This window comes from Spea bombifrons, chromosome 6, assembly GCF_027358695.1.
Source record: "Spea bombifrons isolate aSpeBom1 chromosome 6, aSpeBom1.2.pri, whole genome shotgun sequence".
NCBI classification, from domain to species: Eukaryota; Metazoa; Chordata; class Amphibia; order Anura; family Pelobatidae; genus Spea; species Spea bombifrons.
In genome coordinates this window covers 28,311,422-28,377,768 of record NC_071092.1, presented here as the reverse complement: position 1 = coordinate 28,377,768, position 66,347 = coordinate 28,311,422, and the positions used below count along the sequence as shown (strand labels likewise).

Below are 66,347 nucleotides of genomic sequence, written 5' to 3'. Positions count from 1 at the left end.
AACTTCCATGTTAATTACCTAATTCTTAATGTAGCGTTTAAATATAAATGCTCCCTTTAGAATGTTGATCTGTAGCCTAATTATGTGCATGGGGCAATTGAGTCCACAGAAGCCAGGGATTGAGTGTACAGAATAACATGCCCAATGACACATGATCGTATATATTGATCAATGCTGTGGCTGAGCAGGGGTTAATTATTGTCATGATTCAAATCTGAGTTTTGTTTTCGATGTTATTTAGTAAAAAAGATTTCTGAAAATCTGACCTATTTCACACGGATATGATGAGCTTTTTTTGTTGTATTTTAGTATTTTTGGCTGCACAAACCAACACTGAAGTGAATTCTTTTTCCGATAAATAGCAGAGAGTTGGTTTCCATGGAGACTACATCGTGCCTTACAGGAAACCATCATAAAAGTCATCAGCACAGATATGGTTTTAAAATGACATAGGGTGGGGGACTTTGCATACAATAAAATATAATCTATACAGGTTTTAGTCAATTTACCAGCAAATACATACAGTATATTACCCTACACTAAATATTTACCTAAAACAAAGCAAGAATTCCACTCATACACAGTGAATACCATTCAAAAAATCACCTATCGTCATAAATATTGGGGATTCCGTCACACTATATGACCATATATTGCTTAGTCCGCCAGGTTTGGGGAGTCCTATCTAATTTTTCATGGCTATATTGCTTACCAAGGCCCAATATAAAATATTGTATAATGTATAACGCCAATTTAATGTAGTGTTGAGCACCCAGGATGACATAGCATTTACTTAATGTCATGATTTGTATGCATAAGTTACCCTTTTTTGCATGCAAATACATTTAAGAATTAATTGGAATTTTTGTAATGCAGGAGATACACGCGGACGCCCAGCACTGGCTCAAGCGAGAGTTCTAGTGGATCTAATGAGATCCCTGCGCACATACGCAGAAAGCTTTCTAAGCAGATTTCAGTGGGTGCTTCCATGTCAATAATTAGAGTCAATCTCACTAACTGAAGCACATAGTTAAAGCTCCAGTTTCCAATTGACATGTATTAGAAGCCCCTCGTACACATAAATTCCTTTTTTTTTAGGATGTGCATGGTTATTACGTCTCCCATATTGTTACGTTGCCAGTTGTTGCTGGTTGGTTTAGATAAAAGAAAGGAGATCAGAAGAGGGAATGTATACAATGAGTTAGTTCTCCCATTAAACAAAGTATTCCCCAAAACAATTAGACTAATTGACAACAAACACATGCTATCGGTAGTGTTAGTAAATTAATTTATGCTAAAACCTGCAAAGAAGAACAAGTCTTCTTTAGGTCACTGATGTCAAATGCATCAACTGACTCTCAGTACAGTAGGGTCTTCACAGTAGGATATTGAAGACACTCGAGTTCTACACGTACATAGGAACTTTCTAAATGAGCTGACCCTTGGAGATTCCATTGTGAAGTAGCATGATTGCGTTAACCGAATTGCTGTAAAACCAGTCCTCATGGAAACCTTGAGTTGCCATCGTTTAACAATGCACCTGAATATCACCTATAACTATACTGGTAGCAAAAGCACCGGTTGGGAGTCTAAGATAACAGTGTAGATCACTGCAGTGTAGCGCCAGCTATAGACTGTCTGACCCTTCACCCCAAGACTCTGAACTTGGGGCAAAAACCATGAGACTCAAGTTTAAACCCTGAAAGTTCACAGGTATGGTTATACAACACCATCAGATCAATTTCGATAAAATATAAGACACTTAAACATCTGAATTGCATCATTGGGTTCTATAGTGTAATTGCTTGTGAAATGCATGTATTGGGTTAATAACAGTAGGATTGCAGCCCTTAATAGGCAGGCGTTTATGCTCGTACTGATGTGATAGCCATTCTGAAGACTCATCATCAGGACATATTCACAGCAATAAACACACACTGCGCGCCCAGAACTTGATCTGCTTCATTGAGCAGCTGGCAGGAGTGAGGAAGCCCTGCAGACCTTCTCACAAGGCGCGTGTATGTAGCTTCCATGATGTGATCAACAGCGTGGAGAGACACGCTGAAATACTGTCACACACAACAGAAAACCTCCCTGGTTTTTTGTGTCTTGTGCTCAGAAGCTCAAACATTTTGCTCTCTTATACCATCTTGCTGTTCTTACAGACTCGCTCTCTATGGGGAGTATGTACTAACACAAAGGCAAACATTCTTTTAATTATTTATTTATGTTTTTTAAGGTATCTTTTTTTTATCTAGAGCGATAGTATTATTGTAGATGCACTGTTTTAGTACATCGAAGCCAGTGTCAATGCATTAGAGGTTTTGAAGCCTGCAGAGGGAATATGCACAACACAGGGGTCCCCTATCCATGGTACTGAATACAAACAGTGATCAAAGTCAATGATTTCGGGATTTTCATATTCACTGAATTTGTAACTAAACTTGTACATAATCTCACATAACATTCAGGTTACCCCCTGGAATTTAATATAGTAATCCATTCTATGTAAGTGTGTCCAAACAACATTATTCCAACTTCAATGTATATCGCTTTTCTCAGCCAACTTCTAGAGGTCAGCCAGTTGACAAGATGAGCCTTTATGTCTAGGAACGTTCCTTATGGCTTCTTAATTATTCTAGTTCTCCCACCAATAGCATAAAAATATTCCAGTCTCTCATTTGTAGAAGTTCATTGAATCCTCAGATTCATAAAAATGCGCTGTTAGTATGCTTGCAATCCGCCTTGACTACTAATGCCCATGCATTTACAAACCAGACCACATGAAACTGTAAAGGAACCACACAGCTATCATATGAATATATGTGCATATGATGGCTGACGTGTCCCTTTAATTACAGGAGCACGTCCATCATGAGCATGCTCAGTTTCTCTCTCTTGTAGACTTGTGCATTCGGATTGTACTGATTGAAAATTTACAGACTTCAGCGATTCGTATGAAGCCACAAAAACAAGGCTAGATGCCCACGAAGCAAAAAGCTCCCAATTTTTTGTCCAACATTCGTGGGTCCACGTTCTCTTATACTCTCTCTCTCACGCTCTCAAAATGTTTCACTACCTTCTCTGCTGACCACTTCCGCATCTTCTATCTTCCCCCTTCTCTTCTCTCTTCAATCTTTAATCTTCTTTCTTCGTCCGCATATCCGCGGACTTAACCCAGCAACTTCCGGCACAATGGCAGCACTGTGGTGGTGTCCTCCCAGATCACCCAATACGGGAAGAGGATGTCACCAAAAGCACCAACAGAGGGTAATATGGCAGCGCTTGCGGTGACGCCCTCATCCTCGGAGGATTGGGGAGAAGACGTCACCGCGGCGCTGGCAAATTTCCCTCAAATCACCTTCCATTGAATAATTTGTGCTCAGGGGCTCGATCATAGTTGGATAACTTTGGATACATTGCTGTATTTTGTTGGGGCAGGCTTATAACACAGTTGCCATCTTGCTGACACATCCCATTTTAAATTGTTGCTTCTTCCTAATATATTGTTACAAATTCCTTATTATCCAAATGCCTTAAATTATTATATTATTTAATACTGAGAGATAAGGAGAAACAGAAGAAAAAAAATACATGAAATCCCCCAGCTAGTGATGGGATTGTTGCAGTGCTGGATTTAGTGAGATGTGACTGTTCTTCTTTAAAGCCAGAGATCAGGGTGCAATCAGTACACAGGGTATGAGGTTATACTATCTTAGAATACCTAGTGACGTCTTTAATCTTTTATTTACTATTCCTGGTTGGATGATGACGTGTTTGAGTGGGCTCCTGAAATATGCAGCTTGGCACAGAACATACTGTCTGAGTTATATATAGTTTATTCTGAATACAAATGCCATTTGACTTGTGGTATTTCAAGCCTGCTGCGACCAAATCGTCAAATGCTGAAAATGGATACCCACACGTCTCTGACATGTCCCTACTGTGCACTTTTGACTTCTAACCGCAGACTAAACAACTATCCAGTTAGTGTCTGGGGTTACAGTAAGCAAAATGCATTGGTTACACTTAAAGATGCACTTGGTGCGTCAAGATAAAAATATATTTTTTTTTCTGATAAAATCAAGATTGGCTGCTCGTTTTGGACATACATCATTTCTTTTTACAATGTTTTATTATTATTATTATTTATTGTTTTATATAGCAAGAGAAATGTGCAAGAAGGTAAATACCAACATTTGACCAAAAAAGAAACAATGTCTCCAAAATACATATCTGGTACATATACATGAAAGCAAGCATAAATACACAAAATTACTAGATTTGCTTGCCGATCTGGCAAAATAGTCCAAATGAGCTTGCATACCGTTCTATTTTGCAAGGACACGATAGACAAGGCAAACACATCTTTATATATGTCTGTGTTTGTGCTGCTATACACAGACATTCAAAGACATAAAGCACATACAAACATATGCTTGATAACTACAACCACATGCATGCCTACAACGATATCCCCACATAAATACACGCATAAATACACGCACACCTTCATACATACTGACTGCCAGAAACCCAAATCCAAACACCTGCCTGCAGAGTATCTGTCTTTTTAAAAAAGAATGTGGGGTTCCCATCTGCTCCATGAGGTCAGGATGCAGGGCTATCATTTCTAAAACCTGGGCCATTGTGGTGCCTTTATGTCTGGGTGGGTTGGAAGCAAATCCACCACTGGATGGGCTCCAAATTTGGGGAGATCCCCAAGAATGGGTATTATCAGCTCGCCATACACTGAACCCCTATTCAATTTACATGAGGGTGGCAGTACTGTGACAAAAACCTCTGTTCTGAAATGTCCCCTGAGCCACTCCGTAGTTTACAATGTTATAATATGCCAATGGTGACTTGGTCTCCAAGAAGTCATGATTCTGTCTAAATTATAAACCGTTTATATTACTGATTTTTAAGGATGCGCTTTGTATGTGCAACTAAACCCCGTGTTCTTAAAAACCTGAGGCTGCGGATAACTTAACAGGAAACCTGGGGAATGAGCCGAGCCTGAGACTCTGGAAATATTAACCCTTTAATAACCCATCGTGAAGATTGTTAACCAAATGGCTCTAATAGCGGTCCCCATGGAAACCTTTACTTGTCACTATTTAAACATACACTTAACCGAGTCGCCTGCAATCAAGCAGGGACATTACCCATAACATCCGGGAGTCATATATAATCACAGCAGTGCAGAACAGGAAGGAGCCAGCTCCAGAGAATCTGCCCCTTCAACCTGAGATTGAGGCAAAACCCCTGAGAGCCAGGGAAAAACCCCGAGCGTTCCCAGGTATGGAGAAGGGTAACGAAGCAGTTATATGTATAATTTATATTTTTCAATAACCCCAACTTCATTTCTAGGCAGTGCAGGATCACAGGCTCTCACAGTGTACACCCTGGGGCTTTCACTATACTTTTGTTAGAAAGATCCAGTTTACATTAAACTTCTCCATATTAGCGGGCGGTGCGTACACAGCACACTCGCGTAGGAATACGATCACAGTGCGCAGGGTAGTCTGTGCAATTCTTACTACACCAATCAAGTCACTCGCAAAACTTCCCCGAAACCACGCCCGTCGCTACCCGGCACGACTTTCCTCTGACTCCGGCCACGCCCCTCCGCTGTCGTCACTCTACCCCATCGCTTGCTGGAGTTCCTTGTCCCGTCGCCTTGTGTGCCCGCCTCTTTTTCCGCTGTGCATGCCGGGATGTCCTGGCAGTCAGTTGGAGGCCGCACTCCGCTTTGAGGAGTCTAGCGGAGCTGAGCTGTGTTTACCTGCCTTGTGTGTACCTGTCCTGGGTGTGTACACCCGCCGAGCGACGGGGACGATTAGCCTGGGGTGAGGAAGCAATAATATTGTGTGTTTGTTGCTGTGTTACTGGTTAGAAAATGTTAAAAATATTAGTAATAGTGTTGGCCGAGAGCACTATTACACGGCATGCACTGTGTCAATGACTGTAACTAAAGTATTAATAGGCCACACTGGGTCGTGCTGGGGTAGAGCACCTAGCGCTGTCATTAGCAGTATGTTGCCCTGTCACCTATCTTCTGATACATCTAATTAGGTTAGTGCTAATTCTACACATGCCTTCATATGTTTCACGTATACATGGAGTTTTGTGGGATGGGAGTTGCTGTTGTCACCTTTATGTTCATTGCAGAAGTTACAATTATTCATTCCTGCAGCATCATTTTGTATTAATGCTTTTTTATGTAACGCTGTAACGTAACAAACTTTGCGAAATATCAGGAAACTCAGGCTTTCTTACTTCCGTGACTTTCACAACTTTGTTCCACTACCAACATGCAAATTAAAAGTTAGATATCTGGTTGCCAATAGTGGGGTTGCGGTGTTAGCTTAATATATATATATATATCTATATATAGATATATATATTATAATTTGCTTATAGCAGCACATATACCGCACTAGTTTGGCTCCCAGTCTTATATTACTTAATGCACTAAAAGACTTTTAAGGCTTATCTATATAAAGAGCAGATCTGGGGCACGTTGCTTATTTGCAGGGGCATGCTTGTTGGTTGTCATGGTGATTGTTCCGCATTCCACACTGTACGTCAGAATTACCCTCTATTCTTAAATGTAATTATACTTTTTTGAGCCCAAACATGTGTATATTTTACCTGCCGCCAGACTGTCATTGAAGTGAAATCTGTTACAGTAAAATATAAAGCTAGCTGTGCTTTAAACTACTTTTCTCACTCCTGGTTTTTTGTTTTGGTGACAGAAACGTCTTAGATCCCGCGCAGGACACTTGAGACGTCTTTGCAGGTAGCTTGGAGGGCCTTAGTACCCAGCACTAATTTGTAACCAGGAAGCAGGTGAAAACAATGTGTTTGAATAGTCACCCTCTTAATTGTGTTAGTATTAGCAGCAGTAACATGATTTTTGAGATTGTAGTAATTGCCCTGGAACTTGCTGTAGTTTGGTGTAACTTTTCATGTGTGTGCGTCGGTGTTGAATCATTACTAAAAGCATACTCTGATAGTATAATTAACTATGGTGCGAGATTCCATTCATAATACCTTCTGTTTTTAGAGATCATGCAACTGTGAGGCTTGAGCAAGTTATGGACCCTAAAAGGACTCGTGACTGTCGTTGTTACTATAACGGCTATCATTGGGTATCGTTCTATTTTGTTTGGCAGGACTCAGTGGGGATATCAGACATGTGGAAAAGAGTCAACGCTGTACACGGTTTTGAAAAGTAAAGATCAGTGGTCTATTCGTTAAAGGGAGAGATGGCAAGAGAGTCGTGGTTTCAGCTCCTTGTCTTCACTATACAGTATGGAGGAATAAGCCCAGAGAGCTTATGCCATGGAGAGAGCTTGGCTGGCCCTGTATAATGTATAGTTAAATCTGTTAGGGCTGGCCCTGCCCTTCAAGTTGGGAAAAAACTTCCAATGTTGGCCCTTCATAATGATTAGTGAGGTGAGAACCACAGCTCTCCTTTTTGTAAATAAACCTTATAGGGAGCTCGCTATTGTCTAGGATCAACATAATAATCAAAGAACTGAGACGTAATATTTAAGGTGTATATTCGCACAAGCTCGCGAAAACCTCTGACCGTCCTTCCTTTGTACCAGTATTACTTCCTCTGTTTATTGTTTCATTGGCATTTAGATGTGAGTAAGTGTTTTTGTTTCAGATTGTTTTAATGTGCAGATCACGGCGTGCTGGAACCCAGTTAGTCAGTATTGTTACATAATATTTGGAACTAAGTACATCACTTTGCATTAATATTTTCATTGTTTACGAAGTACTGATTTTGCTCCCACAGATGTGTAGTAAACAAAGATTATAGAAAGGTTTTGCAATACAGCCAAATACTCCTATGAGCAATAACTTTATTTTTACACAGATAAGAGTGAACGAGCGACAGGGAATGCAACAAAATGTTAACTATTTTAATTAAGTCGGGTTACTATCTTCTGTTTTACTGTATGCATGGGAAATGCAAAATATAACTGGTTTGTCTGACTCGATGTGCAACGATGACATTTTGCCCTGTTTTTGCCAATTTGTAATGGGATAGGTCAACATTAGGATTGTAGGAGCTGTTTGGATTCAAGTACCCTGTGTTCTGACATTGATTTGCTGGGCTTAGAGTATATCGTGTTAAAACATTTGCCCCATGCAAATAATTGTTAACCTTGAGCTGTACGTTGGGGAGACTAGATGGGCAGAATGGTTCTTATCTCCCGTCATCTTCTGTGTTTCTACAAAAGACAGTAGCTACAGCAAAACAAATATATCGTTAGCATCTTGAATTTATTAAATTCCCACTTTTGCATCATGAGCAGCCGGAGTCCCCAGGCATGCATTGCTGTAGGCTTTCATGACGTATTGTACCGTTCTAAACGGCTTTTACTGCCAGATACCTGCTTCAGATCTCAAACGTTTAACCTAAACATCTCAACCTATTACAAGAAGCACAGAGTTTAAGTTATTGTAGTAATTTGGGTTAATGAACTTTGTTGAACACGCGATTGGCTGCTGTTGCTGCTTCTATTGATTTCTATGGGGAGCTACAGAATGCGTGCATCAAGTCTACTGAAGTCCTTTCTGCTTGGTTTCAGTAGGACAGCAGCCTACAGTCTCTGGTAATTAAAGGATGCACCCAGCAGTTAAAAGCATATGGAGTCCATGTCAAATCGGCCTTAATATATTTAAAATTACATTTGTTTCAAGTGCTGTTAAATGTAGGCGTGGAAATAGCATTGTTAAGAAACTTTCTCTGGCAAACTCCCATTAATATACATTAACGAGTGAATGATTGTACCGGTGTTTACATTCTTGGCCCTGATGACTTCCTGGAAGAGCGGTCATTACCCCCCAGACAAACTCATTGTAAAATCTACAGCGCAGATAAATGACCCGTGGGGTGTCTAATGACCTTCCTTTGCTCCTGACCAATTCCCTGCTTATTTTCGTTGCATTTCTTGTCACTTTAATAGTAACATATAAGATTTCAGCAGGCCGGTACAGCTCACAACTATAAATACGCAGCGCAAACCAGCCCTCTTATAAGGTCGACTAGAAAATATTTCCACTATTATGGTAAAGATATAAATGGAGCGATTGCAAAATGTCACGGAGATGATGGGTGGCGGTGCAGATAGAGCCTGATTGAGTGCTTTACTAAACCATATCTGTACCGCCATTCAAATTCAACATACAGCTCATTTATATGTTGTGGATGTGGTGTAAGACTAATTGTATTTTTATCTTGTCAGTTGTGTGCAAGTCCTTAATGTTTTTTACTAGGAACCATGGAAGGCTTTTTGTTTTCCTAACTGATTACAGGCTAGGAAGTGATAGTATTGGCTCCTCTCTGAGTAGTAAGTTGGGTAAATTATTTAAAGATATGCTTCTATGCTATTTTCAGCTGTAAAGCTGGCAGAATGGTAGTGATGTTCCTTGCTGGAAGGTTTGAGAGCTGAAAGTAGAAGCTATTCACAAGTATGTTTTAATGGTGAATTGGTATAAGCTAAACCAAAGCTCTGTTAGTTCCTACTAAGGGCTATTCAATATGCATGTATGCAGAAGTACATGGTCACTACCGTATTTGCTCGATTATAAGACAAGGTTTTTTCAGAGCAAATGCTCTGAAAAATACCCATCGTCTTATAATCGGTGTCGTCTTATAATCAGACCTCAAATATAAGTCTGACTATGAGACTAAGATCCAGATCTCCCGCAGCGCTGCTGGGAACCTGGATCCTCCTGTCTGGTACCCCCCCAAACTTACCGGTGCTTTAACCCTCTATATGCCACTTTGCCTCCTGCAATGCCTTATACCTCCCTATATGCCACTCTGCCCCATAATATGCCTTTTAACCCCCAAAATACCAGAGTGGCATATAGGGGTATAAGGCATTTCTGGAGGCAGGGTGGCACATAGGAGGTTAAAAATGCATATCATGGGGTACAGTGGCCTATAGAGGGTTAAAAGGCATATCATGGGGCACAGTGGCATGTAGGGGGTATAAGGCATTTCTGGGGCAGATGTGCATAACTGGGGGCCAGGTTGGGAAATAAAACAAAAATATTTTTCTCAATCAAACCTTTTATTTAACATAGTTTACATGAATTAACATTTACTAGTAAAAAAATTTCCTATAGGGTCATCTTATATTCAGGCTTTTTCTTTTTTCCCTAAATTAATATTCAGATTTTGGGGGGTCGTCTTATAATTGAGCAAATGCGGTACTTTGTGGCCTATGTATTCATTCTCTGTATTGTTTTTTTGAGCATGTCTTTAATCCATGTCTTACAAAGCAGGAGCCCAAAGCTTCTCACACGTTGTTCCTGAGAGCTTGGTTCTGGCAATAAACATAGTAGTATATTTGGTGACTGCATATAAAGTTGTCAGACTTGGCTGCCTATAGTTAGTTTTCAAATATGGTACGTCTGTAACTCAAAACCAGGGTGTTTACAAGACCGAAAAACAATGTTAAAAAATACATGTATAATTTAGGAGCCGGGAAAGCTCTCACAACAGCGCTTATCGTTGCTTTCTCCGGGGTTTCCGCAGAAGCATGTGAAAGGGCAAGCTTTGCGATTACATTTTTCAATATTTCTCCCGGCTCTACCTGGCACCTAAATGGATTAGACTGTTTTTCTTTGCTCCAGTGCGTGCACCTATTTCGCAACTTCCAGACTGAAAGTAAAACCCTTTTTGATGATGTTTTAGTGGAAGATATGTGCAAAGAACATATCCAATGTATAAGGATACTGGTACTGTATTGGTACGCGTCCCATTGGCCAAACCTCCTTGTACTGTAAATAATGATCAAATGGCAAGAAATAAAATGTAAATATTCTGGACAAAACTTTCCCCAAGGACGCTTATTTCTGAAAAATTGAAATTGCTTTTGAGACGTAAAGCTCAAATCATTTATTTTAAGAATGGTGAATACAATGTTTAACCCCTTGGGTGGTCCCTAAACCCATTGAAAACAATGCGTTTTGAGCCCGTACATGTATGGGCTTTGTCATTAAGGGGTTAAAACAAGGTTCATATACTTAAGCTCATGTGACAATGCAACTATCTGCCCAAGTGACAGCGGAGTGAAACTTTTACATTTGAGGCGTTCCCCTTGCAGATCCATGTTTCTGCAGAATCCCCTATATATGCATTTATTGCTTTGACCGCCTACTAGCTCTTTCCTTGCACTCGATACACTTGGTGCCAGTTGGCTTCAGTGCTGGCTCTGCAAATGCTGTGGCTGGGTTTTTTTGAGACCTCCATGTACATTATTATGTTTTATTTATATAATGCCAACAATTTCTGCAATACAACCAAACTGATACATTAGGTAAGGAGGGACCTGCTCTCGAGCTTAAAATCTAGATCCACTGGAAGAGCATTGATTTGAAGAGGAGCACTTTTGGCTCATGGAAGCTAAAGCTTTTCCTAAGCTAAGTAAATATATTTTGTCTGGGGCCTCGCTAATATTGGTGGTTGGTTTCTTTTTGTCTGTTTTGTAACAACTAACTGCATTTTAATAGAAAATGTTATGAGCAAATTAAGCTACCATGTATACTTTGACGCCTGAAGTTTTAACCCAAATACCATGAAAAATGTGTCGGATAAGCTGACACACACACACCCAAAAACACTTACAAACACACAATGGTGATTGGAAGTACTGAATTTCACCATGAGGTTTCTTGGGGCAAAAAGACAGAACCTCTGGGCACACCCCGCATGTGGCCAAAAGCTCTTTTGTTTTAGGGAAGTTGTCCCCGTCCTATTGTCCACGGAGAAGTGGACAAAGAACGATGAGAGAAGAGCAAGAAGATGCAAGATAAGCAGAGATAAGGGAGGCGTTTTGAGAATGAGTGAATGACAACGAACGCCAATTCTGAATGTTAAAAGCCCGATCTTCATCTAAAATGAATGGCCAAAAAGCGTAATAAAACATTCTGAATTGTTCCTGGTCCATTTGCACAAGTCACTTACCCTCTGAAACCTCAACAGTTCAAGTGGGTGTGCTACCACTGCAATGTTACATGACCCTGCTCAACGCCTTGAAACACGTCTCCTCCTTGAAATTAATCTTCCCCGTTGCCCTCCTCTGCATTAGACCATCGTATGTGCATGAATAAGCCTGACCACATTTTTTAAGGTAATGTTTCTTAATCTAAAGTGCTCTGCTTATCCATAAACACTGTACACTGGCACAAAAATATTTTTGTAACTCTTAACAGTTAAAAAAATATTTATTTGTACCATATGTACGGTATTTGTGGATCCCCAAAGGATGCAAAGCAAATAATAATAATAATAATTATTATTGCATATATTTTCCACAATATTGTTTCTTCTCAAAGAAAACTATTGAAACATTTTTGGATGAGCATAAATGCTTGCTTGTCAGTGTGCTTTTTGCTGGTTCTTGACATTGTAATTGGAATCTTATGTTTCCAAGCATCTGCTGATGAGCACTTGATCTTCACCGTAACCAGTGAGTAGATGATCTTCACCCAGTGTTACTAATTCATGTATCTATGCATAAATTATGAGATTCTGGTGTTCACATTAAACTTTTTTTTTTTCTCTTTTGGTGAGCAGAAGAGAACAGTTTATAAAGTCCGGTCCCACAGAACTGAACTCTCAGGTTATAAAGGAAGACGTATCTCAAATGTTGGAAGTAAGAACTTTGTTACCTTGCAAATTTGAAATACGTTTTCAAGAAGTTGCCTGATGCAGGCCTGTACACCCTCACACCCAAGGAAAGCTTAGGGTGGATGTTGACCATTCACTGACACAGTATGTTCAGAGTAACCCCTCGTTGTTTTATGAGTCTATGGGATGATTTTACCATTCTGCTGATGATTCACCCAGCTCTATTACTGATCAGGAAAGTTCATCTTTAAAATATGTTAATTGAAATGGATAGATACACCTAGCATTGCTTTCATCTGAGGAAAATGTTCCAGATCTGCTCCTGGAATGAAGGCATCTGTTTTGTAGGTCCATGCTGGTTTGACTTGCTCCTCCGTTGTGGTCTGTGCCGTCACTTTAGCAATGACATCTAGTGCGTACCACTCCTGCAGGGTGTGCTGGTTGCTAGGTGTATAACTGTGACATTTGTGTGTAGAGGAACATATGTATACAGAAGTGACAATGCAAAGTTTCCTGGAAGTCATGAAGAATGAGAATGCTACAGGCCTATATAAAAGAGATTGGGGCATTGTTGGGAGCTTTAGTGGGTTGTCACTTCTTCTACTTAAATAATGATTCACAAAAAAAACGTATGTTTGCACCTGATGTTGTTAAGAAGGCCATAGATCGGGGGGACACAAATATACTGGTATATATATAAAAAAAAAAACCACAAAGCGGAATGAGAATATGGTCATGATAGGTGTGTTTTAGGAAATCCCGGAAAGAATGGAATACACGTTTATATTTATAAATAGCCTCAAAAGCTTGCAATCCATTTTACTTCAGTTAGCCAATAAAGGTATCCTCTTTACCAAATCTGCTTTCTCTCTTTATATGGCTAACACGGAACAACTCTATATATCAGGACAATGATTCAATAATACGAGACAGGACTGGCTAATTCCCAGGAGTCATGCAGCCACGGTTTCTAACTTGCCCTCAAATATTGATCTGTATACAGCAGTATCCCCCACACTCTATTAAACTGACCTGGGTTAGTTATTCATGACATTCTGTGATATAAGGAAAAATGACTCTTAAATCAATAGAGCTTGTGAAACCACCAATATTGAGTTTCAAGTTTAGCAACATAACCTGGAAGGCTTTCACTTAGCAGGTAGATGTAGCAGTGTTGGGTATTATTGGCTCTGTTTAAAGATTGCGAAGAAGCATAGCTGCGTTTAAATTGGCCGCACTAAGGATTCATATACGTAACTTAACACACAAAATATCGATACAAACCCAGTAATTCCAGTTGATTTGCAATGTTTGCTCTATAGGGTTGTCCTGTGTACTTCCCCAGCAGTTTGGAATTCTCTATCTGTAATGACGGCTTCAGCCCCCGTCACGCCTTACCATTAATAGACCACTCTCGCGAAGCAGCAAGCGGTGAAAAGCTATAAATGTGTACTTTCCACTCATCATTATGGTAACAATAGCCGTCACATGTGTTAGAGCTAAAAACATATTTGGAAGGCAGTGCATCACATTGTCATTTCGGGGGGGGGGGGGGGGAAATATTGCTATCGACCCCTACAAAAATATAAAATGATAAATCCACTTCCAGAGGTTTTTTTCAAACTTGTCAATGATCATAAAGAAATAACAAAGATGTTCAAAGGTTTCCGAGCTGTTAAAATGCACCAGCAAGGTTTTTCTGATTGCACAGATGCGATGTGTGTTCTCTCTGAAACATACCGTAATTACAATTTTTTCTTAATATAAATTTGGAAAGTATAGTTTAAGTTACACATAATCTGGAAGATCTATTTTGTGGCATTAATATAACACTATGTATGTATGTGAGTGGCTGCACTGGGCCTGTGCCAAGCCAAGGAGCACCTTCTTCTCTACTTCATGTCTTCTTGTGTAAAGCTCCAGGATATGTCATCACGTCCTGACCCTCCACATCCGTTCACGCGTGAATGATACTATGGAGGTCTGCACTCAAAAAGTGCAACAAGGTCGGCTTCAAGGCAGATCTTTAGTGACCTCAACTAGTTCATTGAGACCAGTGATGGACTAGTGAGGACAATGTCCCATTTAGACTTCAAACTTCAAGGCTCTTACACCTCTTAAAATTTCCTGAAGTAGATAGTTCCAAAAGCTTAGTTTTTAGAAACTTAATGTCATAATCGGGTGTGCTTGCTATTAGCATTGTTATTTTGAAGAGTACTTCGAGCCGTATATATATATCTTCAGTATATAAAGTGTTTTCTTTCGGTTATTTTTGTCTGTTGTAGAGCTGTGAAGTTCCAGTGTATCTGATAGAATGGAGGAGCAGTGTCAGGCCACGCAGGGGCCACCTGTCTCTCAGTTCCAAACACAGGTAAGCTTGTGGAGCTTGGCTGTTTTGCTCTTTGCTGATAGTAGACATGCTGAACACGGGAAAAATAAAACCTGTTATGTGCTTGAAATCAATATCTTCCTACATACTGTAAATACTAAATTACAACACAGCTAGAATTCCTAGTATCTGACCAGGAAATTCATAAATGAGAAGACGGGTGGGGGACATATTTCTGAAAAACAATAAAAAGACAAGTTTACTGTTCAGTATATACTGATGTTTACAGATTAAACTAAACAATGTATACTTCTCAAGAGAAAAATGAAAAAAACACATACAATAGACAGACATATTTGCGTTGGGAGCACACAACGTAGATAGTCGCGCACGTGTGGGGGAGCCAGGGCACCTAGAAGGGGTATTAGCGCACGCTTATGCATTGGGAACCCGGTAGTGGCACATGAGGTGTGGTATGTTCGTGTGTTGGGAACAGGAGGAGGGAGAAGATGATCTCGGGTATTGAATAACCTATGTAAAAAAAAAAAGAAACCTACAAAACTAGAGGGGCCAGATGGACTGGTTACATAGGAGATCTCCCAATCCCTCACACACCATATCCTTGCACACCATCTCTTTAAAGGCACCTTTTTTGTGCATTCAGGAGGCCTGCTGTGGACAGGCTGGGGTCCGTTTGGTCTTAGGGCAGCGTCCAAGGTGAATGCACCACTGCTTGTAAGCAATGACTTGGTTAAATTGAGTTAACACTTTAACATGTTGGTGAATAGGTTTCGTTGTCCATTTACTAACAAATAGCTACAAAGATTGTTTGTAGACATTTCAATTTGCAGAAATAACTTGAATGCAGGAAGATTTAGGGCAAAATACTGAGCTTTTCTTCTATGCTACACAACAATTTACTCTTCTGAGTTAGATGATAATGAAGTTATCAATGTATTGTCACAATGATCACACCTGAGATGAGCACTGTCTAGGCAGCACATATAGATATAGGTATGCAGCACATATAGATATAGTTATACAGCATATGTTAATACAAACGTATTTCTCACAGATAGTATGAATGGAAACACTTATCACTGTGCAGTGAAAAATGGCTGGGCCAGTCTTTGGCCTAATAGCCAAGGGAGGAAACTGCTACCCCCCCCCAACACATTATATTTACATTTATTGAATGCCAGTACATTCTCTAGCACTACTAAAACAGTACACTGAAATTAACAATATCACTAAAAATAACAACAATATACAAAATTGACATAACATTGTTTGAGGGGGAATTGGAAAGAATGAGAGGCACTGCTTGGGTTGAGATGATTAGAATGAATTAATCATGATATATGGATTAGATTTTTTGTGGGTTAAGAACATCTTGAGTTAAAATAACTAGAACAAAGTAGGTAGGCCGTTCCAGAGAATTGCAATTTATGCATATAGACTTCTTGTACATAACCTCCACATGTTTTAAAGGCTTTCAATGTTATCGTTTTGGGTAAACCCTAGACCTATCCCCACTAATTGGTGAGATTTTCTAGGGTGACACGTAGCATTTAGATTGGCCCTGGAAGATGGATGCAGAGTGCTGAGTTGTATAGATCGAGGCATTAGTATCGGGAAGAGGGAGATGTGTATGCTGCTATACAGGTCAGACCTTACCTGTCCATTTCTGGAGACCCTATCTAGATATAGATATTCTGAGAGATCATAGAATGGATACTAAAGTACTGAATTCTGATTTAAAACATATCTATTACAAAGGGACGTTCATGGGAACTTTCTAAATGAGTTGTCCCTTATGCTCTTGAAATATTCATCCTTTAATAGCTCATAGTGAAGATTCTATGGTGTGACTCGCCAAATGTGTTCAAAAGTCTGGCCCGCAAGGAAACCTTGGCGTGTTGCTATTTGAAGATGCACTTCATTGAGTCACCTTCATTCAAGCAGGGATATCAACCATAACATACTGGTCGCAAACATGCCAATTGAGATTCTTATATATGGTCACAGCAATGTAGAATGGGAAGGAGGCAGCTCCATGCTGTGTCCCTGAGAATCTGTTTCTTCACACTGAGACTTGGGGTCAAAACCAAGTTCCCAGCTATATTAAGGGAACATATAATGGTGGAGCATCACTTTCGAAGGACAGGGGAGACATGACTGAAACTTATATAGACATGGGGGAAAAAATGTCTCCTGTATTTTTTTTTTGTCTGGCTCTAAGATCCAAACCCCTAGACTTTTATAATTATTTAGCTCATTACATGTATAAGCTCTTGACACATCTGTTTGTCTTCTGTGTCCTGAGGGGGTGAGTATGTTCTCCTGGTTTTAAGGCTGCTCTTGGTCTCAGTGGGTGGTGAGTATGCAAAGTGGAATGAAGTGGAGGGGGGGGTGGATTTCCAGACCTCAAAGAAATCTTCCAGGTCAGCTGAAAAAATGTAGGTCTTATGGGTGCTTTGGGAGTGCTGATGAGTAGGAAAAAATAGAAGCCATCCAGTAAATGTAGTCTGGTAACATTAGACATTTGAGAGAAATTTATCTCAAACTGTCTTTGCGGTTGATTGAAATATGTCCTTTTCTTAGCTGTAACCCATCGTTTAGATTTTGTGCAGGTATTCCTTTCCGTGTCACCTCGTATAATCATATATCATTAAAATAGAGCAGATTCTCAGATTTCTCTAATCACGCCACCTCTCTCAATCTCCAGCAATGCACTCTAATCACCATCAAAAAAGTGTCCCCTCGTCATCATTTCACGCTCTATTATTGCAGACTTTTGCATAATTAAGTTAATTTGTTACATTTAAGTGCAGTTGTTTTGAAGACGTTTCAGAGAGACGATATTACCTCTGGATAGTGACTGTGTGTGTCGGAGGTTGTAATAACTGGACAGTTGCCTTGTAATGATTAAAGCAGATTTGTCTCTGTATGCATAAAACTTACGAGATTCTTCTCTGTATGCCGAGTCCATGGTTTTGAATGTCTGGCACATACATGGCATTAGAGATAATTCATTACTTTATGAAGGTAACCACTCTGGAGGTTTATACTGCAACATATATTACATTGCCTCCATAACGCTTCTTTGTGCTTTTATTTTTTTTTTGTAATCCTCCTTATGTTAGTGGTTGGGGTTGCAGGAGGAGCATATTCTGTGGCTAAACATGTGAGCTGTCCCTCTGCCTGTATGTGTAATGTTTCTTTATTACCTTCAACATACCTCCAAATGGTCCTTTTTTGAAGGCACAGTCCTAAATCCCTTGATTCTTTTCTAGGAGCTCAAGATATTTGATGGAGATGAGTCAATTGTGGTGTTCAACAGCCCCAAATCTCACAGTAATATGTTTATAGACAGCAAAATATGCATTAATGTGTAACATTGTTAAGAAAGATCCATTAGTCGAATTAGAACATACTTTAAAACACGCTAAGATTAAAAAGATATACCTGTCCCCAGCCTTTGGCCAGACCTTCTAAAACGAGTTGCCTCCTTTGCCCCTGTGTTGCACATTTGTTCTTTTTACTCTAACACAACGGCTGTATATTTTGGTACATCTTTAGATTTCATAAAGCACGTGGATCTTTTGGCTCTTTCTGCTCTGCGATTATAGAATATGTTTATGCATTTTCTTCTTTTGCTGCATGTCCCCCTTTATCCTTATGCGTCTCTTAATACATTATTAATATATTATTATGCACCATCTGCTGTGGAAGTTCCCTTTATACCTCAGTCCTCTCTACAAAATACATTTCTGCAAGTTAATGATTTTTTTTTTTTTGCTCATTACGTCAAGCAAATGCTTTTTCATTTCTTATCTGTGTTTGTTTCTGTTGTACAGTATGTTAGTGATGTAGTTCTTTCATTATATCTTTTAAAATAGACTGTTAAACTGCGTTGTGCAAGGGTGTGTGTGTGTGTGTGTGTGTGTGTGTGTATATATATATATATATATATATATATATATATATATATAATGTATGTATTCTAAGCAGATTTTGTTGGTAACTGCCGACTACCTCCTGAAGTCATGGATTCAGTGGTTGGTGTCAGGAGAACTCTGTTTTCGCCCCTTTAACTTTTTAAGGTTTTAACCTTGTTGATGTACACATGTAATTTGGGAGAAGGGTATCTTTCTTGTCTTTTGACTTAAGAATATTTTTTTTTTCTGTAATATTAAATGGTGTAAAATACGACGAGGGATGTTCTAAAAGTGAATATTTCCCTTCGCCATGAGGAGGATATGACTTAAGTCAATTGGGGGCTAAAGGGCACACCTTCCCGTGCTATTTGGCATGTATAAATGATTGTATAAATACCTCCTTTCAAAGGATTTGGTGGAATTCCCTAAAATCATTGAATAGAAGTATTGTTTAGCTGTGCATCATTTTAACCTCCAAAACCCCTGTGATGGCACATGTGACAGACTCTCACTTAGCGACCTTCTCTTAAAGAAGGGTTGGGGGAGCAGAGAGGGGAACGTACGCCAGAATCGGGCTGTGAAGTTTGCATACACTGCCCACTGTTAAACAGATTACCTCTAATGAAGTGTCTCGTGCTCAGAGCTCATCAGCTTAATCAGCACAGGCAGCTTCACCCCATCTAACAGAGCAAGCCCGTGGCCCTCTGGCCTCGGACCGCCACTCTGGCCCCCTCTTGCAGGGAGGCGCTCAGCCCTAACCAAGCCAGACAGTGTGTGATCTGACATGCAAATATAGGTCATTGCATATGTAAATGTGTGATTACAAACTCGCATGCCAAAACACATTAGCCAGAGTTTGGACTCAGCATGCGGCTGTCACCGTGTCTCGGAGACTCACGCTAATCTTTGTCAAATTCAAATGTGCTTTCAAAGTGGGGGAAAGACTTAGATCTTGTCTAGTCAGATTTTTTCTTTGCCTTTAGTACATATGTCTATAAACACACACACATTTAAGCGCACACACATATATTATAGTGTGTGTATGTATGTATGTATATATATACACGCATATAAAATGTTCATAATAAAGCAAAAGAGCATGTGTGGAAAACATTACTAATATATCTCCTAGTTTAGTTATTGTTTCCTGATCTTTTGAACCGGATATGGCAAGTACTTTCTTTCATTTGTCATATTCTGCTCAATCTGTAGTTATAATCTTTATTTCTGTTCTGTTCCATACTGTTGCTTAAACCGACCTGTCAACGAAAAGATACTTCGTTGCTGGAATATAAAAAAAAACCTGCCTGTTTTTATATATTTTTAACAGTTTGGTAGTCTTAAAGATATTTATAGTAACATTTGTTCTTGCATTGCTTATCTTGCGGTTAGAACAGTTCCCAGCATGCATCTGACCTCCTCTCTCCAATATACTGCTGGCTTTATATCTTTTAAAATTCTTGTAAAGAGAGAAGATCCAGAAAGAGGAGCAGAGTTGCCACGAAAGAGCTCAATTAAAATTGAATAACAGCTAAATATGTACTTATTAATATTAATGTTATTAATTAGTAGTATTTTGGTCCCAACAGCTTGCAATATTGCACAAATATAACGTTTAGTATACATTTTTTCATGGTACTTATTTTTCCCCCGTTAAAAAAAAAAAAGACATTGAGTGTAAGATGGAACAGATAACAATAAAAAATATAATGCTCTCTTCATTATTTCCTGCAAAAATTAATACAAATCTTGAACCAGAGGAGGATATATAGCACCTGATGCTAGACAGACCTGTACATTTTGTGTTGTCGTCTTTTTACTTCCAACTATTTTTTTTGCTGTCCTCCTTGTGCCTGAGCCGTACATGACATGCTGTAAACATGTAATTAGATGTGTTTAGCCTGATTTTTGTTGGGTTTGGCAGCTTGAAATCTTTTTGGGGCATTACTGATTTCAGTGTATGTGAAATGTTACATGTGTTGTGTAGCAAAGCAATATACACAATCCCAAACTCTCTGCCATACACATACAATGTGAAAGGACAAGTTAGTTATAGATAAAATATACCCTGGCCCCTGGTCGTTTTCCCCACAGTCTTACATTTAAAGGGTCTTATGAAAAAGGTTACCTTAAGGCCTTGGCCTTTGACAAGATTCTACATACACACACATATATCTTTCTCTAATAATATACAGTTTTACGTACATGCCCGTACTCGTCTGTAGACTGACGATCTGTTGTACTTCTAGAAAGCACTGCGGCCGGACATGGGTTATAACACTCTGGCTAATTTCCAAATTGAGAAGAAGATTGGCCGGGGCCAGTTTAGTGAAGTTTACAGAGCCACATGCCTTTTAGATGGAGTTCCCGTAGCCCTGAAGAAAGTACAGGTAAGATTCATTTCTCAAATCAAAATTCTCGGGCAACGCTAAAAATGTTCTTATGTCCATGTAGAGGATGTACAGGTTTGTGAGTGTGTGTTCTTCGATTATGATGCAGCATTAGATGTTAGCTTTGGATGTGAAATCATTAATGTATTCAGTATAAAGCCTTTTCATACTCCTATGCCACACCAAACACATATCGGCATAATACACCTTCATTGCAACACCTTCAGCTGCATTTTCTTCAGAATAATACATTAAGATATCGATTGATTAAGATTAAATGGTTGATTACATGTTTATTAAAAAAGCTACAACCTTGTGCAGAGAACACCGATGGGCACCCCTGATGTGCTCCCTGCTGCATGTAAAGCAAGGGTATAGGGTTGGGCAGGTTAGGGTATGGTTAAGCGGTCTTTTTTTATTTTATTTTTTTTTTAAATAGCTTTTCAAAGAAAGCTACAATGACTGCTTTGTTATAATCAATAATCAGTAGACCTGTTTTTGTATCTGTATATGTGTTACAGTTTGTCTGTTTATTGTATAATATTGAAAAGATTATACATACAAAACAAACCATAGTCTGCCATTGACACATGAATAAGATTGTGTGATATATCTGCATAATGGCCACGCAGAACCTGAATATGAAAATGATCCTTCTGGTTCTCTTATCCCACCAAGACTTCCCATTTACTGGCAGTTATCGGGCTCTAAATCCCATATCTCTTATTCATCTACATAATATCTGCATATATTTGAGGAAATTCAACATTTTCCGTCTCTCCAATGACTGGCAGCTGCCAGCAGCTCTGCAAATACAATTCACAATTTTGTTTTGCAAGCGGCCGTAAGTTTGTTTCTAGTGTTCAGCGGGAGCTCGGTGCCACCAGAATGAAACGCTTACAAAATGATTTCAAAATATTGTTGAAAATAAAAAAAAAAAAATCTGTCAAATGCAGTCACACAGACTTAAACCTTGGAGCACGGCAAGTTAATTATGCAAACGCTTTTTTAGTTTTGTGCTTTAATTAAAATGATTGGGTTGAGTTTTATCATTTAACAAAGAAAAATTTGCTTACGTTCTTTGTTTCAAAGTATCAGTGACAAAGAGTCAGTTCCCCACTAGTCCCTACCTTAAGTGCGTCCACAAACTTGGTCATATACTTTGTGGAAAGTGGCAAAGTTAAACACTAAATAACATTTCTTGTTAAATGTGGTATTCCACATAAATTCAGCAGAGTAACACATTTCCAAATAAATGCATTACAAATATAATTCTAGTACTTATTTGTTAAGAAGTAATTCTTTGATACTGTAAATGTTTTCTTTGTTCAGAATTATTCAGGGGATGCTAAATTGTCATGTGACTGGCAGTGATATATTGTTGCCATAGAAAGTAAAAAAAAATTAAGAATTTATTAGATGAAGCCCTCAGATGCTTCAATTTTCAATTAATGTTTTGTGTAAGTGCACGTCTGTGTATGGAGCTATGTATATGTAAATTATACTACCAAATGCGGGCCTACATGTGTCTAAAATGGTTTACTGTTTGACCTCATGTTTAGCTTCAAATGATCTGCCCTTACATAGGCAAGTTTGGTTAGTGAAGCTTTTTACTCCTAGACCAAACCTTTATCCCATTTGAAGAGCTATGGTGTCCAAGTTGCGTATCTAGCGTCACAAAAATGTAATAACAAAAGTGCTTTCTTCCTACCAGATTTCATACAAACAAGAGATGTAGTAAAAGTTTGCTATCATTGCTGTTTGCTAAAGGGTTTTCTCACTGTCCCTTCTACTCACATAAATATTAATCAGCAGTCTATCTGCAGTCTCTGTCCTCACATTAATTGTATCTTTTTTTAAATAACCCTGTCTTCATCTTTATTTAATCTTGTGCAGATTTTTGATTTGATGGATGCCAAAGCCCGAGCAGACTGTATCAAAGAAATTGACCTCCTTAAGGTAAACACTTTTTGAAGCAATCCTACAGTTTGTTTGTAGAGCACATTTTTTGTGTGTGTGGAATCGGTAGCTTTGATGATTTTAGCTATCTCTTTCGTCTAGCAGGCTTCTCCTTGTGCCACTTCAAGGCTTTGAACCGCTTATTTTTCAACATCCTCTGTGAGGTTGGCATCTTTAAATAAGAGAAGATAGATGTGTACATTTTACAGGAAAAATGTTAGTCACTTTGCTCCTACATTCCACACAGTATCATCGCATATAACACTGCAACTTTATAAACCCTTTAAGGACCAGGCTGTTGGGTTTTTTTCAATTTAGAATTTTAATATCTGGTTATCGTGCCCCATGTCCTATTTGTGACATCTTTGAAGCCGGCCAATTCTATTTACCCCTTTATACCATACATTTTTGAAAATCTTTCCATGCACTAATTTTACCACCAGCCTTTGTCAAAGTTTGTGATAGTACATTTTTAGTGTATCTATATATTACTGCCAAAAAACACCCTGATATGTGTCCAGCAACATTTCCTGAGTACACTGATAACACATTTGTGTGGTTGTTTGGGAGGTAAGTGGCCACATTTGGGAGATGTACATTTTCCAACTTGAAATTTTGACGTCTGGTCATCATGCGCCTCTTTCCTATTTGGGGCATATTTCGAGCTGTCTAATTTAATTTAGCCTATAAATTTATGTGTTTTTGAAAAGTAGACACCTCAGGTATTTTTACTGTTTCCATTCACCAATTCTACCACCAGTTTTTTTTTACAAGGTGGTAGTGTTAATACATGGTAATTGTTATAATACCACTATTTTCTTGCCCAGAAAAAAGTGACTGAAGATCTCCCAAGTTAGTTTAGCTGCCCCAAATTAAGTTACCTCCTATTCCCCCCCCCCCCATAAAACTGTAGTCAGTTTATTTTCCATTTTTTAAATTAATTAATTTTAGGTAAATGAATGCTGTAGGGTGTGGGGAAGGGATTTTTTATTTTTTTTTTAATTTAGAGCTAACTATAAAGGGATATTTTTTTGGTCCTTAAGAACCAGTATCCCTTACGTCCTCAGTCTTTAAGCAATTAACGATAAATCTTTTAAAAATATGATTTGTCATGATCTGTTTTAGTAATTCAACTCAATTCACAGTGGGTTTAACAAAAAGTATTGTAATGTGAGTAAATTTATTTATTAAGAAGTTTGTAACTTAATGTTATCTAAAAACAAGGTGACTTGCTGCATTTATCAAAATGTTGGAAATATATTACATTAAATAAAATGCTTCTTGGCCTTCATGTAGCCTGGAATATTAAAAGGGGCTCTATTTTCACTGCTATTGGATCAAAATCCAGATATTTATGGTTAGACCAAAAAGATCTCGTCACTATGCAACCAGTCTTTTAATTCACTTTACTTTACCTTGGCATCGATTCTTGCTAAAGGACCAGTGCATACATTGGAATGCTTGTGAGACCACCATAAGACAGACAGACAGACACACACACACACACACACACACACAGAAATCCTTTGTATAAAGGTGTTAAATGTCTTATGATAGTGGGTCAGGCTGCAGAATTTTCAGGCAGTGGCCATTAGAGACCACTTGTTTTAGTGATAGTTTTCTGTTCTTCAACAAGGTTGCTTTGAAGCTGATGCGGTTACTATGTCTCTGTTTCTTCACCTTCATTCCCTGATTTATTTAGCCCATTTTGTATAGCAGGTTTGTGACAAAATAACCTTTTATTTCGTAAAACATTACTTTTGTGGGACTGTTAAGCTTTTCAATTTAACATGTGCTTTTATTTGTTTTTCTCTCAGCAACTGAACCATCCGAATGTAATTAAGTACTATGCCTCCTTCATTGAGGACAATGAGCTGAATATAGTCTTGGAATTAGCAGATGCAGGGGACCTATCTAGGATGATAAAGGTACAAGTGATTGATTTACAACAACACTTTTTAGAGAGTGTCAAAACACAAATACCACAGTGCTATATGTTTGTATTTATCTGCTCTAAATTAGATTTGCATTTCTGTTGTGTAATTGTTGTATGTCTGTCTATAAAGTAATAATATAAATACAGTAGTGCTCTCTATCCTCTGTTTTCTGAAACAAGCGTTTTTGCAGCATTTTGCTGCAAAGCAAAAGATGGCTTCGGTGTATAAAACCATTTTTTGCAGTAGACCCGTTAGTCGTACATCACACATCTTCCCTACATAGAATATTAGCTTTGGTTTACACCTCATACTAGCAAAATTAATTAAACATGTAATGTCACCCACAACATGAGACTTAATTGTAGAACAATGAATTTTAATGGGTTGTTCCCCTCTTGCCTAGAGTTTGGATACAAAGTGATCTCTGTCGCATAATGTAAAGTATAAGCAATAGGCATCATTCTTGTGAAGGTCATTCTTCATTAAGACCTAATGAGAAAAGTCTAAGATCACACAGTAATTATGTTTCTGTATGTGTGCATATAGGTATAGAAGTCTCATTATTTAATGACCTGATCTCATGCACTAACAAGCTGATCTCCATCTTATTGACATCAAACATTCTGTGATGTGTAAATCTGGTTTGGAATATCAGGCTTGAAGTGTGACCAAGATGAAGGGGTTGCACAGCCTACAAGCTAGCTTTCTGTTTAATTCCTCTTTCATGCATAGAAACATTTACAGAGGATGCAACTTGCTACATTTCAGTGTAAACTTTTCAAAGGTACGAAACCGCTGGGGATTTTGAAGAACAGTTTTTGATATCACCCAGAGATATAACACACTTTAGAAGTTTTCATTTAACAAAATCTGCAAAGAGAACAAGACTCTTATTTTTTTGGCATTTTTTTCATTAAAAATAAAAAAAAACACTGTCGACATGTTTACAATATGTAGCTTTCGTTTTACTGAGGCAGAACAGTTTAGATCGCCAATAATTTGAACCCCCCTACCAGAGTTAAATGTGGTTATTTTTCCATTGTGATGTCGTATGTATAATAAAATACTACGCATTGGCATGTCCGTCTATTAAGTCTTCACTGGGTTCAGTACTGAACGGTGCTACAAGCAAAGCTTGCATTTGGAACTCGGGCCCACACTGCTGACTGACAAAAGAACAAACAGCATCCCTAATAAAATGTTGCATGGTCTAAGAAGGGACACTTCATGCTTCACATCCACTTTATTGCATATGATAGCTGTGTTATCCCTTTCTATTTTGGAGATGCATGGAGGGATTCTGCAGAATCCCCTCATATGCGTTTGACCCTTTCCAGACTCCCCAGCTATAAATGCCTTGCAGGAGATGTGTTCGGAAGAGATCTGGGGAACACCGTGTGCAGGGATCTGGTCGGACCCTAGGGCGCATGTTGGAAAGTGTTGGTTTTGATTTTAATGAGGGCACTTCTCTGCCACTGACTGACTGCTTCAAGCTTCGGTTTGGAAAAATACATATTAATGTACTCAGAAGGTTAAGGTTACTCAACGAGTATCTTAATATTCATTCTTCTTTAAAGGGGGCGTTAGGCACATTAGACTGTCTTTTTTAAGTCAACTGCCCCTTTATTCCCTTTATGCCCCTCAGAGCATACCAGTAAGCCCTGACTTTATTGCATCTCCCTGCCTCTACACAGGAGATCGTGCTTTCTATTGATATTGCTGACTTCCTGCTGACCAATCATTTGTAATGGTGCTTGGCGAGAGCACCTGTACACCTTTATACAAGGAATATGGCATTCCCTTCTGGTAGATGTTTGTGTTGACACTCACAGGAAGTTCATTCAAGGACATGAGAGACCTTGTAGGTTCTTTCTTGACCTGCAGACATCTCCGATTGCATCCCCTGCTGGCTGATCACACACATTGCAACCAGCAATACAGGCCTGTGGAGCCCTGCTCGCTTATCCGTTTTTTCTCCCTTCAAAAATAAGATTAAAACAAATTAAGGGGCAGTTAAAATGAAATGGTCATGGGGATCCCAGGCATGTCACCATGACATCACTGACACCCAGAATGTATCTTAACCCATACTGCAAAAAAAAAATAAAAAAGTGCCCCAATATCCCTTAGTCCTACCACTACAAGTAAAAAAAATAAAATAAAAATATAAAAAATTGCTTCTAAAACCCTTAAGCCCGTGATATTAATAAAGGTGTAATATAGAAGGTATGGATGTGCCTAAAGGGATTAAATAGGTAAAAGCCAAACAAATCTTGCAATTTTAATGTTGTGGTGCAGTGCCGCTTCTGCGCAGGGTAACAAAGGTGAAATAAATAAAAACATAAGTTAAAAAATGGATAGTTTCTTTTCAAATTAATTAAGAAAAATTGTGTATACAGTAAACTGCTATCCACTGCTATCACAAGTGTACATTTACTCGTTGCTAACTTTTGGATATTTGTTTTTGTAATTTCAGCATTTTAAAAAGCAGAAAAGGTTGATCCCAGAGAGGACTGTGTGGAAATACTTTGTACAGCTCTGCAGTGCTCTGGAACACATGCATTCCCGTCGTGTCATGCACAGAGGTGAGATCTAAGCTACCGTAGTTTTTCTACAACTATAATATTCAAAGTGGAATTTAAGAAAAATCTACAAATTTGCAGTCAGTTTACACTTATGATTTTACAACATATTACTGCTAATGTCAGGGAATGGACAAACCAATGCACACAGGATAATCCAACTATATACATGAGTGCTCTATTTGGATCATTAGAGAAGTGTTGTCAAGTTTGTGAGCATGAATGTGTGAGTGCATGAGAATGTGTGTGTGAATTACCGATGGGAGGTGCCAAATACAGGATCCGCCCCTTTTACCAAATACTCTTTGCCCTTTGTCACCTCATATATTTTTCATAAGCAGGGAGTGCTCGGTGACTTTATACAACAGAATGTAACCATTCCTTAAACAAATGGAGTAACATTCAAAGCATTAACATGGCAACCAGTGTGATGAGCATATTGTACTGCTAATGCATCTCTAAAACTCCATGATTTGGATCATCGTCTCACCCTCTTCAGCATTTTGATATTTGTAATTTTGTTAGAAGTTGTACAATTGTATTTACATGTATGTGCTTATGTGTTTGTTCGCTGCTTGTTATTTTGATTTGTTCTCTCTGGCTCCCTAACCTGCTCTCTTCCCCCCCGCAGATATTAAGCCAGCCAATGTGTTTATAACAGCCACAGGCGTGGTGAAGCTGGGGGATTTAGGTTTGGGCCGCTTCTTCAGCTCCAAAACCACAGCTGCGCATTCTTTAGGTAAGCCGTCCTGAGAGGCGCAGGGACTGAACGGGTGTTTTACTGCCCGTATGATGCCATGTGTCAGCTGTGAAACCCACGGCCCCCTCCGGAAAGCCTTATTAACCTGTGTCAAGGCACACACTATTAATTTCACGTAGCTTTCAGGAGTTTCCTGTTATGAAGACCTTTGACCCTGCAACTGACATTAAAAGAACCCGCTGCCACCATAACCACTGATTATTTATTTTATGGCAGCGTCGTTAAAATTTAAAGGGGAGAGAGAAATTCATGGGACTAGCCACAGATAAGAAAATAACGTTACCAACAGCGGGATGAAGAAAGTATTACAAGGGCTTCATAAAATACGGAGCTCTTTTTATACGGTCCAAAAATGTGACACGGCAAACCAGTCTGGACTTTTTTTGTTTAATTTGTTGGGTAACGTCTGTATATTTCATAAGGGGAAGTGCAAGAACAAGAGGCCGTGCTCCAAGAACCAGGGGAGCCTGGATTAAGGAGATGTGTGGGTTGTTTTTTTTTTTTGAATAAGGGACAGATGATATAAGTCGCTCCGGCACAGTTGTTAGAGCTTAATACAGGTAAAGAGAACACAATTCTGAGTGTCATGAAGTCTGATGGTTTCGCAAGTTAGTAAATTAGCAGACTTGGCACTGTAAACAAGTGCTATAATAATGTATCAAAGGTTGTTGAAGAAGGCACAAGTCCTAATTCAGCCATTGTCACACCATGCTTTGAACGCTGTATTCTGTGTTGAGGTCTGGGTTTCTTTCTAAGCAATATTCTGTAGGCCCTGTCATTGCTCTATCCCTATATACAGTGTGTCACTGTTCATTAGTATATTGTAAATTTGTTGACTTCATGCAATTGGGTATATATGACAAAAATGTTTACCAGGTTTACGTAACATTAATTTCTTTAGCTCCAGCGGATTCTCTGAGGCTGCTACAATAGAGGACAATGTAAAATAGTGTTAACACACATTAAGACCTATCGGTACTAAAGAAGAAGAGGGCCCAAACTCTGTATTGTGAATAAACACATTTATGTATTTTTCCTCCTCCATACTAAATGCATAGCTTTTTGGGTTTTTTGTTTGATTTAAGCCAAGTCAAGTTTACCTTTGTTTTTCTTTGCTTTCAGTTGGTACTCCATATTACATGTCACCTGAGAGAATACATGAGAATGGATACAATTTCAAATCAGATATTTGGTCACTGGGATGTCTGCTTTATGAGGTAATGAACAAAGTGTATTGGCTACAAGTGATCGCGTACGTTAATGAATATTAAGCGAGTGAACAGCGTGTGCAAACTCTGCGTAGTGAATAAGTCCGTGTTCCCGTGGCAGCCGGCCCGCTCTCATGGTAGTCAGCAGAGGTGTGCCTGGAGCCATTTGCTTTCATCCGTATTGCTCTGTTGTACACAGCTGCACATTACCTACGCGGAATCATAGTAACTTCCTGAGAGGAAGGCTAGCTCAAGAAAGATGGCCAACACTTCATAGCTTGCCTTACCCCCAAGTCCCAAATCAATTCTTACTCGCTTGTGCCATTATAATGGGGAAATCTGCGATAAATACATTTGATGCTAACTCATCTATATCTCATAGAAACCTGATACCGCCTTTAACCATACCTAGAATATGTCCCCACTTCTTACTCTTTCTCCAATACCTTGGCACGTTAGCGGAAATGTAGTTCAGTAATGACTTCTGTTCTACAGAGGCTTTTAATACATAACCGTGCTGGTACATCGCTCCCTCTCTGATCCTCTGTATACGCTGCAATGTTTGGCTAGCTAGTAGTGTTCTAATTGACCCTGGGACCTGAGTGCCTCTGCTTTTAATCTCTAATTATACTTTAATCTTAATTAATTGCCTTTTGCTCTGACCATAAAAACATGGTTGGCTTTGTATGATTTTCCTACTCTCGCTCCAATTTATTAGTAGCGTACCTGATCTTTTTTTTTTTGTTTCTATTCAATCATGTACATCCTCTAGCAAGGGTCACGATATCCAAAGTGCACTTTGCATTCAGGAAAATTGGTTTTCTTCAGTAAAATATGAAAAAAAAATCCCTTCATTTTTTTTTAATTCTGGCACAGAATGAACTAATGAAGATCAAGCTACAAAAATTACAATTGCAAAGAAGAGGTTGCTTTGCAGATAAATTAGGACCTTTAATTCTGTGTTTTTTAATTGATATGCAAATTAGCACGACTCAATTAAGATGAAGAAGATTCGTTTTTAGTACGCAGACCTTTACATGCAAAAATGGGTATTACATGCTATTTTTTTCCCCTTTGTCTTATTGTTAAGCACAGCGACTGCATTTTTGACAAGGTTGTAAGTTGGTGGCTTTTCAACACAGCATGGGGAGAGAAAGTAAAAGAGAGGGAGCGAAAGAGAGAGAGACTGCCACCAGCCTTAAAGACAGACAGTGGGATCCTGTCCTTTCAAGACACCCCAGGAATACTAATCAGGCCGCGAGGTCAGGAGAGCAAGTCAATCATTCCCCAAGATCGGCTCAGTGTGCAAGATCAAATTAGCCTGAAAAATTCAGCTGCCGAGAGGAGAAATAAAGGGTGGGGGGGAGTCGAGGTGGAGAGGAGGAAGGGGGGAGAGAAAGAGAGAGAGCAGCTGTCAGAGAGAAGTCGGGAAGATACACTAATGAAGCAGATGAATAGTGCATAAAGCTTCAAAATAAAAACAGGACAGTTGACATTTTTCATCTGTCAAAGCAGGAGATGCATGAAAATATACTAGTCGCGGTTGGCTCCTCCGGGGGACGTTCTGCGTGTTATTTTATTATTTTTTTTCCCTTCCCACCTACAACGTGTGACATTAACCTGTTCACTGACAGATGCACCCTGCAAGGCAGTGCTTAGCTGTGGAACGCAACAAACTGGATGGCGGACTATGAGACGGCTTGGAATCTTTCCTTGGGTATTAGCCGCCTGCCGATGAGATGGGTTAAATCGAATAGCCTAGATATCTCTTATATAGATATCTTAGATGGTATTATGTTCCTACTAAGTTAGCAAAAATGTATGGAAAAACAGAAGCAACATGTTGGAGATGCGGATCCAATATTGGGGATTATATACACACCTGGTGGTCTTGTCCCCAAATAAAAGACCTCTGGAGAAGTGTTTTTGACCATATTGAGGGGATGACTGGAATTAAGTTGCCCTTTACCCCAGATTGCGCCCTTTTACATCTGGATTGCCCGTCAGGTGCAAAGACAGATCTATATTTAATAATTCACATACTTCTGTCCACTAAGACACTTATAGCTAAATATTGGAAAACTAATAAAGTTCCCCAGTGGCCAGAGATTAGATTACGTTCATTATACCACTGTAAAATGGAATTGGGCATAACAAAATCAGTTGGCTATAGCTTAAATAAGAATATAAAATGGGAGAAACGAATACAGCTCCTGGAAACTGTGCAATAGCAGATATAATGCGTCCCCATATCTGTTGCATCCCGAAGTTTTGTCTTGTTTTGTCTTGTTTTTTTTTTTTTTTTTTTTTTTTTTTATTTATCCTATGTTTTACTGTTTATTGTTAAAATGTTTTTTATGTATGGAAAATTAAATAAAATTTTGATATGAAAAAAAAAAAAAGATATCTCTTATATGCATATAGGAGTTTAACTATGTGTTTGCCATTTAATAAGTATACCTTTATGCAGATTTCTGTAAGTAAAGGGCAAAGGGACATTATACTCTGGGATATGCGTGACCCGTGATGATCTTTTAGTATTCAGTTACCTAAAGATCTTTTTCATTCCAGCCCACATACCGTATGTGTATAATAGGTGTTTGTTTTTCTACATTGGCGGACTCTTCTATTTGCATGTGCACTCACGAGCGCCAAGTGTAAAATATCCCAGTACAGAGGTGAAAATCGTGCCAGTACTCTTTAAATAACGTTTTATTAATGGAGCGCCAGCACATCTCGTAGCGCTGCTAAAATGAAGGAGAATGAAAATGAACTAATGCACTAAAATTGGCAATATGCAACGCTGACAGGGGCATCAACACACATTAAGACATACTGGTACAAGAGGGGAAAGAAGGCTCTGCTAGGTTAATAAATTAAAACCTTCACGTTTTAGATTTATCCGCCAAGAAGAACTGGCCTCCCTCCCCGACTGTTCCTGTTGGACAAATAGGTGTATTTGTAGCTGGTAGAGTCTCTTTCCCAATCATGGCTATCTATTCTGTTGGTAATAAACAAAGAAAAAATGTCTTCTGTAACATTGAGATTCCAGTAAAAGCCCTCTCTGAAACATGGACTTGAGAAGCATGATACACCACACAACCACAAACTCATCCTCAAAGATTCCATATCGGTTCTGCTGCTAGCCGTCACTGTAAGAAGTTGGTGTTATCTATGCCCCTCAAAAAGATCAACTTCACCCTAACCCAGAGGCTGCAACATGGCTAATTAACAACTGTTTGGGGCATTTTATCATATGATATGCCTCTTTCTAGGGCTAAACCCCTTGTTTATACTCCTAGGGGTTGCGGGTTCTGTATAGCTACTGCCAGGACATGTTTTAGTTTCGCATGCCCTTTTCTGCGCATTATTGGCTGCACATTAACACCTTTGTTTAGAACCTGATTGTGTACCTCCTTCAGTATAGTCCTACCATGGGATGTTAAGCACACTTGTTATATAAAACTAGTATTGCTGACCATAAGGGACACGTTGTCTTTGACACTTTGGGACATCCATCATTACATTACCTGTTTTACCTGTGATGTTCAAAGCAGATCCTCAGTGAGACATACAAGTAATTCTATTCAATATTCCTCCTTTCCCGATATTATTGTTCACGTTAGTTAATGTGTTATTTTTGTAGGCTTTACGTGCTTTTATGAAGTCGATGGCATTTTTCCGGGTGTGCCTTCATAATCTCAGTTGAGTCTTTAGGCTTTTATTTTCTTTTGATGGCTTGTAGAGCCCAGTGTTCTGTGCTCTTCTCTCGCCAGTCAAAACGTCTCTCGCATGATGTAACCTTCATTTGTAGTGAACATCACATTTATTCTTGGGGCAGAGAAAAAGATCTTAAAAAAAAATCTTAAAATGAATCGTTCATACAAGTTTGTAATGTGCATGGCTTTTAAAGCGATTCCTTTATCCTGCTAAAGTCCATTATCTCTTAACAGCAGATATTTTTATGCAAAGACCAGGGAGGACACTGCGGTCACTGTAGGTCTTTGTGAATAAGCTGTATTCATATTCAAAGTGAATAAATGATGTATAAATCATGTTGTATGTACATATTTTACTTACTATGTATAACCTGCTCCTTTCTCTGGTATGCATCGCAGAACTTTCTTCACATACATGTTCATTTGACAACAATACTCCTCCGGCAGTTGTTGGGTTGCTAAAATCATACTTGACGTGCTCGAAACTGAAACTGTTAACCAGACCTTGTTAGCTTAACATTATTAATTAACACAATGTTAATATTAACATGTATATCTTCACTCCAGTAGTAGGACATTATTTGCGTAGGCAATGCTGTCAGATCCCTTGACTAGCTCAGGGTAAGAAGGACTTTATGCTCCTGCTTCTACGTTTCCCAGTATAGAATTACGGGCAAACCTGGGCCACGTAGAGGAAGATCATCAGTTGTGCCTGCAAACTTCTTCTTTAAAGTGTTAAATGCTGAAAACCGACTGTTTGATAGCATTTTTTTGCTGTTTTTTTCTTCCAGATGGCGGCATTACAGAGCCCGTTTTATGGAGACAAGATGAACCTTTACTCTTTGTGTAAGAAGATAGAACAATGTGACTATCCCCCGCTACCTTCCGACCATTATTCAGAGGAGGTATGAAAAAATGGCCATTTATTTAGTGTTAAGGGTGTTTTTTTTTTGTTTTTTTTATCACATTTTCATTTACGAAACTACAGAAATTCCTTAAGACTCCTAATAGAATTGTTTTCTTAGGTTTAGTGCTTTGTGGTTCTGACGCTTTTTGTTAATTTGTACAATAATTTTGTACAAATATTGTGTGTTTGTTTTGCACCTACAGTTAAACACACGTGCCCTGACGGCACATAAATGTGGTGTATCATATATGCAGCCTGTTTCCGTTCCTCTCTGTGCAGTTGACTGCAAGCACAAATGTAAAATGATGGTATGAGTGTCAGGGGTAGCCTTTTGTTCTGACACTCACGCTGTCTCCTCTTTCCCTCCCCTTCTTTCCACCCGGCCCCCCTTTACTCTTCTATTCTGCACATGAATATTTCACATATCTGCATCCTCATCGCCTATTCTCCTTGACTAATTTTCAGACTGTCCGCATTTGCATTTCACATGGTAGCTTATTAGGAAGGTACAGGGATGCTCCAGGATGGCAGTTGCCATGACGACCTTCAGCAAGATTATAATGAGGGGTACCACTCAGTGGAGCGGCTGTGCCGGTCCTGCCTGCAGGGCTATGATACTGCGGCTAAGTGTGAATCTGGAGTCAGAGCCCAGGGGCACAAAAAAAAAATAAAAAAAAAATCTATGCCCTACTGAAGATAATCTTCCCAGAGTGGGAGATGGATTTTTTTTCTTTTTGGGAAATGCTCAGTTTTCACTATAAAGCCACAGTCAGAAATTTCAATTAAAAAAATAAATAAAAAAAATGCAGATTTTCACTTTAAATTAACCCTCGCTACTAAAATTTAAAGTGGTGCCTGTCTCTGCTTCTCCTTAAATTTGAAAGCCCTTACAAAAAGACAGAAGAGATCCATAGGTAAGAATTGTTGGCACTGAAAAGAAAATTCTCAGAGCATTTAAGATATTTATTAGAAGACGGGCATGGACTTGACATCGGGCAACCAGGCAAATGCCTCATGGGATGGTGTCCTTTGTCTGTCCCGCTTACCATAAGTGAACTAAATTTCAGATGGGCTTCTGATTTCTCTAAGCAAGCCACGCTGCTGATTGTCCAGGTTTTTGCTGGATTAAGTGGTGGACATTTTACTATGAATAGTTTTAATAATGATGCACGCATTTCCCTAACATAGGTCTTTTTTTGGCTTAGAGTTGTTTTCTAGCAGGGGGTGACTAAGAAGAAACTTGAAAGAAACTAATGAAGGTTTTGTTTTTTAACTTAAACTTTAAGGGTTTAAGGCCCTCAAATGATCTAATCCTTTTAACCTGACATAGAAAGTTTGTCTTCTATTGGTTGTACTATGTAGTAAAATAATTTTGTCAGTATAAGATTACACGGGAAATATATAAATTCTTAAATTCATTAGACCCATTTTTTTGGGGGGAGTATACATTTTCAAGGGATCTAGGCTGGGATGAGGTCCTTCATTAAACAAACAATAGGAACTCCTAGGTCCTCGCCTATCGATTATTACAGCACAGTAACAAAATTGCAAACAAATACATAGATGAGAGCGTGTCCTGTCCATGGGGTAGACTATGGTGGTAAAACCCCAGTCCCAGTAATGCTATATTCATAACATATGTTAACAAAAGTTCTGTGGTTTTGGATGGTTCATGTCAGCTCTTTAGGACTAAGCCTGTATGCGTTATTTTTTTTTAAAGTTGCAGTAAGCAAAGTACTAACATTTGGTTTTTGTCTCCCTTTCTTTTTCTCAACAAAAGCTACGAATGCTGGTGAACACTTGTATCAATCCAGACCCAGAGAAGAGACCAGATGTCACTTATGTTTACGAGGTGGCAAAACGCATGCACGCCAGCAGCTAAACCGGGGTACAGCACAGAGTCTCCCTGCCCCAGTCATTGACCTATTGTGGGGCAGTATACCCATATTCTATTAGTCCTATGTTACTGGAGAGGTCTGTAGCACGGACCCCTTTGGTAGCAAAGGTTAGCCATTTGGGGCTTTTGCTAGTGGGTATTTTTCCCTTAATACTGTTTTACTTCCCACTGAAGGAATCTGGTGCTCATACACACCCAGTCTTTTGCAGTAATGATAAATGTATCATCCCAGAAATAATGGTATATCTCATGGTGATTCTATTAAATGCCTTTACAAACACACAGGATTTGTTTTGCAGTATCACAGTAGGTACCCCATCAAAATATGGTTTGGAATAGGAAGATGTGTAAAACATTAAAAGAACAATAAACAGGATTACAAGTAAGACTACAAAACTTGACTTAATCTCCTCAAAAGGTTTTAAGCCTCTGGTGGATTTTAGAGAGGTACTAAATATAATAATAATAATAAAAAAATACATAAGCTGCCAGCTTGGTGAATTAACTGAAGTAATTGTTAACTTGCTGGTTGATTCACATTTGTTGGCAGTTGGTATCCACATTAACCCATTAACAGCCACCAGGAGATGAGAAATCATGATTTTCATTTTAACCATGCTGCTTACCCTCTTTCCCCTATAGTAGTAATAAAGGCTACATGTGCCTTTTTACATCTTTAGGTAAACTTTTGTGCAATGTAATGTTTTGTTGTGTTTTTTATCTTACATTTTATATGTAAAATGTCTTTTATGTATATTTTATATTTTCACCACAACAGCATTTATCTCAAAGCCAAAGATTTATGGTAATTATTAGTAAATCTTTTTTTTTTTGTTTGCTATATACAAATCCTATTTCTTAAGTGAGTCAATTTCCTCTCTTACTAACTCTGCAGTTCTATATATATATATATATATATATATATAAATATATATATATATATATATATATATATATATAAATAAATAAATAATCTGGCTAGCGCTAGGTTGCAGCAGACATAATAGAAGTATATACACATAGATTTATTTTATTTAAGATGAACTAACGCTTAGGACCAAAATCAACTATTGGCATGAATTAATTCCCAGTAGGTGCCTTATAATTGCAATATTTTTCATTAAAACCACATTTTCAAAGAAACTTTCTGGCCAGTAATATATACATATTTTTCTATGTTTCCCGTTTGAATCGATCTAGAATTGGTAAGGGTGATTACTTTTGGTATTTTCAATTTAGTAGCAATAACTCAAAGTTCATATTCTGTCCTTCACCTTTATCTTTGACGAAAAAGTGTTGAATGCATTGCACTAATCCTCTGGCTGATGCAGCCATGTTGCATTTTGTTTGATTATGGGGTGTCCCAACACCAGATAAGTAGCGCAAAATGTTTCTTTTTCTTTTAAAACCGTGATTTTTTTTTTTTCACACTGTATCCGTCCACTTCTGCAGTTTAGATATAAATGGTTTCAATGCCCAAAGAGATCTGGCTAATTAAATAATATTTTCTATGTATTAGCACATGTTTATATTTGCCTTAACAGATGCAGTTTGAAATGATATGGGCCCGAATGTTGACATACCCTTAAGGTAACATATCACTTAAACGCCTTTTGCAGGCATTGAGAAGAAATAAACAATATTCTGTCTCTGGCCATAGTTTTAGACATACCGTATGTCAAATTATATTACAAAAATAAAGCAAAACATGTACACTTGGTTCAGAATATGCAACGTATTTAATCTCCCTATGCAGCCAAAGAGCGGTTTTGTTTGTAAGAAAATACATGAATCGTAACGCAGCCTTGGGCACCCGTTTTAAGCCATTGTCTTGCAAAAATGCTACCATTTCTCTGTACTGTCTTTAATAAACACGTATAGATTGCAGAGTGTATATTTTTAAATTACTTTAGTGTTTTTCTCTCGCTTTATTGTGTGAAGGGCTGTACATTTGAAACATCCTTAACCCCTTCACTGCCTCATTGGCACAGTAACGGCCAACCTTTCTGGCAGAGAAATGGTTAAGCATCTTCTCACTAGTGTGTATAATGGTAATAGCGATGTCACTGTTCACCTTGTCTATTTATTTGAGTCCCTCTGTCAATGCATTATATGTGTTCTTTGTACAACGAATATGCAACAATTCTATCTGTGCCTATAACATGTGACGCCTTCTGTTTAATCATACTGTAAACCTTCGCTGCAGCGTGTGCCCAGTTATAACAAGTGTTACAGAGCCTTAGAGAGAGGATAGTAAAGAACTTATGTTACTGTACAATATCATATGAATAAAATATACATTTTTAAGGTAAATTTGTATTTAATTTTTTTTTTATGTGATCTGAAACATGCGCTTTGTGTATGGTTAAGCCATGTAAGAAAACCCAATACATTTTGTGTATCTGTGTGTGTGTGTGTGTGTGTGTGTGTGTGTGTGTGTGTGTGTAATATATATATATATAATTGATTTATTTATTTGTTTTATTTGTTTTAAAGTGTGATGTGAGGAAACCAGAAAATGTTCTAATGTTATTTTACATCAGAGTGGTAGGAGAAATCGAAAAACGACAATACCATGACATTAAAATTATAGAGCAGTGCTTCATTGAACAATAGGTTCTGGGAGAAATTGTATGGAACAGCAGATGATAAAAAAGAAGTTATGTTGCACATAGTACAATGAGCAGGTGTATTTTTTATATAAAGTTTGTGTGTATGTGTGTGTATATATAATATTCAAACCAATGAAATGGACAATTCAGCACAAAAATATATTCATATAGAGATTTATGGTTGGTTAGGCAGTTCTCCAACCTATAAAATCCTTTACACACAAAGTGCAGACCAAAAATAAAGCTACATATATTTTAATGTATGGTTGGCTGCAAGAAAACCTGTTGAATTATTTGTGTAGCTCTGCGCTGTTCTGTAAACTGTAAAGCCATCTATTGTTTGTGTACCATCTGAAATTCACATTTCAGCTGCCTATTTGTACCATATGTGTTAACATTAATACTTTGTGATTACAGGACCGTCTTGTTTGTCCTATGTGTGCAAATTATATATATATATATATATATATGTATATATATGTGTATATATATGTGTATATATATGTGTATATGTGTTGTCTCAGCCGAGAGAGAAATCTGAGCATAGTATTGCAAACACATGTCGTGGGCACTTTGCAGATCCTTGTACATACATATCTCCCTGCACTGTATCATTGACCTCAAAGCTACTGCTCATTGTGTATTACAAACCACGACTCCTCACCCCGTGGTGAGATATTAATGATTTATCTAACTCAATACAAACACGAGAAGGGGGGAGGATGAATAAAAAGCTGTCCTTAAACTTCCTCAAAGTAAAACGGTTTGCTGTGGGTTTTGATTCTTCCTAATCCTTTCTAAAGCAAAACGAAGCAATTATTTTGTCTTTCCTACAGATGTTTTGCTCCACACGGCCATCTATAATACCTACTGTTATTAGCAAGAAAGCTGCACTGTTGAAGAAACCTTCATTAAGCGGAATCCCGCTGATACAGCTATTGATCCCAAACCCTCTCCCAGGTTCTGCTGGACACAATATTCTCCCCCTCTGCTCCTTGTTTCCCTCAAGGGATAAAAGGCCAGAGAAGAAGAAAAGTGTGTCTGTGTGTGTGTATGTTTGTATGTGTGTGTGTATATATATTATATCAAAAATGCTGTAATGCTCTCTTTTTGTTCCACACTGCTGAGATATTTCAATTGCAGACCGTTTTCAGAATCAAAAATCGAGATCTTCAGAGGCTCAAAGGAATCGAATATCTTGCTTTCCCTGCAGTCAACCTCAGGAAGTGTGTTTGATAGAATTTAAATGTTCGTTTCACACTAACAATTACTATTCATGTCTCTCGTTTGATGTTACATACTGCAGATCTCTCGTATCCTCCACACATATAAATAACGCAGTGCAACTGGTACCAGTGTGTGTATAACTATATATAATATATATATTTCACATATCTGATCCAGTTGGAGGGAAGCTAGTAGATGTGAATAGAATAGACCACACTAATATTCAGTTGGGTATATTGTTTTTGGTAAATATCTTTTAAACATCACGTATCTGGTCCAGTTAGGCCAATCTCTTGTTGAGTGCAGGGCAGGTCAAGTGATGCACCGGAGAGCATTGTTCCAAGAGGCCTCCTTCGAGACAGAGGTAGTGGATTAGCGGGGTCTTGGATGCACAGTAGGAAACTTACATTTGCAAATGTTTTAGTTTTAGGATCCCCTGTCTCTTACGTCCCCAGGTATCATGTATAATGTGGCATGAAGGGGACAAAGGTAATGAGGCATCAAAGCAAGTTTTTGTTTCCACAAAGCTGAATGAGTTAACTTTAGCTAGCTGAATGTCCAAACAAAACACATTATAAAAATAAATCTTTACATATGCCATAACATATATTACTTTGTTACTTAGTCTTCTAATACACATGCATACACAGATACATAAACACTGACTTCTGTACACCTGGATCTAAGTTCCTACCTGCATTAGAAGCAGTGGGCCATGCAGCTTCAAAGCATGTTAAGCACATGACCTCAAAACAAGCTTCTTAGTGGCTGGTCCTGTCACATGACAGGAAGTGAGATGCTCCCCCTGCCATCTCTGAACCTAATCTGGTGCTTGTGTACTGCATGCACCAAAAGGGGCCTTCATCTGAGTCCCCACAGTACACAGAACAAGCATTGCTGTGCAGGCAACAAAAGCAGCAAGTTGGATCCTGGGGCAAATGCCCATTTCAGCCCATTGTTAATCTGCCCATGGTTTGGTGAATAAGTCTCGGTCACGCTTATTAAGGTTTGTTTCACTTGTTTTGCAAGCCACGCTATTATAAGATATAACATAGGGTGAGTTAGGTGAGACCAGAAAGAGGAGAAGCAAAATAGAAGAAAACTATCTAGCTGGATGAGCATCTGATAAATTAGAAAGAAGCCTGTTAATTAATAGATTGCGGCTAGCCCATCTTTGCCTTTATGCAGTTGATCGTAGGTAATGCTGTTGGTGGCAGAGATGCATGTATTTGGTGGATCCAGAAAGTGTGTTATGAATTTCTATTTGGTCTCTCAATTGCATTCCAATGCAATTTTAATTGAAGAATTCCCTAAACAATCTAAAACAGAACATTCTGTAATTAAAACATAACTCATAGTCTTCCGTTCTTAAACTTTAGAGTTCCTCTAAAATCCACCAACCCTGCAGTAGTGTACCCATTTTGAGCTGGACAGTCTGTAGCTGCTGAATTGCAACTCCAATTAAATCTGAGTTTCAGCAATTACTGGACGACTTTACATTCCCTAATTTGTGAATAACGAACAATTAAATAGAAAAATCGAACAATTGTGTTAATAATTGTTCTACCCTGTGTATGCGTAGGTCTGTGGAACGTTCACCATAAAATATTATCCTAGTTTATGTGACTCCATAAATGGAGGGGATAAAATATCCAGAAGATGCTTAGATTTCTCTGCATCGTTCTAAGCATAGACATATCCCTTTATTGAAACAGAAATGCAATTTTTCATTACTGATCTACAATCCATTATACTACCCTCTAGAGTTCGAACATAATGTATGAGCTGTAGTGTAAGGTAGCTCTGTGCAAAGACCAATTTTCTTTATTCTTGCCAAAGATCCCATATCTATTTTTTTCTAACATCAGCATTTTAGTTTTGCTATTCCAATTTTTTTTCTGGGTGTAAATGTACTTCCCAGTTAACCTCTTCACAGCATAAGTCATTATCAGGTCATGCAGCGCATAGAAATTAACCATTTTTCATCCAGTGTATTAAAATAATATTAGGTTGCCGTCCAGAAAGTTGTCCCTTATCTGCCTAGTTTAAGTACACGTTGATTCAGCAAAGATGTGCTATATTCGAACCTGGTAACAAAAACAAGGTGTACTATAAACAGAATTCCAGTAATTTAAGAACAAATAATTTTATTATAGTAGAGTGGTGTTACATGCAAGCAACCACACCAAAATATTTTGAGCTCCTCGGGAATTAATGAAACCAGGACCGGAATGAAATTCAGTTTCAAAGCAGTGGGACTGTCCTTTCTAAAGAGGGCACCTGATGAACATTTGATCCTTAAATAATTAAGAGAATATTTATAGTTTTTGTGACTGGTCCAATTTCGTTATACACTCCTCTTGATACCCCTGCTCTATCATGCCCCTCCATTATCTCTGCCTTCGCTCCTGTCTATTCTAGATGACCTTTTCTTCTGTTCCTTTTACTGTGAGTCTTATTGAATATGCCGTTCAAATTTCCTTTTCACCACTGGCCCTAAGACATGCAATTCTTGGCTTGGAGGGTATTAGAGGAGTTGTACTCCACCACACCCAAGGTTTCTTATACATATACACACATACATACGTGCTATTTCTCAACATTCTTTATATATGAATAACATATGTGTATTCTGAGCAGCATAGTATTTTTTCCTCTATAAAATAACTGTATCCAGGAAAAATGTGGGTATTATGTTATTAAAAATACAAAATAATTATTTAATTAGAATGTCAGTTCTGGTTCTTATATTAAAAAATGATCTCAAGACCTTTTTTTCTGCTTACCTGTTACCAGTTGACTTATTAACATTTACAGTTCAGTGTACACCTATTAACACATGTATTTACGTGTTTCTAAGCTTGTAGGATTTAGCAAGCTGGAGTGTTTCACTTACAGCGGAACCAGTATATATACTATAAACAAAGAGTCAATATACTGCGGCCTGTGCCGTGCTCTACTGGGGCAGGTTTAATGAGAGAACTGGACCTTGCGCTGAGATTTATTCATGCTGTAAAGTTATTCATTTCACGAAGGCCAGAGAAGAACCGTGTCAGCATAATCCATTAATGCAATGCATATTTACCAAGATTTCACTCTTTATTGTTCCACAAGGCTAATAAAAATACAGAGAAACTGGTTATATCGCTTTCAGAGGTCCCTGCAGAGGAGGAGGGAGCGAGAAGAAGATTTTGGAGTAAAGCAAGGCAGATTTGAGCAGAAGAGGTTTTTTAGGGAAAATACTTGCATGTGACTAGAATTTGTCATTTTCATTTTATAGATTTGAACATAAGTATATACCTAAACTATTGGCATGCCTGTGTGTGCAGGCATATTTTACATATATATGGATTTATACATGTAAACATGTATGTGGGAGGAAATAAGTGAAACAAAGTTCATCAGTTTATTTCTTGGTGGCACGGGCCTACTGCTTTAATATTACATTAGGGGCCTATTAAGGCTTTGGCTGTTTTGAAGTATGACCTTCTTTGTACAAAATATACTTTCAAAACTGCTAAAACAAGCAATGCTGTTTAAAAAAAAGAAAATAGTCGAGATTGAGTAGTCCTGTCACGAACAGCATGGTCAGGCAATGCTCATGGAAAGATAGCAATGACATTCAGCTGTCCTTGAAATCAACTGGGCCTTTAACCAAGCATGACCAGTCTGTACTTCTTAGCTGGGTTAAATGAAGCTCGCAACCATTGTCATGGTCATCCAGGGATCCATAGTCAAGTCAGGGACAAGAAATCTCAGGAAAGTAGAAGCCATAAGTTGGAGATCATTTTTCTTTCGAATTATAACACAGTTTTGTGGACTCTCTGACAGAATCTGGCACCACTATGACCTTCTATCCTTATTTTGTTCTTGTTTATTTTTATACACACTTGCTACCTCTATTTTAGTTGTGTGTGTATACATATTACGAGTGGGCTGGAAAGATACAGAAACAGCTAAACGTAATTGGTTTACGGCACTCTTTGATGTTTTTCCACAGTAGTCTAGAAAAAGGTTCCAGGCATCTCACTGTATCCATCTTAAGCTAGAACAAAAATAACAGCTTTTGTTTGATACATGGAACTCCCTCTGTGTCTAGATTTGTATCCAAGATGAGGCAAAATGCTCTATGTCCCCTACCGGGCTTCGATGCTAGCCACCACTTGTGATGTGTTTCTGCAGCCCTAAGCACTATTAAATAGCCTAGCAGATGTGGTTTAAAATGCTCATCATTCTCAGACTAGATTAGCTAATAACGGAAGCTGCCGTTTTCAGTAACTGTGGAGTGTGACGCTCATAATGGTGAACTAGCCTGTAGGAAATGGACAGGAGGAACTCACTGTTTGCAAGTTTTTAAACCCAACCCTGGCTTCAAGATGTAGTTTGAACTGTGCTCTTGACTGTTTATCCAAAAATGTATAGTGTCTCCCTATCACACCATGTCAAGAATGGCATCAACATACCAGGGCACATTCCAGTAGGTCCGTGACTGACAGAGCAAAATGTAGGTCAAGATAGCTTATTGGATTGGTGTTATAATGCATGTGTGTGTGTGTTTCGGCACCGCAGTGGGACATTGCAGTTGTCTGGGGCCCTTTATAATCTCTTCTGATTGTCGGTTTTCCACTGAGAAGGCATGTCCCTATGTTACTCTGCCAGCCCTGTTTGGAAGGAATCCCTCTGATATTTAGTTTCTGCTATCGCCCACCTCCCCCCTTCTGCCATCCTGCACTCCATGAGATGTCCCCTTTTTCTGATCCTTTCTAGAGAACACAATGTTCAGCAGAGGCCTCTTCATGTCACAGAATCAGCAGTTATACGTATATCACAACGGTCATTAGTGAGCATCCTTCTCTTCCAGCTTGGCCCACAGCACAACGAAGAGACGGGCACAAGCCATAAAACTGAAGCCTCTGTCACCTCCTGTCACCAAGGTGAGGATTTATCCAGTCCTGCACTGTCCTTTCCCTGGATGGATATGAATAATGAATGGATATTTCTTTTCCCCAAGCATTAATAAGGAGCAGAACATTCTCAAAGAAAACTTTCTCTCTCTCAAAAGATATCCTCCTCCTGCAGAATATCAGAGGCGAGATCCATTTCTTATCTCTGCAAGGCCAGAGGGGACAAGAGAAGACCCTGTACTTAATTAGATTGCTAGCTTTCCAGAGCACTGGCATGGTTTCTCTAAGCTCATATAGTGCTTGAACATGGTTTTCTATCTAAAACCAATTATAACACTTGAAAGGTGTTGCACATACTTCCTCATTTGATAGGTGTCATGGTAAGTGGCTGATTGCAAGTTAAAGCAATATTCAGATTAGTGCAGTCACACTGATTCAGCTCCTTGGTAAGCAATATAGCCATAAAAATAGATAGGACTCCCCAAACCTGGGCTACTTTGACATAGAAGGAGACTCCTCAATATTTACGCCTTAGGTGTTTTTTGAATGGCATTCGTTAGGTATGGGCTGAATTCTTGCTTTGTTTTGTGTACTTATTGGTCATTATTATTCTAGCAATCTGAATGAGTATGCTTTTTTGCTTTTTTGGTTATGCACTCACATATTTTGTACATAATTTTTTGCTGTGCATATTTGCTCCTTAGGGTTGAGGTGCCCCGTGTCACACAGGTACTCAGTTTATTTTGAAACACAGGGGTATTCAAACAGTACAAGGAGTAATTTACATACAAAAGACACAACAAACCACACAAAGTTCTTCATCAGGTCCTCCTTTGCACACGGCTCAGTATTTGCACTCAGCCAAGTAGGGGGTCGCTATTGTAGTCTGTGGGGGAGGATGGTAAACACGGGCGATTCCATGACTTCTGGCTGAAACCTGCTGGATATCAGATCCAGGTATACTTACTGGCCATAGAGGTCTCTGTCCTCTAAGTCCTGACCCAATGGAGAGTAAAGCCACACCTAAACCCCCTCCCGAAATGCAGTAACCCCAAATCTGTCTCTGAGCTCCACAGTCTGAGTCTCTGGTACTTGTGGAAACTCCAGGGGCCCATGGCACGGAGGCCTCCGTGACAGACATATACCAGGAGCTGTAAAATCTGTAAAAGCTGTAAAATACCAAAAGTACAATGTGTGTGGAAAAAAATTACTACCACAAAGTTTGAAAAGGCTGGTAGTAGAATTAGTGCATGAAAAGAGTTAAATACTAGCATTTGAAATACCCTGGAGTGTCTAGTTTTCTAAAATATATGATTTGATGGTGTAAATTTAACTGACCTAAGGTGTCACAAAAAGCACATGGGGCAGAATGACCAGTTTTGAAAAAATTGGTTTTGAAGTAGCAATATGCTACTTGTACTTATTGCCCTATAACTTACACAAGCAGATAATAAAATAAAAGAATCTATTTAGCAGGTTTTTCATTAGGTTTTGTAGATGAGTAAAAAATAAAAGTAAGAAAAAGTGTTTTTTATATTCTTTATTTTATCATTTATATGGTAAAAACAATAAAACAATGGTATCTAAAGACAATCCTTCTTTTCCTGAAAAAAAAAACAATTACTAAACAAGAGCACCGCAGGAATGTTAAAACAGCCATTGTCATGAATGTTACAAAACATAAAATCATCCATTGTCATGAATCAGTTAAATGTGTTTTAGTAGGTTCTAATAACAATCAGTCTGGTTCAATTTACTAGGTACCCAGTGTAACATTGTTTCCTAATCAGAGATGCAGAAATTGAACATATCTGCCCCACGGTTTATAAATTTGATTATTGACCATTCATCAGGACTTTCCAGGTTTAACCCAGCTTCTTAGGTTAGTATCTATCTCCTTTTGATAAAGCACCTTCTAGTGCAACACACGTTAAGCAGGTTTTCATTGCTGTAATATTCATGGGTTCCAATGGCTGGTATGTTTATTATTTTTTGTTTGATAAATTATTTTTTTACTATGGGACTATGGAACCAAATAAAGGATCAATAGTATATTTTTGCTGACACTTTGTTTGATCATCTCTTCTTTGAAGGAGTGCGTATTAGTAACAGTGGTTACTATTTGAAACATGTACACTGATAGCCACACACACATACTTATTTTAACCAGGGACAAGCGTGGACATGGTTCATGGTGGGCATTTTAACAGTTGTTGGAATATGCTAAATAGTACCCCTGGTTTTGACATGGGTGAATCATTATATTCCCTTTAGGCTGAAAATAGCAATAGTAATGGAAAGACTGTCAAAATGCTTACATATACACTACAAATGGCTGCCCATACACATGTATACCAATACACATGCATACTCACACTTGCCCTTACACACAAAGAGCCTGGATTACACTTCGCTTTTAGTCACATGTTTACATGCTCCTACACATACTTGTCCTAACATACAAACACATTCAAACCACAAACATACTCCCTTTCTCATTATCTCTTCTCCTCTTTATGTATCCCTATCTCTCTTATTTCTTATCGCTCATCTTTCTCATAATTGCCGCTACTTCACATTATTTTCCCCCTTTTACTCTCCTCTTCATGTGAGATCATATCCCGGCTCTCACCATTAATCGCCGGCACACAGTGCGAGGGAGCACCGAATCAAAGGTCTCTATGAAGAGTCGTGATCCCTTCAATTTGGGCCAGTTAGTGTTATGGTCTGGCTGCTTTTCTGCTTACAGCTGAAGGCTAATTAACAGCCCATCAGGGTTATTCACATGTCTGGTAATTTCTTCTCCTTAGTTACCACTGCTACTCTCCTTTGGACCAACCCATTATCCAGCCCACAGCCAGCCCCTTCTGGCTATTTGAACAGCTAAGATTCACTTCCTCTTTGCCCCTCTGTTGTTCCTGGGTGCAAGTGCATTCGCCTGTGTTCCTAATTACCTGTGGATTACCTCGTTTTCCATTGATGTTTCTCCTGGCTCCTCATTCCTAGCGTGTTTCTGACATCGTTGATCCGTATTCTTGACCCCAGCTTGTCTGAGTACCCTTCTTGGTTCCTGATCCTGGTTTGTCTTTTGGTATACACTCCTACATCACAATATGGATGAACCCAGAAGGCACAGGCAATCCATTGAATGTTTTCACCAGGCTGGACCTGATCCGTAATTCGCATCTGGCTCCACCATCTCAGCTACCAATGGCGCAGGCTGCCCTTATAGCAGCTGCCACTTCCGCTTCATCTTTAACTGGGGACTCCGTTGTTGCCTAGAGGCAATGATTGGGTCTGCCCCGCTTCCCCTAATCAGTGCAGAGGTTTTCTGAATGAGGTTAGTATCTATCTGGAGATGGTACCTCAGGCCTTCCCGTCTGATAGGAGTAAGTTGGACTTTGTGATTTCCGTACTCTCGGACATGGCATTGGCATGAGCTAATCCCCTTTGGGAGACACAAATGCCTATAGTACACAATTACCCTGAGTTAGTTGTGTCTTTTAAAAGAATATTTGATGTACAGGGTCGCTCCACTTCAGCTGCCAAACAACTTATGTCTATTTGGCAGGATACAAGGAAGGCTTCTGATAACACCATCGAGTTTCGTATCCTGGCTGCTGAGGTTGGTTAGAATTATGAGGCTCTCGTGGCTGCTTTTTCGAATGGGCTTTCGGATATGGTTAAAATTGCAGCCCAGGACCACCCCAGAGTTTTTGAGGAACTGGTCTCATATTGCATCCTTATTGACTCCCAAATTCGTGAGAGACCATCCTTCAGGGAGCGCCTGCAGAGGCCTCCTATCTGTTAAGCCACAAGCTTTTCGTCCCCACTCCTCCCACACCTCTTAGTCTCAGCACCTCAGGCGATGTGGAGACCATGCAGCTTGGGTTTACCCATCTTTTAGTTGAGGAGAGGGACTTTAGGAGGAGGGAAGGCCTGTGCCTTTATTGCGGTAAGGCAGGGCACCTGCAGGGCAAACGTGCTCCACACATCCGGGAAACGCCTGCACCTAAGGCTCCATGGGTGACAGGCCTTAGGTAGCGTCTCTGCATCCCCTCGCTCTCAAAGAATGGAGACGTTTGCTTTAGGGAACTTTGGTGCCAATCCTTGTCCTCACGGATCATAAAAACCTCACTTATCTGTCCGAGGCTAAGTGGGTGACTCAAGGTAGGCTTGAAGGGGCCTATTTCTATCTCACTTTAATTATGTGGTCTCATATCTGCCAGAGACCAAAAATGTCCGGGGTGATGCCCTGTCTAGACAGTTCTTGAATGCTAAGGAGTAGTTACCTTGGCTACTCTTCTTTGGACCAGCCCATTATGCAGCCCACAGCCAGCCCCTTCTGGCTATTTAAACAGCTAAGGTTTACTTCCTCCTTGTGCTGTTTCTGGCTGCAAGTGCATTATCCTGTGTTCCTGATTACCTGTGCATGCTCTGGCTTTCCCTGATGTCCATCCTGGCTCCTGATTCCTGACATTGCTGAGCTCGGTATTCATGACCCTGGCTTGTCATTTGGTATACGCTCCTGGATTATGATTTGGCTTTATTAGAATAAAGTTATTTTGCACTTTATGTTTTGTGTCCATCTGATTCCTGGTCCTTAACAGTTCACAGGAGATCCATAATCTTTCCAACTGGCCCTGCTCTTCCAGTGGTGGATACCACCTATCTAGTGTGCTCACATTATCAAAAACCCTTCAATGGTTTTCCTGTTGGGCCATTTGTGTTCTTGTAGGCCAAGATGGATCTCTCTTCATATAATAATGTATAAATATTCAGATGTGAACTGGTCTGGAAGGATACGAATATAAAAAAAGCAACATAAATGTAACTGATGGTGATCCCCATTTTAGGAAAAATATTGGGACTTTAACATTATATTAACTTCTAGGGGTTAAATTGTAATATTTTCAGTCTCTTGTTTTCACTTCTATGAGTATTCAGATTGGCTCATGGTCTAGTTTATGTTTAAATATTGCTTCCCTAATCCCTTTACCTCTCTGTGTTCTGCATTCACCATTGTTGTATGTATGATAAAATTAATTTGGTGCCAATGTAGTCTGTGCAATCCCTTGCTATGCTACGCATTATGTATGTTAATCCTTTCCTGTTTCCTGTGTTTGTTTATTCCCCCTCCCCTGATAAAGTGGCTATAAAAGTGTCCCAATAAAGTGTGTTCTCTTGCATCCTGATCGGTGTGTCATGTCATGACTGGTGCTTCTTTGGGAGATCCTCTTTCCCAAGTACTGGAGTGGCAACCAGGAAGGCAGTAACGATGGCTAAGGTAAACCAGTAGACCCTCTGGTTCTTGTTCCAATAACATTTTTTGGTACAGAAAGGAATCGATCTGTTCTCTTCCTTTCTTAACATCTATTACACATCAAATGCTGAATATCTAAATATTCCATGTAATATCTATACATGACCAGGAATTCATTATTAACCATGTTCATTATCAGTGTATAAATTCCTGATTATACAGAGTGCATTGTGTTATAGGAATATTATTGCAGAGTGTTCTCTGTCACTTTAATTGGTACACAAAATGATGCTGTATTTTCATTTTCAGAAGCCTGTTTGTTAAGATCCTGTAACGAAGTAGCAAGCTTTATTCCTGTCATTAGTTGGGAATAAACATTAATTATCAAGAAGTTTTTCCATTAATTGGAGAAAAGGAGGAGTCTAAAGCTAGAAGGTATGAGTGTTAGAGGAGCTGCCATGGCTGCCAGTGGGAACATTAGATGAACTGCTCATTATTTCCATTGCAACGGTAACACAGGGCTGTCCTCGGGTTCCTTATCAATAAAGTGCTGGAGATAGAAGGTTATTTGTGTTACTAGTATTATTTAAGGTGAACCTGTAGCCTTTGTTTTCTGCGTGGTGCTGTGGATTGACCCATAGAAACAGAGAAAACATTAAAAAGCGACAGCGAGGACACGATAATACATATGTTATAGGATTATTTATGTGTCAATTAATATATACTTGGAGACAAAATAAATACATTTTTATATAATGGGGTAACGAGGTCCATCTCCATGGAATTAAAAATTAAAAAGCATAGAGGTATATGAGAAGCAATTAAGTATCGAGGGGAGATAAAATTAAGGTAGGAATTTGTTTTATGTTAAATCTCATATGATATTTTATTTAATAATCCCCTGATATGGGATGGAAGTGACAGGGAATACTTTGCATTTTGCTTTGCCTTGCATCACCTACAAGATTCTGGGTACCAGTGGTTGATATATATACTTGGCATTCTTGAAAAGTATCACCTACGTTCACTGACAGAGAATGGTTGCATTTGGCTAAAACCTATAAATATCTAATTAATCCCACATATTAAATCTCTTAATCCTGCTCAAATAATGAGTACTTTGGTAGAATTTTGGAAGTGGGTGCTGTATCCAAGACAGAGGGCTGGCAACTTCTCATATGAGGGACAAGTAAAGCTGAGTGGCCCTAGTCATTGGCCCTCTCACCCAAGTAACCATCATATGTGTGATGGAGACCCGTAGCTCCACCGTAGAGAATTTCCTTGGAAGCTCAATTGCTCAAGGGATTAACCCTTCATATTCCCACAAGCACTAGCCGAGGCTTAGTGTAGGGGTCAAACAGAACTCAGTTTATTGAAGACAGCACAGATATTTATAAACAGCACATGATAGGATTAGGGGTATAATATCATCCACCACCAGACAGCCCCGCGCGCCATACAGTTATATGGCCAACAATGCCCATCCAACAAAGAGTCACTATTTTGGGGTTATCCCGAGGGAGCGGCGCCAATCCCTGGATACCAATGGAGAGCTCAGGACAGCATCGGAAACTCTCGATTCACTATGCATTATAAAGGCCCATTCTTAGCAAATGTACTGTATCTCCGAGAAGGAATGAGCTGGTCCTGTATAGTGCAAAGTTCAATCAGTGACGTTCAATAAATCTCAATGATTTAAGTATGCTTAATACAGGGCCCTCCAACCTATTCTCAGAGGTGCCATTGATTGGAGATAGGTCTTAGAAAATATTCTTGATGTAATGAATGTCACCTACCTCCATAATTATGTACAAAATATCTCAATAATGATTTTTATATATTTATAGACATATTTAAGGTGTTTGTTGCCATGCAACTTGGAATGTATTTGCTCAATAATAAAATGCATGGTCACCAATTTTTACACAAGCGCAGCAACATAATGTAAGATGCAGCCATTTAGATCAAACACAGGTTACAGACATGGATGGGGTCCCACAGGATTTTATGTTAAACCAATTGCTCTAACTCATAATGGGGTTGTAGAATCTCTTTAATTAACCTGCAATTAACACACTAGAGATTTGATTCAATTACCTTGGATAAATGATACTATTGTTTATTTCTATTACAGCCTGTGGAGACTTTGTATTGAATTAGCAGAAATAAATGTACCTCGGTTAATTGAATCCAGGAGTTTGTTGTGTAATATTTCCAGGAACTTACTTCCCCGCATTTTATTCATCCCACATTAAAGTGTAACCACTGAAAAATGTCTCTGTATCATGCATTAAATGTCACCTCTATATTTTATCATAAAAAAAGAGCAAATGACCAATATTGTATTTTGGTCATTGAGATGAGAAAACCCAATATGTTACGTACCTAACATTAAATGGCTAGACTTTCCGACCAAGTGAAGATAAGTTATAACAAAGGGAGTGAACTTTTATTTGCCTAATTGATAACGGGGAGCGCAACCCAAAAAGAGATGGAGTGACTTCTAACCTGTGAAAACAGTTAGGCTAGGTTTCCACTTGTTTTTTTTTTTTGCAAAAACGCCCATAATAACGCCAATTCAGCCACACAGTGTTTTATTAGTGAAAAAACGCTGCAGCCAGATGTTAGCTGTTCTTCAATAGGAAATCGCACAATGCCATATCCACTTGGCGTTTTTCTGTTTGGCGTTTTTTCAGTCCTCTTTGGCGTTTTTCTGCTTTTTTGGGCTCTGTGGCAGTTTTTCAAAATCGCAGCATGTTGACACTCTGGCGTTTTTTGCAAGGAAATCTTGGCGTTTTTCTCCAATAGAAGTCTATGGGAGAGAAAAAAAAGCCATGAAAAAGCCATGTGGGTTTATTGCCTTGGCTTTTTTTATGACGTTTTTTCCAGTTACAATGCAGAGGATGGACCCAGTATCTGTGTGTCCTACGAGAAATAGGCTGGAAACAAACAGTTTCACACAAAACAAAGTTCATTTTGAATTTTACACCATTGGGAACAAACATACCATTACAAACAAACATACCCAACTGGATCCTGCGTGCCGAAAGCAACAGCAAACAATTTGCACCATCATTTGGGGCCAATCTTCCTAGAGGAGCAGACATTCGGAATAAAGCATGCCTTACAAACCACAGAAAAGAGACAAAAGGGTCCGCCGGGGCGTTTAAGTAGAACTCTACCAAGGAAATGACATCAGGAGGGGGCAGATACTTGCCATTTATCCTAATCCCTTTTATCTGGGTGACAATTCTAACGTGTAAAGGCTGGAAAAACTGCGTCAAAAAAGCAATTTCCACAGAAAGGCTAAAACGCCAGAAAAAACTCCAGAAAAAACGCCAAAACTCAGGAAAATGCAGTGGCAGTTTTCTTGGTGTTTTTCTTGGCGTTTTTCATCAAGAAAATAACGCAGGACAAAAACCCAAGTGGAAACCTAGCCTTAAGTTGGCCTTTTAAAACTTAGATCCCATCTGCACCCAATTTACCACAAAATTTAAAAATGAAGAGCAAATTATCAGAGCTTAAATCCAAACTCTACCATTTCAATACTTTCAAGGAAGATGAGACTTCAGTACTGTGCGTAAGCTCCCCTGCCATGTCAAGGCACCCCAAGAGAGGTCACAGCGTCACTAAACTAGGACAAAATGGTTGGGCTTTCAAACCAAGTCATTAGAGAGAGGGTTCGTGTTATATACATCACCCATTTAACCTTTAATAGGTCAGTGCTCCTTTTTCCTAAAAAGAAAAACACATTATGATATTATGAATATTCCAACATCCACCTTTAGTGAAGAGACCCCAAATCTTAAAACAATGGTGATCTTACCAAAACACATACACAGAGAAGGAAAAAAGGTCTTACTCAATAGAACAAAATGAAAGTTGATATAAGAGGGGTATATGTATACATATTCTAGATTTGGGACTAAACAAGTATTACGGTTATCTCTTCTCATTTAAGTCATCTGAATAATGTTAATTAATGAGCTGAAGCCGGCCCCTTGCTGGTAACCTGCAGGGCTGAGACTCTGCCGTCGTTCGCCCAGGACATGCTGACAGAATGCTAATTAGTGTAGCCATGCAATCAGCGGGTTGGCATAAAACAGAGAGCGCAGAATTTTCACCCTTGAATGGAATGAAAATCTTCAATATTTGGCATATTTCATAGCAAATTATTTTGTTAATGAATATTCCACAGATTCCAGCTTATCAATAAAAAACGCCAACAGGCAGGACAGGGTAAAAAGGTTTTGGTGTCAGGTAATGCAAGTTCCCTTTTGGTGCATATGGATGATGCGTAGCCAGGTCCGGGCTGACAACTAGTTGCTGGATACAATAGTATGAAAATATTTTGTACGACCACACGTGTAATTTCGTGGCCCCTAGCCTTAAAGTCCAAGGGCGTCTTAGTCATCCCCAGTGTTGTTGTACGTTTAGCCCAGGTTTGCATCAGTACCCACTAGCTGAAAATGTCATCTGATCAACCAACCTTTGGGATGAATAAAGAATGGACAAAAACAAAAACAAATTAGCTTTGATTTTTAGAGAACGCTGAAACTGAAATAAATACTAATATACAAACGTGTATATTCACATCCTACAGACAATTCATGGTGCAAGGGAGAGCTGGTGTATTCAGAGCTCCATCTTGTGTCCAAGAGTAATACTCCTCACAAAATCTGGCCAACACTTCTACCTGCTGTACATCTTAAATTCCATTTGCTTTTGTTATGTATAACCAAATTGGTCTCAATAGAATGGTGACCAATAGTTAATTAATTCCCACCCCCCTCCACCTCTTTTTGTTATATTGGAGTATTTTTCAAATTGCTTTTTACTATCTATATGCCATTTTTTCAGGGTTCCTCTGACTTAACAGTATGGTGACACATATTCACTTTGTATTTAAAATATGATAGATACTTAAATGTATACACCAGCCATCAAATGCACTTTAATTCAAGATAGCTGAGAGGTCCCTTTAAATTGACATGGCATTCCCCTTTGTAAGAACATTCCTTTATAAATAAAGTATAATAATAATAATAATAATAATAATAATAATAATAATAATAATAATAATAATAATAATGGATTGTCCAGAATCCCTCATCTGGATTTGCCATTCTCTCACCTCCCAGATATTTTGCACGCAGGAGATGTGTTCAGCCAAACGTATCTCCTGCCATGCGATATACTTGCTGCCGGCCAGTTGAGCGTTGCAGGAGGGGATATGATGAGATGGAAAGTGCTTCTATTGATTGCAATGGGAGGGCATTCCTGCCACTGATTGGCTGCTTCAAGCTGCAGCTTCTACCAAAACTAAGTACGTTATTATTTGAAAAGAATTCCAACAATGCATATCAATGTGCTGAAACGACTTTATTTGTATATTCTTTGGAATAGCTCCCTGGGGCATTAAACTGCCCCTTTGATATTTGGATTGCATAATTTGTTACAATAACTTTTGCATTTTAGGCAAATGTATTTGTATTATTGTATTAGTTATAACATTGCCTTATCTGATACCGGTATTATCCTCACCATATTATACCACCATAATATAACGGTGGTTTCAACAATTTTGCCTTAAATCCATTGTTAATTAGCTTTAACCATCATTCACTATTATATTTTATTCTATACAACATTAAAAACATAATTTTCAGAACTGCTGAGTGTATTGATAATTATTCAATCATGAAGGTTTAGTTCCCTTCATTATTTTGGCCAGGAAGGCTTATTTGTCATGACATGATCTGAATATTAATTTAAACATATAGGGGAGTGGCTGAGGCCTTTAGGAACTATATTCGTACCTCCCATTGTGCCATTGTGCTCATTTGGTGATTTCCAAGAAAGTTATGTTCAGATTGTACATGGCTCTGTATAAATGATCAGACATTTTGTTGGAGAGATTGTGGTGGACTTGGTACAATATTCCTTATGTGGTGGCATTGCCCAAGACTACACACCCTTTGGTCTGATACCTTTTGAATGGTTGACCGACTTATTTCTATAAATGTTTTGAAATGTCCTAGGGTAGCTTTAGAACATATATTCCCACCAAACTACCCAACTCGCCTTAGAAAATGAATCACCATTATACCCATGGCAGTTAAGATAAAGTTAGTTTGGATGCTACTCAATACGATATGACAGTCAGAGAAGTCCTTTGCATGCGCCCAAAGCAATTACCACTCGTTCTGAAATATTTGGGATCCACTGATCGGCATGACGGTGGCAGCAATAAAATGAAGCTCCCCACCTTACACAATGATCTGAGACAAACTGGAGTCAAGAAGGAATTTTTTCCCCTTATGGCAGAATTCGAAGTAGCTTAATTAGGGTTTAGGAATTAGGAAGGTAGGAATTAGGAAGGTAAGAAGGGTTGAACTTGATGGATTTAGGTCTTTTTTCAACCTTATATACTATGGAACTATGTAACATTAAAAATGAACAATTTTATAAACTCTAGTTATGTCACCATGACATCATCAAGGACACCTGCGAGTTAGAGGAAATATCCCTGGGGTCTACTAAGTCCCTACGTGCTGTAGTTGTGAGACACGTTACTTGCAAAAATATTTTGATAAAAGCAAATATAAATAAGTGGAAAAACATGATAAATAATAATCTTTCCAAAAAGTATTAAAATAAATAAAAATACCGTAATGTAGTGTGTAAGGGAGTGTTGTGGTCAACATGCTGAACATACATTTGTTTTGGGTTTTTTTTATTAGCAGTGGCACCAATCCTGTTGAAGTACCACTAACCATAATAACTACAGAAAATATGCATATGTCGTATATTAGATACAACCATAACAGAAGCCATCTACCCCTTGCCTTATCTACCCCTTGCCTTTTTATTATTATTATTATTATTATTATTATTATTATTATTATTATTATTATTATTTTGATTTTCAGCTCCAGAGAACACATATCTATTTTCATGCAGATTTAATTTCATTTCCCATGATCCCTCAGTGAATATTGCATTAAAATAATGGTATCAGCCCAAAGAAAATGTGTTAATACTTCCTCCGCTTTGAGTGTGTGTTTTTTAAAGCATGAAACTTTAGCTTTCGGAAATGTTTACAACCTCATTGTTCCCCTGGAAACACTTTCTCAATAGATATTGATCCCCAGTTACATAATATTTCAAATTTTTTATGAAAATTATAAATGTAGTTCTTTGCAGTTACAGATAAAGTGAATTTCTAATATATTGGTTTAGATTTTTTATAAGGTACGCTGAACGATTTTAGTGAAAGATCCAATTTAAGAAGGTGGTTTTGTGCCAATTTTTATGATGTCAGTCTTTTTTTATATTCTGATGTCACACGCGTATTTATTTTCACGTTGCCAAAATTAATAGAGATTCTTCCTCAAAAAGCCCACCCATTCGGCAAGGCCTTCAGGTTTATCAAATGCCATTGGATTTTATAACCCTAGTTTTCTGCAAGTCGGCCAATTAACGGCAACAGCTAATTAACAGTCTCAAACAACTACCTCCCATTTTCACACACAGGCAGTTAAAAGCATTTTGCTATTTCAAGTGGAAAGAAAAATAATATTATGGGCATATGGAGCAATTAGAGGCGCAGTATCAAAGCGAGAAGAGAGGGGATATGCAAATTAGGCCAGTGTCAACTTGTATAGCCTTCGTTAAGGATCTAACGAGAATATGGAAATGAGCATGGATGATATGAGCCGGGAAAATAATTGAGCCGCTTATGTTTTTTTTAACCTGTTCACTACCACAGATTTAAAGACGCAGACGTGAAATTAGTGCATTTATATTTCATACATATTTTGAGTGTATCAACAGTACGTTTACATCAGTGATGAATATTAGCATTGTAATACATTTCCAAACTATAAGCCAGTTATGTTCTGTTATATGTCTGTTTAGATGTTGGTTAGCAGTTATGGTCATGGTAAAAACACGACACATGAACAACTCATAGCAGAACAATCTTATTTTGTTTTACATATTAATTTCAGCACCTTTATGAACACTTTCCCTTTTCCTAACATTTCAATAAAAACGATAGCCATTCATATCTGCTGGAATGAACAATTGTTAACATTCTATAACTTTGAGGAGCTAAGTTAACCGAAAAAGATATAGCGATTTTTAACTGTTTTTATTCCACAGTGTGCTGCAAGCCACCTGTGCCAGTGCCACGGTTCACGATGAAAGGATTTACAACTTGTACTTGTAATTGGTATGGATTTCTGGTTTAATGTCGGACGCCATATCCAAAAGTTCTTTTAGCACTTTCTCCTTGTATTTCTGGTAGGTGGAACTGTAGGACTGAATCTTTTCTGTTGTCTGTTCCTCTATCTTTACTGCCAAGTTACCCTGTGATCCCATTATCTGGGAAAGAGAAAACACATAGGTTATGAGGACTGTGTTGAAACATTCTTGGATTCAGTTATTGGTTTATTCAGCCTTTAAAGGTGGTTGAAGAGAAGGGAGATATCTTCAAGATAATGCTGGCCCTGCCACAACCAGACACACAATGCAGGGATGAACTTCTAAACAAAATATTCATTCGTTCTAAGATATAATTTGTTACAAAAGTATGAATATATGTTTTTTATTTGATTGGTGATATATATTTGTCACAGAGACAATTCAGAAGAATTATTTTATGAAGTTCTGTTTTTCCTGTTTTAATGCAGAAATTAACAAAACAAGTATAATTTATTTATTCAGAGCAAGAGTAATGGAATGTTTTGAAATTGGTTGGCTCTTCTGCATTATTTGCACCTTGACCCTGACAAAAAGAATTTTCACACCATGCTGACCAGCACGTATAAAGTGCTGCCCTGCATTATGTGGGATGGATAGATACAAAGGAAGCACAAAGGGTGGCACTTTACATGTGCGGGTCAGCAGCATGCGAAACATACAGTATATGTGTTCTGTGAAAATTGGCCAAAGTGGCCCACTGAAGTTATTTATTTAAGGTATCATCATCATCATGGTGTAGTGAGTACAGGTGACAGTTCCTTCTACACTCTATGGATGTGTAAATGGGCCACTGTTCCATTGGATCATTAGAAAGGCTTGTCAGTTAGTGACACTCACAGAGGTCTGAATACGTCGGAAGTCACTCTCCCTTTTCATCTTGTACTGATCAATATCTGCAGTTGCCTCTTCTTTTGCTTGTTTCAAACGTTTATTTTTTCCTGGGTACATAGAAAGCAAAATGTGCAATGCTTAATGAACAGCTTTATGTCATAATTAAATCATGGTTTCATGCTTTCAACATCATAAAATCAGTTGTCAAATGTGGAAAAACCATAACCAAAATAATGTTTAGGTCATGGGTCCTAGAGGGCTGCAGAGTCAGAGGAGCAGGAGACTAGGTGGTATTTATTTGACCATTTATCTTTTTTTTGTTCACTTATTTGTAAAGAGCACTGGAACTCCCCTGCAGGTGTGAGATTGTAGTGGTGGTGGAGGGTTGTGTGGTAGGACAGTGAGTGGACACATTTGCAAACTGCCTCCCTATCCCACCTGCACTCTTCACAGCACTTAAGTCCTTGCTCTTTTAGTAAACTGTCTAGTAACCGGAATACAAGGAAGGCATTAGGATTGGGTGAACGTGCACTCTCAATGCTTATGGATAAACAGATAACATTACAAACACTTAGGTACGAGACCCAGGGCTGCTGAATGGCAGATTTCAGCTTGTAGCAACCCCTGCTTAAAGACTTCAGTGGGTACACTCATAGGGAGGTCCCTCGAAGATCTGGCCTACATTACTGACCTGACTTAAGCCAGGGAAGGAGGGGACTGGATACCCCTGGTGGGAAGTGCAGCCCCAGAAGAAGATTGAAGACTTGGTTTCCACTCTGGCCATACCAGTTGGAGCACTAGTGCACTTTCTCATACAAAATACTTTGTGCTTCCAAAAAAATGAAAGAATGAGAGAAATTTTCTTGGATTGCACTTAAATAAGGAATAATGAATGGGGATTAAGGAAACGTTAAAAAAGAATATGACTGCCTAGGTTTATTATATCTTAATGAGTCTATTGTGGCTTTCTTTTTCCCTTTATAAAGGAAGAGGAGTAGAGCAGGTCATCTCCTATGATGTTGAAATGGTTAAACTTCAGTGTCTACAGTTAAAAGAAAAGGCTAAATGTAGGTAGGATGTATGGAGTGTAAACTGCAACTGGTACTAGTACCAACCTGCTCCTATTTGTTATTGTGAAAACAAGTGATCCTGCTGACACAACAAGAGACAGTCAGAACCAGGATAGACAGGTACAGCCTGTGTTAAACAAAATGCGCACAGGGTCATTGTGTACACATGAATCTTTGTATTGCCACTGAATGTAATTTATGCAAGTTACGTGTATTCATATAGCGGCTTTCACGAGATAAATCTGCTTAGGGGTTAAGCAGTGAACATATTGTTTGCAGTAGTAGGTTTATGATCCTACAGAAAACCCTATAAAGTTTGAGTGAGTCTGTGATCAAAGTGGGTGCCGAGATTGGAGCGGTTGAGGCTTTGCCTTTGATATTTTCCTCCCTTTGTTTACAGATCTTTTCCAGATGTCCTATATCTGAAAATATTTCTGACAATGGGACGATCAATAGAAGGGATTTGTGATGTTGTGGGCCAGGTATTTTTGTATTAGAACAGCACTCACGTAAAACAAATGTTTAGAATAAAATCACCCCAGGGAGTCTTGGATGTGATAAACAACAACAGACCTTGCTAGATCACATTAATCCAATGTCTCATCTCCTTTAGTTTAAAGGGTGGAAATTGAAGGACCGAATGTCAGTGAGGTGTTGTGGGGCACAGGCTCGCTATTTAATATTGTCTATTGGGTTAAAGCTGAAAAGGCTGGCCAGTAGCGCTATATCTTTACTGTAGCTCAGCTCCAAGAGGCAACACTAATCAGATTATGGAATAATGGGTGGTTAGAGAAATGAGGGATAGATTGGTTTAAGCCAGGTTTCACACGTAGGATAAGGTTGTACTACATTGCTTAGGCAGTAGGATGCATCCATGTTTGATGCACAAGCATTTAAATTTCAGTTATATGATGGGGTAAAGCAAGGAAAATAAATGCGATAGGTCATGTATAGAGGGAAAAGAATGGTTCCCCACGCTTTGTTTGCCATTGTGTTAACCCTACATGGGCGTCACTCTTTTGCAGAACTACAATTCTCATCATACTCAACATAACCATACCAAATGAGGCTGATGGGAATTGTTGTCATACAGCTGGGAACATGCCTCGGAAGCGGCTTTGCAGCAAAGTGACTGAAAGTAGCTTTGTAGTACTAAACGTTTTTTACCTTGGCAAATGTGTAAAACGAGAGAGAAAAACTGTATCGGCCAGACATACAATTACAACAGAGAAGTAGTAAGTGTGAGTCTATACTAAAATTAATAGCTAATATTTATGCAGCCCATTTTTTTTTATCAAACTTTTGGCATCAGGGAGGTATTCACTGGCCAATTAAAGAGTCAGTTTTTAACAAATTGTATTTCAATTCCCATATAATAAACCAAATGCTTACTTATTGTATTAAATCTTTTATATACATGTAAAAGCCAGAGTTAAGGCTATTTCCTTTCAGAGTTAAAACAAATTACTTATAAGATACACCATGAGACTATATTGATAATTAGTGGTCTTTAAGTGGCATGACGAAGTAACACTTGTGCTCTCAAAGGGTTAACCCTCATCAATAATAATAATAATTGGTTTTTTTCCTCACTTTTCTTGGCCTCCTCTAGCTTGTCCTTTGCTCTCTTCTCAGCCTGCAGGAGCTGCTGAATTCCTTGGGACTGGCTGGCCATTCTCGCTGCTTCTCTCTTGCGCTGCTGTGACCTCTGCCACTGTCCTTGCCACTAGTTATAGCTGCTAGCCTGACCCTCCCTTCTCTCCGCTGTTTGCTGTCACAACATAGAGTAGCTGCCTTTCAAACTAGACAGGGCAGGCACAGCCAGTTCAGTTCTGCGACGGGGAAACTCGTAGATTTGTAAACAAAACTCATGAGGGAATGTTTTACATTTAAAGCATAGCACAGAATTATACTGCATTATGTACAGAGTAACTTTTTGGGATTTTGCCATTTTGAAAGGAAATATTTACTCCAGCCATCAAATGCACTTTAATACACAACATAACTGAGTGTCACCTTTAAATTAACATGTTTTTTCCCCCTGCCCCATCAGCTATTTGCATTGCAGGAGATGGATATAGTGCAGGTGCCAGCTCCAGCGCACGCATAGAAAGTGTTCCCATTGATATCAGCCTTCCTGCCAGTGACATGAAATGAAGACATATTGGGAAATATTTTGTGATTTGTGATATTTGTGATGTAGATCTATAGTATCACTTTGCCACAAAGTAAAATGTGTTATTTGTTGCTGCCTTGTGTAATGAGGAAATGGGGAGATAACAATCAGAACACGTACAGTGGATATAAAAAGTCTACACACCACTGTTAAATTGCCATGATCTTGTGATTTTAAAGAATGAGACAAAGATAAATCATGTCAGAACTTTTTCTACCTTTAATGCAAGCCCGGACTGGGACAAAAAATAGGCCCGGGCATTTAAGACTGAGCAGCCCATTTTTATTTATTTATTTATTTTTAAAGCCCACCCTTCATGAACCATCTTTGCATTTCCCCAAATCACTTAAACATTCATGATAGACACAAACACTTACTCACTCATTCACACAAATCATTAGCACATACTCATTAATGCAGTCTCACAAATCATTCAAGCAATTTATCCACACATTAATTCATTAATTCTCATACGCATTCACACAATTCATCCACACATTTATTCATTCATTCTTGTACGCATTCACACTACCCCTTCTCCCCATCCCCTTCTTATCTGCCCCTTCTATGTTCCCCCTTATCACTATGTACCCCCTTCCCCATTTCTCAATATGTACCCCCTCTCACTATCTATCCCCTCTATCTACTCCTTTCTATCTAACCCCTCTCCCCCCTCTCACTTCACCCCCCTCCCTTACCCTACTTACCTTGTTTCCGGAGTAAGCAGCAACTGCGACCGGGTCCGCCACTCTAGGAGGCCGTAGGGGTGCGCGGCCGCACAGGGCTTAAATTAAAACATCGGGGGGGGGGGGTTAACTTTATTTAACATCCTCCATGTTAAATAAAGTTAAACAAACTTTATTTAACATGAAGGATGTTAAATAAAGTAAACAAAAAAAAAAACCCCGATGTTTTAATTTAAGCCCTGTGCGGCCGCACACCCCTAAGGCCAGCCCTGGTGGGGGCTGCCCGGCCTCCTAGAGAGGCGGACACGGTCGCAGTTGTTGCGGGCTTAAGGGGCAGGTGCCCCTTAAGCCGTGCGTTAATGCGGCCGCATAGGCCCAGTCAGTCCGGTCCTGACTGAGCCTATTTTACGGTAGGTGCCTGGAGCTGCAGCTCCATCAGCCCCTACATCAATCCGGCCCTGGAAAATGCCCGGTGTGCCCGATGGCCAGTCCGGGCCTGCTTTAATGTGACCTATAATGTGAACAATACAATTAAAAACAAGCTGAAATCTTTGAGGGGGGAAAAAAAACCCACAATAACCTGGTTGCATAAGTGTGCACACCCTTAAACTAATACATTGTTGAAGCACCTTTTGATTGTATTACAGCAATCAGTAGGAGTCTATTAGCATGGCACATCTTGACGTGGCAATATATGCCCACTCTTCTTTGCAAAAGTGCTAAAACTCTGTCAGATTGCGAGGACATCTCCTGTGCACAGCCCTCTTCAGATCACCGCCCAGATGTTCCATTGGATTCAGGTCTGGGCTCTGGCGTGGCCCTTCCACGTTCCTCTATGGACAGTCAAATGCAATTAACATGGGACATAATTTTACCCCTTTGCTGATGCTAAAATGGGCCCCACAAGGTCTTGATCTAAATACAAAAAGTTACACAAGCGCTTGCAATGTGCACATACAATCTTGCTTGTTCTCAAGAGACTAAGGTTTGAAATGCAGTTATTTTATGTATTTGCATAGGTTAGGCAATCATGATATTTTTCAATAACGAAAAACTGCACAACAATACAAAATGAAATGTTAAAAAGTGGGGCACTATAAGTGTATATGTACTATAATGTACATATATATTTGTATAAGCAGTTCTTTTTTTAGCAATATATATATATTTATGTATATAGATAGATAGATAGATAGATAGATAGATAGATAGATAGATATATATAGATATATACTGCATGTATAAAACATATGTTTCTTTGCCACCAGATGGTGCTAGACCAGAATGACAATTTTGAAATTGGGTATCTCACAAGGAATTTTACTATTCTGCTCGTAAACCTTAATATGTTTTTATTAACCGAGTTGCATTGTATACAATTTTAAGTGTAAATAAACTTGTACTCTCTAAGGCCAGGTATTGTAACCTTAAAGTGTTGATCACAACCACATTCCAGTAAATGCAGTAAATGAATGCGTTTTAACAACAGTGTCCTATGCCACCCCTCACCATGTCCCTAAATGTAAACAGAATCACTCCTTGTATTGGTCAACATATCCGCTACCCTGACAGCTTTATCCAAAGGCAGACTGGACTGCCTGCCAGTGGAGAAACCGGGCTGGTCAGTGAGATCATGAAGAGAGAGAAAGGGGAGAGATAAAGAGAAGGTGAAATTGAGAAAGGGGAGAGATAGTGAAAAGGAGAGATAATGAGAAGGAAGAGAAATTGGCAAAAGGGGGAGAGATAATGAGTAAGAGGAGAAATAATAAATAAGGGTGACAATAGGGAGATATAATGAGAAGGAGGAGAGATGGGAGAAATAGAGAAAGAAGAGAGACAGAGAAATAGGAGGAGGGGTAGAGAAAGAGGAGAAATAAAGACCAGGGGGAGAGATGAGATAAAGGGGAGATAATGGGAAATAATCTTTTTTGCTGACAACAGAAAACGTTGCAATAGGGTTGATGTTCCTGGAGGGAGAAGCCAAATGACAAATGATTTAGGCAAACTTTAAAAATGGTCAGAGCTGTGGCAACTGCCATTTAATTTTGATAAATGCAAAGTAATGCATCTAGGGCATAAAAACCCAAGTATAGAATATTTGATAGTGTGCTAACCTCAATGTGTGAGGAAAGGGATTTAGGGGTAATTATTTCTGAGGATTTAAAGGTAGGCAGACAATGCAGTAGAGCAGCAGGTAATGCTAGCAGAATGCTTGGTTGTATAAGGAGAGGTATTAGCAGTAGATAGAGGGAAGTGCTCATGCCGTTGTACAGATCACTGGTGAGACCTCACTTGGAGTATTGTGTACAGTACTGGAGACCGGATCTCCACAAGGATATAGAAATGTTGGAGAAAGTTCAGAAAAGGGCTACTAAAATGGTTCATGGATTCCAGGATAAAACTTTTTTTAACCAGGAAATACTTAAATGGAATCAACACGATAAAGAAAGAGTTAATTTAAAAGGAGAAATCACAACAAGAAGACTTAGTCTTAAGCTAGAGGGGCAAAGGTTAAAAAGTAACAGCAAGAACTATTACTTTACTGAAAGGGTAGTTGATGCATGGAAAAGTGGTAGATGTTAATACAGTGAAGACATTTAAACAAACATGAGGTAGGCATAAGGCTAAGCTAGATATCCAGGGGCTAATGAAAGTATTCAGAGGTTGAAATGAAATAAAGAGGAGGAGAGATAAAGAGAAATGAGAGAGATGAGATAAAGAAAAACAGGAGCAATAAAGAGAAAGGGGGATAAAAAAACTGGGGGATAAAAGAGACAGTGGAGTGGTAGGGAAAAAAAGGGAGACATAAAGAGAAAGATTAGGGGAGATAAACAGAAAGGGTAAGTATAGGGAAAGTATAATAAGAAAGAGGTGGAGTGATCAAGAAAGATAAAAAATAAAGTGAAGAGATGGAAAAGAAAAATAACAAGGAAAAGATAATGGAGAAGGGGAATCAAGATAATTGAAGAGGTACAGAGAAAGGAGAGAGGTAAGAAGAAAATGGAGCGATAAGA

At 38.8% G+C, this 66,347-nt stretch overlaps 2 protein-coding genes across 4 annotated transcripts; one reads left to right on the top strand and one right to left on the bottom strand.

Moving 5' to 3' along the window:
- Window positions 1–5,703: 5,703 nt before the first annotated feature.
- On the top strand, window positions 5,704–37,936 carry NEK7 (NIMA related kinase 7). 3 transcript variants are annotated; one of them, XM_053470225.1, is made up of 11 exons: window positions 5,704–5,852; window positions 6,762–6,805; window positions 14,953–15,038; window positions 21,187–21,327; window positions 23,224–23,286; window positions 25,104–25,214; window positions 27,700–27,808; window positions 28,437–28,544; window positions 29,688–29,782; window positions 34,284–34,397; window positions 36,180–37,936. In XM_053470225.1, the coding sequence occupies exons 3-11, from the start codon at window positions 14,982–14,984 to the stop codon at window positions 36,279–36,281; spliced, it is 900 nt and encodes a 299-aa protein (XP_053326200.1). In that variant the 5' UTR covers window positions 5,704–5,852; window positions 6,762–6,805; window positions 14,953–14,981; the 3' UTR covers window positions 36,282–37,936. The 3 variants fall into 3 exon arrangements, with proteins under 3 accessions (XP_053326200.1, XP_053326198.1, XP_053326201.1); XM_053470223.1 differs by lacking the exon at window positions 6,762–6,805; XM_053470226.1 differs by lacking the exons at window positions 6,762–6,805; window positions 14,953–15,038.
- Window positions 37,937–57,837: 19,901 nt separating this feature from the next.
- On the bottom strand, window positions 57,838–62,211 carry ATP6V1G3 (ATPase H+ transporting V1 subunit G3). Its single transcript, XM_053470227.1, has 3 exons — window positions 62,065–62,211; window positions 59,408–59,508; window positions 57,838–58,690 (listed from the first exon to the last, which is right to left on the bottom strand). The coding sequence occupies exons 1-3, from the start codon at window positions 62,144–62,146 to the stop codon at window positions 58,517–58,519; spliced, it is 357 nt and encodes a 118-aa protein (XP_053326202.1). The 5' UTR covers window positions 62,147–62,211; the 3' UTR covers window positions 57,838–58,516.
- Window positions 62,212–66,347: the final 4,136 nt, after the last annotated feature.

Bases quoted from the DNA above. Each gene is read 5' to 3' on its own strand.
- NEK7 (XM_053470223.1), top strand. From the start codon at position 14,982: ATGGAGGAGCAGTGTCAGGCCACGCAGGGGCCACCTGTCTCTCAGTTC. The intron at 21,328-23,223 runs GTAAGATTCATT...AATCTTGTGCAG, and splicing joins TAGCCCTGAAGAAAGTACAG to ATTTTTGATTTGATGGATGC. The intron at 23,287-25,103 runs GTAAACACTTTT...TTTTTCTCTCAG, and splicing joins AAGAAATTGACCTCCTTAAG to CAACTGAACCATCCGAATGT.
- ATP6V1G3 (XM_053470227.1), bottom strand. From the start codon at position 62,146: ATGGCCAGCCAGTCCCAAGGAATTCAGCAGCTCCTGCAGGCTGAGAAG. The intron at 59,509-62,064 runs GTGAGGAAAAAA...CTATGTACCCAG, and splicing joins GCTAGAGGAGGCCAAGAAAA to GAAAAAATAAACGTTTGAAA. The intron at 58,691-59,407 runs GTGAGTGTCACT...TCTCTTTCCCAG, and splicing joins TCCGACGTATTCAGACCTCT to ATAATGGGATCACAGGGTAA.